Source organism: Homo sapiens, chromosome 7 (genome assembly GCF_000001405.40).
Source record: "Homo sapiens chromosome 7, GRCh38.p14 Primary Assembly".
NCBI lineage: Eukaryota > Metazoa > Chordata > Mammalia > Primates > Hominidae > Homo > Homo sapiens.
Genome location: NC_000007.14, coordinates 113,093,052 through 113,165,140, shown reverse-complemented (window position 1 = coordinate 113,165,140; position 72,089 = coordinate 113,093,052). Strand labels below are relative to the sequence as shown.

The following is a 72,089-nucleotide window of genomic DNA, read 5'->3' as shown; positions in this document are numbered from 1 at the left end:
ATTACTATGTTCTATGATTATTTTATGTTTCCAGCATTATTTTAATAAATATTAATGCAACATTCCTAGTGTGATTTTAAATCATACATAGAAAAAGTTTAGTGATAATCTACCTCTGCCTAAATTGATAAAGTTGTCTTTTATCAAAATAGTTTTCTGCGTTATATTCTTGTTTTTGAACTGCCATCATTTTAACATTCTCCCAGTGATTGAATGTCTGTTTGACAACTACTTTACAGAAATATAAATTTGTTTTTCTCACCTCACACTTACTGCTAACTAGGTGAATGGATGCTGGGCATGATACTAGAAAATAGAGGTAGTTATTTGGTTTTTATAAATCTTCCAAAATACACCTCATTCTGGTTATGGCTTAGTAGAGTCTCCCATCAGTGCTATCATTAATGTGATAAATAAAATAATTAAATATTACTAATTATTTTTGCAATACAAAAATAGATAATATCCAATTTCAGAGGGCCTAGGCTTCCTGACTTCCTAGTGAATGCCGACGCTTTTTAATGCCAACATTTGTGGAATGAAAGTGTTGAAGGAGGGTTCTCTTTCAAGCTTTAACAAAGCCCAAATTTCAGTAAAATAAAAGTTAATGTCACTTTATTAATTACACATAATTCATATTATCAACTTCTAATACAATCTTTGAAGAAGTCAAATAGCATCAGCTTACCCTTTAACACTATCTGCACCCTTTTTAATTAATTACATCTTTAAAATATTGACTTCCAAAGCTAACATAATTCTTTCAGGATTCTTCTGTACTGATCAGGGAATTAGGCTTTGTATTTTTCATAATATAATAAAAGAAAAAAATGAACTTTGAGGTCAAAAAGATCATGTTTTTAATCCTCTCCTTTCCATTTAACAAGGCATTAATCAATTAACCTATATGAAGTACACTAACGTTCTTCATATGTGAAAGTGTGGACAACACGCAGCTTCAATGGTTTGTGTGAGCATTATGGAAAACATTCATGACACAGGAAAGCACCCAGCATTACCTGGTACTCAGTAGGCATGCCATAAGTATGTCATGCTTGGAGGGATCACTGTCACAAAATGTGAAATGAGGTTACGACATAGAACTTTTTTAAAGGCTACAAAATATCATAAAGCCAAATTTTAACCTTTCTATGCCTTTATCTATGCATTTAATTTAGTCAAAAAGCATTACTGTGTCTCTTATGTGTGCAAGTCTGGATTCTAGATGCTAGGAACCCCAAGATATCCATTTACTGATTTCAAGGGGAAAAAATGTAGTTGTAGGAATAAATGTGTGAGAATAAAATCACAAGAAAATGCAATAAGAATGTTTACCTAGATACTTTATGAAATTGACCAGATATTTTGGTTTTATGTGGATGTAGCCATGTCCATCTTTCTAATTCAAAATTCACTTAATCTATGTATAGATTATGCAAACTGTTGGTTCACTAATTGGGCTCTGAAGTCAGTATCACTCTAGGGAACTACTAAAAGGATGAGAAGATCAGAATCTGGTTCATTACTCCTCACCCTGTTCTACAACAAGCAAAGATGTCCTGACTTTAGCATCTTTACATAATGGGGTTCAATTCAACAGTTTATTAATTTAAAAGTTGTCCAGAGCAAACAAATAAAGGTTGAAAGTCACTAATAAGAATGATTGTTTCACTTAAGCCAGGCAGAGGAAGACAAATATCACATGTTCTCACTGGTATATGAGAGTTAAAAAAGTTGATCTCATGGAGGTAGAGAGTAGAATGATGGTTACCAGAGACTGGGAAGTAGGGAATCTAAAAAGAGATTGGTACGAATGTACAAACACACAGTTAGAAAGAGTAAGTTCTAATGTTCAGTAGCAGAGTAGGTTTACTATAGTTAATGACAATGTATTGTATATTTCAAAATACCTTAAAAAGGGGGTTTGAAATGTTCCCAGATTATAGAAATGATAAGTGCTCAAGGTGATGGACCACTCAGATCCCCTGATTTGTCATTACACAGTCTATGCATGTCACAAAATATCACATGTATTCCATAAATATGTACAAATATTTAAATTAATAAAAATAAGTAAAAATAAATCTTATCAGACAACTCAAAAAAGAATTGTTTCATTAAAGCAAACTATTCAAATTTAAATATCATAGAATTATTGCACATATCATCTCCAAATTTTAGCAAGGGTGTTATAGGAAGCCTCTCCGCACATGTGACCTTTGAGCTCAGACATGGAGAATGGAAAGAAACCAACTATTCCAAGAGCTCAGGGAATAGCATTCCAGGTAGAAGGAATAATTCCTGCAAAAGCTCTGAAATAGTAAAGTGTAGAAAACAGTTTCATTGAAGAAAAAAGGTAGCCAGTGTGAGCCAGTGTGGCTGACGTATCGCAGACAAAAATGCAAGTGGAACAAGATGAGACTGGAAAGGGAGGTAGTTTTGAGATTGTGCAGGCCCTTGTAGGTCATAGTAAGGAGTTTGGATTTTATTCTACATTCAAGGAAAAGTCACTGAAGGCTATGATTAGGGGAGTCTTCTTTAAAAATTGCTGTGGCTTTAGTATGATAATGAATTTGAAGGGAGCAAGAGGAGAAAATGAACAAGTTTAAAGGTATTAGTATAGTGAAAGAAAGAGATCATGGTGTCTTAGATTAGAGTAACAGCAGTGGAATTGCAGAGCTATGGATATATTTTGCAAGTAGAATCTTCACAAACTTGCTTGTGGATTGGATGAGGTAGATACAGAAAAGAGAGAAACTGAAGATGATCCCTCTTTATTTTGTGAGCAACATGTGGTGCCATTTACTGAGATGGTGATTTCTGGAGGGAAGACAAGTCTGGGAAAACAATCAAGGTTCTGCTTTGGACACACTAAGCTTGAGATGCCTGTTTGACAACCCAGTAGATCAAGTAGGTAACTAGGAAATAGAAGAAGGAGAAGAAGGAGAAGGAGAAGGAGAAGAAGGACGAGGAGAAGAAGAGGAGGAAGAAGAACTAAGAATTATTGGGCACTTTTACTATATATGAGATACTGTCTGAAGTTCTTGGCATGTATTAAGTCATTTACCCTCAAAACAGCTTATGAAATAAGTACTTTTAGTATTATTAAGTACAATTACTAGTATTTCTATTGTATTACAGGGGAAATTTAGGCACAAAGAGAGTAAGTAACTGGACCAAACAAGTAGTAAATGGTAGAGCTGGGAACCAAGTCCACTCAGTCAGGCCCTTGAGCCCATCATCTTAACTTCTACACCCCATGGCTTCTAGGACTTGTGGCCCAGGAGAGCAGCCTCAGTTGTAAATAGATATTTGTGAGTTCTTAATTAATAAACTTTTTAATCCAAAATATATTTATCGAGCACCTGCTATGTGCTCACAATGCATCGGATGGTAATAAAGGTTTTGATGAAAACAAACACAGTGTAAGGAAAGTAGGAGTGCCTGGAGTTGGAGTGAGTGCTGTGTAATACAGCGTAGCCAGGGATGGTCCCTCTGAGGAGGTGATATTTGAGCACAAAGATGAAAGAAGTGAACATGCAAGCTGTGCACATATCTGATGAGTGAAAGTGTCACAAACAGAAAGAACAGTAAATTCAAAGGCCCTGTGGCAGAGGCATGCTTAGCATGTTTAAATATCAGCGAGGTAGCTAGGGTGGCTGGAGTAGCATAAGCTAGGGAAAATATTAGGCTGAAGAGATACTAAGTAATCAGATACTATTTAAACCATCTAACTAGATGAGATCACCTATGGAGAGTGTTTAGAAAAGAAAACCTAGCCCTGAAGCATTTTTTATTTAGAAGTCAGATAAAAAAGAAGAAACTGCAAAGATAGAAGGAAAGCTCTGCAAACAGGAGAAAAAGCGGAAGAGTGTGATGTCAGAAAAGCTAATAGCAGAGAGTATTTTAAGGAAGTGATAAATTGTTCAATGCTTCTGACAAGTCCAACAAAATGCGGATAGAGTCAGGTCCATTAGATTTGGCAACATAGAAGCTGTTGGTGATCTTGACAAAAGTAGGTCCACTGGAATGGTAGAATGAGGATGGGCTTTATTATCAAACTAAAGCCTAAATTCTTGTTTTACCATTCATAATTTCATGCACCTTTCGTAGGTTCCGTAAGGTGAACCTACTTTTGTCATCTGTAAAGTAAGGTAAAAACATTCCTCTTGGCCAGGCACAGTGGCTCATGCCTGTAATCGTAACACTTTGGGACGCCAAGACAGGCCAAGGTGCTGGAGCTCAGGAGTTCAAGACCAGCCTGGGCAACACAGTAAGACCCCCATCTCTACAAAGATTTAAAAAATTAACTGGGCATGTTGGAACATACCTTTGGTCTCATCTGCTCAGGAGGCTGAGGTGGGAGGATTACTGGACCCTGGGAGGTCATGGCTGCAATAAGCCTTGATTACACCACTGCACTCTAAACTGGGCAACAGAGTGAGACCCTGTCACACACACACACACACACACACACACAAAATCCTCTTACAGAATTGTGATGATTAGTGATAATGTATATAAAGCATCAAGCCACTCTCTGATCCTGGCCTTTTTTTACCAGCCTTAGTAACTGAGCTTCTGCTTGTTTCCAAGGCCCAATTCTCATCTTGTGTTCTGTTAGAAATTGCAGGGATGCTTTTAAAGAGTGGAAATATGATGACATAGAATTAAGGACTCAGAAACACCTGAATATCATCATTGGCCAGAATTCTCTCCAGGCTATGTCCTTTAGGAAAAGAGAGTAAAGCATCTTATGAGATGAAGCTCCTAAGGTGCTCAGAGGCCACACACCTCAAATGGAGATGAAAAGGAGCAGGGCAGAGACATTCCCCCTGTGCCTCCCATGGCTGATTGGGGCAGCGGTGGAAGAGGGGAACTAGAATAGGGTTAGGTCCAGGACCATGGAAGGATAAAAGCCTCTGAAGAGAGAAAAAATGGCTATAGCTACTTTAAAGGAGCCCACGTCTTATCATTCTGGAAGGAAGAAACAAGGTAATTCATGCCCATCTGTGTTCTTTTAAAAAAAAAATTTTTTTTGAAAGTTCTACCTTCTTGCACTATGATGGAAAGAGGGCCTTCGAATTGTATCTATCCCTGACAACATTCCTTCTTACGGTGAAACCTGTACCTGGGTATGGGAGTGGGGAGTGCAGGGGGATGTGGAGGGTGCAAGAATAGAAAAGAGCCTTGGGCTCCCCCTAGAGGTCTGTATGCTCCAGTTTGCTTAACCAGATTTCTGCCTTGTTCTATGACTAAATAGCTACTTTAATAATATTCTTAGAACTAGAAACCTGCTACACACTTTCCATTCTTTCCCCTTTCCACCATACCCGCATTTAAGTTTCCCCCAAAATCCAGCTCTGAAGCCATGCCTTGCATACTTGAAGATTTACTGGCAAACTCCTTAGATACCAACTGCCTGCCTGCCTTGACATCTGAGATTATTGATGCTGAATTCTCTCTTATTGCATATTCTCACTAATTACTGTTTTGAAGCCTCCAGAGAGGACTGTTTGCCTACGTATTGACAGAGATTCTAGATATCAATTCAGCCTCCTATGCTGGATTTCTTCCCAGCACCTGCTCCAATCTAATTTCAGATTTCTAAAATTCAATCTAATTTCAGATTTTTGTTCTTTCCATACAGCACTGTCCTGTTGCAGTGAACGTGCAAAAACTGGCGATGTCCTAAGCTGAATCTGTGTTTATTCTTGCAATTGGCTTGAAAATGTTGTTTGCCATTAATGAAAAATGTAAAGCAATGATTACTTTAGACTGGGAGACCCTGGATAGCAGGGTTAAGCCTTAATTATCTTTAATCTCTAGGATCTAGCCCACCACCTGGCATATAGTAGATGCTCAGTAGATGTTTTCAAAGGAACAGAATAAATTAATTCACTTTCAGGCATTTATGAGCTAAGCTCAATATCACGGGGATAATAGCATAGTTGTGTCTAGCTGACTTTACTTTTGAAGCGGTTAATGTGAATCCAACAATTTTTCCAAATTTTCAACAATTAAACTAGCTTACTATAGGCTTTTTCTAGTGCCCTTTCTAAAAAAATTAAAAAGAGAAGCCAGTCTATAAATTTGAGGTTCAAGGATAGTCACTAACATCCTTTGAGGACTTGAGGACATGTCGTGAGTCATGAGGTGAAAGGAACTGAAAGTGAACCCTGGAATAACAAAACTGCCCACTTTTTAAGGAAAATGGGGCTTTCTCTAGTGTGGTAATGCCTTCACGACATTCCTTAGGCAATTGAATGATCATTTCTCAAGGATTTCTCAAGAGGAAGAAAATAGGTCAATAAGAGAGCTCTGTCCATTTGGTAAGAAGTTACCTCAAATTCCATGTGAATGTTTGCACTTAAAATATAATGATTTTTAAATGACAATTCTAAATATTAATGTGAGATGCTGGTAAAAAAGTAGTCAGTTATACTTAGATAATTTACAAAGTTATGTCACAAATATCTTCATTAAAACTGGCAAAAACAGCAAAAATGCATCTACCTAAGAATTACTATAGGCCTAAAATACCATATTTGTTGCATGAGTATGATATCAGCCACTGATGTTCAAAAATAATTAAAAGAACGAGTTGCTATTTTTTTAACAAAAGTCCATTGATTTGCCTGGTTTTCTTTTTATTCAACAAATTTCACAACTACTTTGCTAGTCACTAATAATACAAAAAGGAGAAGGGACTGCCCCTAACCTAAAGAGTTCTCATTCCAGTTAAGTAAAAAATTATACCTTGTGATTATTATCTCATATTTTACTAAATTAGTTAAGCTGACCAGCTAATTGGTGTTAAATAGACACAATCAACTTGTGTCTATTTAAAATTTGTTGTGCAACATATGGGTTATCTATATTGTGTATTTCTCCTCCTTCTTAGCCCTGCTGCTCAGTTTTGTTATTTTACTACTTAGTAACATACTCATGAGACAATGGACTCAGAAAACCGTAACAAGTGAAATTATTCTTCAACTGACGTATTACGAAAAAAGACTTGCATGCTTAACTGATAAATATAAATGTGTAAGATGCTTTTGGATTACTATAAGAAAAGGTAAAAAGAAATGTGAAGGAAAGATATAAACCAACAACTCACAAAAGAAAAAAGGTTCACCTCATTACTAGTAAAATAGATGTAACTTTAAAACAGTAACATGCCATGGGTCACCTGTTCTGAAAACAGTTTTCAAGATTGATAATGTCCAGATGATAAAAATGTGGCAAGAACAGAATTTCATATATGATAGTAGAAACAAACAATCAAGATAATGTTTTAGGAAGAGATTTGAGTGATATGTCTCAAAATTTTAAATTTGTATGTCATGTACCCAGTAATTCAACTCTAGAAATCTACCCTATAGAAATATTTACACCAGCTCTCAGATAAGAATGTTCATTTGAGCCTTGTTTCTAATAGCAAAATTGGAAATAATCTGAATTGTGATTTACAAAAAGGGAGATGACTGAATAAATTACTGCACAAATCATATAATACTAAGTAGCAATTAAAAGGAATGAGGTTAAACTATGTGTACTGACATGGAATGTTATCCAGCATGTAGCTTTAAGTAAATGGAAAACAAGTTGTAAGTGTACAGTATAATTTCATTTTTGTGATAAATAGAAACCAACAAGCATGTATGTGCATGTGTTTGTTTATGCTTAGAAAAAGTCTAGAAGGATATTTATGATCATTAACATAGGTTCCTTCTGAAGAGTGAGACTGGGGTCAGAGTGGAGGAACAGCTCATGTTTGTATCGTTTGATTTTTTACAAATGCATATTAATTTCACTTTTTAAATGTTTTAACTACTCTTTTCTCCTCCTTTATCAGCAGTTCTGAAAAAAGAAACATTTTAGAGCCTGGATTTAAAATTCAAATCCTGACTTGGCATTTTCTAGATATCAAACTAATACCACAGTCTAAAAAATAGTAGCCATAATCTTTAGGTTCCATGTCTGCATTGACACATATACATGAAGGCTTTGTTCTAAAATCCCATAGTTTGAGACCTGAAGCAGAGAGTGTATACCAGTGAACACTGCTTATGTTGTGTGTGGGGTGAAATGCTATATGCTAAGAAGGATAAGCCACAGCCAAGGAGCCCCATCACACAATTCGATGCTACCAGAACTCAGTAAGTAGAACAGTCAAGACTCCAGCAACCCAATCTTTATGAAGCGTATTTGAGAACTTTGTACACAGATACATTATTTAACTTCAGGATTCTCCATTTAAGGTTATAACCAAATTGCTTCTGTGAAGTATTTTTGGGCTGCTAGATATTTTTGTCTAAAAGAAGTTACTTGTAAAATCTTAAGACAGACAAATTTCGCAAAAATTTTTCCATTAGCATATTGAAAAATGTCACATGTTTTCTCTATCAGATTTCATAAATTGACAGCCATTTTATTAAGTTAAATGACATCAGCTTTAATAATGTTTTTATTTGTCAGTCATTAGATTATTGTTCTATATTTATCTTCTTCCTGAGAGGAAAATGAACAATCAGTACCATATATCTTTTGTCCAGAAAAGTTTCTTGTCTTCCAGGATTTTATTGGATATTCTATAATAATTATAATAGTGACTGTGCTTAAAATTTATTGTGAAATTGCTGAATAACGAACACTGTTCTAAGTGCTTTACATAAATTAACTTATATTTAATCCTCATAACAAACCACAGAGGAGGCACTATTATAGTCCCATTTTATAGAGGAGGGAAATAAAGCATAGAGAAGTTTAGTAACTTCCCATAGTTATACAGCTGGTAACTGGAGAAGCCAGACTTCAAGTCCCAGGAGTCTGGCTCCAGGGTCTGTACTCCAGTCCTGACTTCTAGACCATGTTGCCCAACTACCCACAAACCAGAAGTATGTGTGATTGGGAATTGCAAGGCCAGGGTCTGATGAAGGTGAGCATAGAGTGTTGGTATGAGGTATATCACAAGCCTTGCTCATCCCCACCTCTGCATTCTCCACACCCAGAAATTAACAGGGAAGAAAATATAATCCCTTTGCACATATGATCATTTAAAATGTCACATTTTCTGAAGAGTATGGTTTTGTCATTTTGATGCATATTTCCACCTCCTACAAATACAGCATTCACTGAAAAACAAAATTACTCTGAATTATATAAAACTCCTTATCTGATATATCTTGAAACCATAAAATAATAGTAGTAGATCAATTATATTGATCCACACTAAGGCTTCCAGGACACCAGCCTGAGCATACACCCTTCCCAAAGGGAAAATTCCAGGAAATCTCTGACTCCTTGGAATACTCTAAACCAGAGGTTGCTCATTCACACACCAATAGGGTCCAGAAAGCCAGGAAGGTAAATTTAATATGTAGATCCTGTGGAGTATAATATAATCAGCAGTGGGGAAACGTGGAAGTAACTGGAGAGGGCACACTTCACCTAAGAACATGCAGATTTAGTTTTTTAAACACTGAACTAGTCACATAAAATACAGCAGAAATTATATTCTGCTCTAAACAGAATAGCATAGCAATTTGCCTCTTGGTCCGTCCAATCTGACCAGTTTATTCCATTTCCTGGAGCACTCTGTTACTGTTCTTACTCTTCCTCTGGCCTCAGCTTAATGCCAATCTCCCAACAAATCTTCTCTGACACCCAGCAGATTGGATTAAGTGACTATGGTATATACTTTTCATTATAATTTTGTTAAATATAATTTTTATTATAATTTTTTGTTCAGAAGCTTGCTATTAACTATCAATCCCCGGAATATAAGATCCCTGAAGGTAGGAACAGAGTCTATCTTGTTCACTCTTAAATTCATTTAGTCATTCAAAACATAGTTATCGCACTCCTATTAAATTCCAGGTACTATTATTCTAAAAACAAAACATACCAGTGAGAAGACAGCAGGCAAATTCTCTGTACATAAGCCTCATTGGTCTTATTTTAGTGGGAAGATGTGGAATGAATGAGTGAATTAATTAATTCATGAATGTGTGCTTTGTTAGATGGTGATAAGAAATGCAGAGTATAAAGTAGTTAGGGCAGAGGGTGTGCAGGTTGGGAGTAAGGGTTACTGTTTATAAAGGCTGGCAGAGAAGATCTCTCTAAGAAGGTGACATTTGAGCAAAGACATTAAAGAAATTATGAGTAATACATAAAGCTATCTGGGGGAGAGCTTTCCAGACAAAAGGAACATTGAGCCCACAAGTTCTTAAGCAGGAAAGTGCTTTGCCTGATTGAGGAACAGCAAAGAGCATTAGTTTTTGGAATATGCTCAACAAATGAATGAAGTAATTAATGTGTTCTCAAAGACAGAGCTGTTGAGAAGCAAAATATAATCATTTTAATATTACCTTCTCTTCCTTCCCTTATGACAAAAAAAATGCCAATAAAGAATGAAATGACAGAAAGATTAGAGAAGAGGGGCAGGAGGGATCTAGGTACTATAATACATAATTTAGTAAGGATGATTTCATGATTAACTCTTTCACATTTGTTCATTTACATAAAGGCCTAAAGTTTGGCATGGCCAAATGATATGTGCACCACAGTGCAGATTTATTTAACACCAGTATATGCACCATTCACCAATATCTAACCATGATTGTTAGACTATTTTTTACTTTTGAAAAATTGTGCTTCACCTTTTTTCAAATGTTTGAGGTATAAACCTCAAACATTTATATGTTAATTGGCATTATATATTAGTAATTGATCTTTTCTATTCTTCATGTTTCTTATCATTTAAAATGCATTAGTTACCATGGAAGCAATGTCACGGAGTAAGGGCAAACCTGGTGACATCCACAAGTGAAATATGAAATCAATTACCATAATGGCTGTGCAATTTATGGTAGTTACTTAGAAAAGGTTTAGCTGATCTAATGTGAAATAAATATCGTAGAATGTGTGGGAAGGTGTGATCACGCATCAAAGTTTCTTTCTCCCACAATCTCAGGTGAATTTTATTACAAGCCACCATCATAAAATGTATGTCTTATTTCAGATACGTTTTTGCCACAGAAATCATCTCAGAAATGGTTCATAGTTTCAGTTGTCCTGAGAAAAGAGTGGCTATGAAATAAAACAGTTTCATTTCCTATAGCTTATTCACTGCTCTTCCACTCCAGGATCCTTGCCTCCTTCCAAGCTGCCCCTCACTCTGAAGTGCTGACCTCCATCCAGTGACTGCTCTGCAGAAGATGAGTCTGCCTCAACTCAGGAGAAGGCACAAGGTCGACAACCACTAAGATGGTGAGATTTTAGAGCACCAAGAACATATCTATATAAAAACATTACCCCTCACCTATGGTTTCTTGTGCATGAAATTCCACCATTTATTTCAGTTTGTTGAGTATCATCTTCCCCCTAAAAAAAAAATAATAAAAAAATAATAACCCTTACAAATTTCAGATCTGAATTTCAGAAATTTGAGACTAGAATGCATCTCAAAGATCTTCATATATTATGGCTGAGGAAACTTGAATCCTTCAGTGAGTAAATGGCTTTTTTAGGGTCAAATATCAAGTAAAGAGCCAAGCTAAATGAGAGAATGACTATCTCCTAACTCTCAACAATAAACCTGGAGCACTAGGGACCTGGAAGAGGGATGTGGGGAAAGCAGGAGAAATGGTTGCAGGTAGTGTATTTGGAATATAATTCCAATGAAATGGAATGAAGATCCAGAGAGATTAAAATGGGAAAGAAGGGAAAACCAATATAAGAATGATTCACGGGTGGTTAAATTTAGAATACTACACAACGGTGAAAAAAAACAGCCACTAACACTTGCAACAATATAAGTGAACCCTCCAGAATAATATTAAATGCAGGAAATGAGGCCCAAAATAGTATACATAAAATTCAAAAACAAAGAGGGCACAAGGTAGACTTGTGAGGTGCTCAAAATAGTGTATACCTTGATCTTGGTGGTGGCTACATGGATGGATGTATATATATGTAAAAATTCATAAAGCTGTATATTTAAGACATATAAGATTTTCTATAAGTTATGCCCCAATTTTTAATCTATTTTTTAAAAATGTTTTATTGAGTTGGCCAGCTATATTAGTCTGTTTTGCATTGCTATAAAAGAATACTTGAGACTCGGTCATTTATAAAGAAAAGAGATTTATTTCTGGCTCACAGTTCTGCAGGCTGTACAAAAAGCACAGCACCAGCATCTGCTTCTGATGAGGGTCTCAGGAAGCTTTTATTCATGGCAGAAGCTGAAGGGGAAGCAGGTGTGTCACATGGCAAGAGACAGAGCAAGAGAAAGAGGGAGGAAGTTCCAGGCTCTTTTAACAACGAGCTGTCACGTGAACTCACTCCATTACGAGTAAGAATTCATCTATTATCATGAGGAGAGAACCAAACTATTCATGAGGGATCTGCACCCAAGACCACACACCTCCCACTAGACCCCAACTCAAACACCGGTGATCACATTTCAACATGATATTTAGAGGGGACAAACATCCAAACTATATCACCAATACTACAGGAACTGATGCCCAATTCTGACAGAACCTTTAAGGAGTTGTTTAGAGTGAATCCTAAAACTGCTTACTAGGGGCATTAATTCTTCCCCCACATGAATGAATGACAAGTGGATCCCCAGGTGTCTGCACCATGGACTCAGAAACTCCAAAGCAGAAAGCAAGAGATGCAAAATTCATGCTAGTAAAGAGGCTCTGGCAAGATAAAGATGGACATCTGTGCAGAATTGTTCTCCATGACCATGGCTGGAATCCGAGGTAAGACCGAGAAGATGTGAAGCAATGATCAAGATGTGTGTGATCCATATGGACTTCTCATACATGCCAGGGACATTATATTCCAGGTGAAGTATATAAATGTCACGTCTTGGTGGGTGTAAAAAGGGTGGCCTTAGTGAAAACAATAGAAAAAGGACAAGGCAACATAGCTATGCCTCAAATAAAATAGATCCCACTGGGCTTGTGATGCTTTTAATTCATTCATTCCCAATAAGAAAAAGCATTGTGTGCATATGGGAATGGTTACAAAAGGGAAAGAGGGGTAGCACTGCATTCTCCATAGCCTTTCCTTTCCACAGTGAGACACCAGTAGGTCCACAGATGCATGGAGCAAGATCACTATCAATGGAGGTAAATGGACCCATGAAGAGATGCTTTTAATGACAGAATTAGAAAGCCAAGAAAGAGTTTTGGATTAATGTGAAGATCTCCTTATAACCAAATGCCCTGCAGTGCAGACTCTGAAATGAAATGTTACTAACTACTTATAAAAGTCCCCTTTGCAGCAAATAACTTTGAGTGCTTTATAACTTTCTTTACAGAAGGGAGGAATGAGGAATGTGCCCCTTAGTAATAAAATTAAGCACATTTATACTCCTATATATTAGTCTCTCTGAGAGACCTCAGTTATGTCACTGACTTGGCTTTCTAACAGAATTCAGCTGCTAAAATAACACTTTAAATTCCCTGTAGCAAAATTTACAATGGGCAGAGAAAGTAACTGAGGCTACATTAATTATACAAACCAGTGTTACAGATACTGTTGTTACCTGACTGCAACCAATCTCCGTACACTCCTTCCTCCTTTCTGTCAGGTAGTCCTTCCACAAAGATCTTAAATGCCTCAGTCATGGAGTTGCTCTGTATGGCTCAAACCACACAGAACATTCCACTTTCCTAGCTTCGATTACTGATTCAGGGTGTCACATGACCAAGGTACAGCAGTATATCCTCTTCCTTGGGATGTTTTCCTGGGTGATCATAATGGTGAGAAATGAGGCTATCATCTTGCTCACAACCTGAAGGTGAACCAAATGTATGGGGAAAAGCAAAGTGGAGCAATTATCCAGTCCATAGTACCTCTAGACCTACAGATAAGGGGTGCCAACAACTTTCCACATTGTTTAAGATAGTTTGAGCGGAGTTTTCTGTTGCTTGCTGATTCATTTATTTTGTGTGTGTTTCTTTTTTTTTTTTTTTTTTTTTTGAGACAAAGTGTCTCACTCTGTCGCCCAGGCTGGAGTGCAATGGCACGATCTCGGCTCACTACAACCTCCGCCTCCCAAGTTCAAGCCATTGTCCTGGCTCAGCCTCACAAGAGCTGGGACTACAGGCATGTGCCACCACGTCCGCCTAATTTTTGTATTTTTAGTAGAGACAAGGTTTCACCATACTGGCTAGGCTGGTCTTGAACTTCTGACCTCAAGTGATCCACCCACCTCGGCCTCCCAAAGTGCTGGTATTACAGTCGTGAGCCAACCTGCCCGACCCTGTTTCTATTTTTAATATTCTGAAGCTCCACTAAAGGCTAGATGAGCAAATGCCAATGGCCTCGCTGAAACACAAGCCCAACACCCTGGCATTTCCATATTGAGGTTCATCATCATTTTCCATAATTCTTGGAGATACATAAGATATTTCCAAGTTAATTAAAATAAAATATATTTCTTCTCAGATAAACTTACTTGCCTATGTACTCCTGTTTTTTGTGAATTTTGTTATGAATTCCAGCTTCAGTAAGGGCCTCTGATTCTACCTAAATTCATCCCAAATCAGCACTGAGGCCCTAGAGGGTAGCAACATATTTGCCTGGAATTTCATCTCAAGTAAAAATTAAAAGAGTATAAGAAATTTCTTTTTTTCTCCATTTAAAAAAAACAGAGCAACTAAACACATACCAACATGATTCTGAGTACAAATTGTGCTTAAGGAGAAAGAATTGTTCCTTCTTCTTCTCTAAAAGCCTTTCACTCAGGAATTTTTTAAATGCTAAATTGAAGTGAAACAAAACCCAAACAGCCTCGTAGCAAATCATGTTATAAGGTTTGTATTCAGAACTGTCTAGGTTTTTGATAGAGAGAGAGAGAGAGAGAGAGAGAAAGAAAGAGAGAGAGAGAGAGAGAGATACAACTGCTGCAGACCCTATGTATTGGAGTTGTTTTAACATGGACACTAGTTGTCTGTTTAAAAGATTTAGTAAAACCACTAGCTTTCACATATTTTTATCATGAATCAAAATCTAGTCTTCTACTTTCTTCCTCTGTGTTCTGAAATTCCCAACTCTGCCTTGATATTTTGGTAGAAGAGCAATTCTTGATGTCTTCAGGAGCCCACACACTCTTTCCTCACTTTATGTATTTCTCCATTTTATGCTCTTATCTTTTTATTCTATGGCAAGTTAAAAAGGGAATATTTTAAAGTTGATTTTTAGAAAGAAAGGTTTTCTTTGTCAATGATGTGCTTATCCTTTACTTTTTAAAAACTGCTCAACACAGCGTGTCTATTCTGCATATTTTAAGAAAGGTATTCTTTACTGTTATTCATTACTGCTTATACGTGGAAAAAAACTAAAATCCTGACATAAATGAACATGTCAGTCATTTTTTTCTGTTTTCAACCAATTGTGTAAAATTGGTGAGTGTGATTGATAAGCTAGATTGTCTTTAAAATAAATAATAATTTCACTCTAGAGTTCAGCTTAGGATTTCCTTTCTGACTTGTCAGAGAAAACACAAGCCACAGTTATGGTTAGAATAGACTAGGTTATGCTGCATTAACAAGCAATGCTAAAATCTCAGTGGCTCAAAAACAAAATCAAGGTTTATTTTCCACTCGTGCTACATGTCCATTGTGGATCAGCTGGGTCTGCTCTGCACTGTTTGCACTCAAGATCCTGGCTAATCAAGAAGTCACCATTTGGAACACTGTTAATCATTTTAGCAAAGGAAAAAGGAGAGTGTGGCAAATCACCCAGTGGCTCTAAAGGCTTCAACCTAGAAGATGTTGCCCACATTTGAATGACCAAAGTAAGTCTCATAGCCACTCCATGAAGGAAGGGAAGTGCAATCCCAAAATGCCCTGAAGAAAAAACCAGAAGGAGCTAGTAAATAGCATCAAAGATCACCACACCATCAGATGTAAATGTCTTCACTTTCCCACTACAGATCTATAAATTTTCCTCCCCAGCCATCAGCTCAGCCTTCCCTACTCCAACAATAGAATAGAAGTCCTTCCTGACTAAACTCCCTTTTCCTCCTCTGTTCCTATTATCTCAGGACCCACTTCTATGAATTATCTCCTCTTTCCCTCATCTTCAACTCCTGTTCTCTTGCACCTTCTCATCAGAATTCATATTTGTTTCTCCTATCTTAAAATGTAAAAACTCACCCTTAATTTTCTCATTTTCATTTCTTCCCAACTGACTCTGCTTTACTCCTCTCCTCTACAGACACATTAAAAAATATTTTTAAATTGTTGTGGGTATATAGTAGGTGTATATATTTATAAGGTATGTAAGATATTTTGATACAGGCATACAAGGGGTAATAATCACATCAGGGTAAATGCAGTATTCATCCCCTCAAGCATTTATCCTCTTTGTGTTAAAAAAAAAATCCAATTATACTCTTAAAATAACTACAACCACATATTTTAGAAGAGCTGTAGACATCCCCACAGGTATTTCTTCAACTCCCATTCATGCCTCAACTCACTGGGTCTGTTTCTACCTTCACCACTTTCATTAAAGTCATCAATAACCCCTTCCTTGTTAAATCCCATGTGTGCATTTTTGTTCTGTTGCTTAATCCTTGACAGGTTTGTCCACTCTCTCCTACTCCTGAAAATGATATCTTCACTTGGCTTCTGTAGTACTACTTTTTTTTACTTTCTTCTTAACTCCCAAGGGGCTCTGTTTCCACTCACTTTGAATGAAACTCATTCTCTACCTGTTCTTTAAATGTTGATGTTCTCAGGCTCATACTGTGGTCTCCCTTTTTTCACACCCTACCTTATTTTCACCCAACATGGGTGATCTCAACCATCCCTATAACTTCAGTTATCATCTACATGCTGATTACTCCCAAACCAGACTGCAAAGAGCTGACACAATTTCAGCCATCCTGCCTAGGACACTACTCTTTCAGTCTCTGCCTGTGCCCATGGAGTATTGGCACCTAATTTCTAGATATACCAGGCTTCATTTATGAGAAAACAGTCCTCTTTGAAGCTAAAATTGACAAGAAAAAATAAAATATACTATTTTGTCAGCACTTACCTAAATTGTATTAAGTAAACACTAATCTGCATGTTTATTTGTTTAATATCTCTCTTCCTTTGAGCTATGAGGAATGCGGTGGAGATTTTGTCTTATTTACCACTGTATCTCTAGAGTCTGACACAATGGGTTCTCAATAAATAACAGTTAAACATTGATGCAATTTCACTTGGCACCTCTCACCTGAAAGGATTCTCAAGCATCCTTTCTGAGGGGATGTGGTATACCTGATTATATGTAGGTGCATAGGAGTGCAGGACCTACCAAAAGACCTGTCTTGTTAAACAAGACCACATGTTGCTGTTCAACTCAGAGTAAATACAAGCCATGATTATTAATCTGAGTAGACGGGGTTGTGCTACATTAACAAGCAAACCTAAAATCTCAGTGCCTCAAAAATATCAGGTTTATTTTTTGCTCATGCTACATTTCTACTGATGTTCCCTACCAACAGAAGCTGTATGAGAAGTTTTTTGGACCGAATTGTGTCCTCCAAAAGTTATATGTTGAAGCCCTAACTCCCAATGAAACTGTATTTAGAGATGAAGCCTTTAAAGAGGTAATTAAGGATAAATAAGGTCATCAGGTAGGGCCCTAATCCAAGAGGACTGGTTTCCTTAAAAGAAAAGGAAGGGACACAGGGATGCTGGCACACAGAGAAAAGGCTGTGTGAGGACATAGCAAGAAGGCAGCCATCTGCAGACCAAGGAGAGAAGCCTCACTAGAAACCAAACCTGCAGGTACCTTGAACTTGGATGACATCCAGCCTCCAGAACTGTGAGAAAATAAATTTTTCTTGATTGAGCCACCCAGTCACAATATTTTGTTATGGCAGTCCTGGTAAACTAATATAAGAAGTAAAAATGAAGTCACTGATGCCAATAATCCTATTCATCTGGGACGCTGAGCCTGTCCTGTGAAATTTCAAGGACCAGTCAGAGGATTGGTCCAATTTTCATCCACTGCCAATTGGCAAGAATGTGCTGAAGGGCATGGCACATGATCTCACTCTCCAATGAGACTCAAAGTCATTCCAAACAGTCATTCTTTCTATTAAGACAACTCTTCTTCGTAGAGTATTGAACTCTACCTGAGTGGGCAATTCACTAGAAGGCAATTCACCCAGCAGCAGGACACAGCAGATCTTTAGGAAGAAGGTAGCCCTGGTGGATCCAGATAGTCCTCTCCTTAAAAAGAGTTCTGAAATACTGCATTTCCTCAGTAATACAAGTCACAGATGCATTTGGTCTTTGACAGCAGCCCATTTCATCCCTCTCCTAGTCTATCTTCTCCTTACTGGGCTTCCCCATGCTTCCTCCAACTCTATAGGCTTTGCACGTAGACACACTCCTGGAATGTAAACTGAGGAAATGTTCTTATCTGTCTCACTGACCTCTTCCAGCTCTGGATAAATGAGTTATTTTTTAATACCAGACTTAGCAAATCACAACTCTGATTCAGGATGCAAAAAAAAAATGAATTCTGTCATTTAAAAACCAGTAAGTTATCAAAAGTCCCATATATTCTATCACTGTATTCATAAAAAAATATGACAACTTTGCATGTGTTTATACGTTACACAAGTCAGAAATATGATTTTAATTATGCCACAAAACAAAACAACACTGTTGATACAAGGTCTTTAATAAGGTTGGTTACATTGAACAACAAGAAACAAATGCTCTAACAGATTATTTTTAAACCATGTGGTATAATGGCAATGAGTTTATTATCATTTCTAATGACAAAATTAAATATGCAATTATGATTCCCATCCCTCAGTTAGATAGAAAAGGAGTCCCAATCTAAATTCTATGTGATGCCCAGAAATAAAGAATCTGAACAACCGCAGTTATCATGATGACTCTTTGGAGTTAGCTCCCATCTGTCTCTGACGAAGTCTCCAGTTAACCCAGAAGGCGTTATTGCCCTGAGACAGGCTCAGGAAACTCCTAAACCAAAGAAGCTACAGTTTTTGATTGAACAGAAACTCTGAGAATGGATTACCTGGGGAAGTGCCAAGCTGCCCTGAAAAAATACAAAATTTATCATCAAGCTATTGTTGGAACATCTCTACCCTTTGGGAAATCATCCTAAAATTGCTTCCAATCCCAGTGGCTGCTGTCTATCTCAGGCCTTCTACTTCCTAATTGCATTCCCATTTTGATCCCTTATGACTAGATCATTGAGTATCCCTATCTCCATCCTATTTCTTAGCCCTTTTCTGAACTTTCTGTTCCCAAGAGGTTGTCCCATGTGTCTTCTTGGTTCAGGTATTGTCTGACCACTCACAGTGAATTGACTTCTCTCCACAGTCTGCTGCTGCCATCTTTCCACAGCCTCCTCGCCACAGTGTCTTAGGAAGCAGTCATTCATCTTCATGGACCATCCCCACCTCATCTCTTCTGTGTAGCAGCAGAAACAAAAAGAAAGAGGATGTTTTGCTATGATTGAGTTTAGTTTGGTTCTTTGGGGTTCTATCCTTGGCCCTCTGCTCAATGAAGGAGTAGTTTCAGATATTTTCCCCTCATCCCAGACAGAACAACAGTTTCTGATTCACTTCATCCTCCCACTGTCTCCGCCACAACCACACAATACCTTTCAACAGTGCCTTCTGCCAAAAAGCTTGGCCACTTCTGCCCTGAGTCCTACAGGTAAAATTAGCATAAGATTCATGTTTTCTTTTGAACTTTGCTTGACTTATTTTTCTAAAGGTTTTCTAAACTCTCTTGCACTTAAACCCATGTTGTAATGCTGTTAAGTCATTAAAGCAAAGTAAAACAAAGAAAACAGCTTCAGGGTACTGCTTTTTAAAATCTTAAAGGATGAAGTCAAAACAAGAATTTCCAGAGTGGCTCTTTGGTGAGGAGGATCTGATGTCTCAAAACATATATACAGTCACTCCCTACCTCACAGAGAGGCATCCCATAATAGCTCTTCCTTGCTGTGTCTTTCCCAGCAGTTGCCTCCCCTGCAATGCTGCCTGCTGCCTTGCTTCTGTTTGACCTTTGGGGAGGTCTCTGCCCTTTTTCTCAGATGCACCTACTTCAGGTTGCCATCTCACAATGACTGAGGTATTTGCTGTCACTCATTCACCCCATGCATCCAGGAAAGTGATTACAATGCAGTTCTCTCTTTGAATAAATAATGTAGATCTGCTGATTTCTGAATTTACTCTGTGTGGAGGTCAGTTCCAGAAACACTCGTTGCTCTCTCTCCAAAGCTTCTTTTCTCAGATATGTGTAAATGATTACTGTTTATTATCTCTCTTAGTGAAGGAAAGAAAGAAAATAATGAAGAAACACATGTATTGATCACAGATCTGAAGCCAAGCAGTGTGTTACGTGTTTGCACATGCATTTTTATTTTTGCAACAGCTGAGTCTCTGATTTGAACACAGTATGATTCCAAAATCCAGATTCTTCCCAATACATCCCACTGCCATGCGCCACACAGAGCAGATGTCCTTTTAAGAAATATGGGAAGAATAAATATGGGATGAGTGGCTGTTGTGCTAAAAAGAATTGTCTGTGACTTCTGTTCCAGTCTCTCACTGACTTTGCCTCACCTAGTCTCTTGTTCATTTGTTTTTTACCTAAATAGTGCAACCAGAGGGAGCTTCCAGGGACAATGTCTGAAATTTCAGCCTTGTACCCCTCTACCTTTTCAAATAAAAGATTTGTAGTATGCAAGACTTTTCATTTAAAGTAAAATTGCTACATAGATGCCTATGCATAGTTGTGATAACAAATAGGAACACCTAGTAGATGCATTAACACAATATGTATTTGGTTTACTAGTGAAAGCATGAACCTCAGTAACTGGGCATTCAGTGGCTTCATTTTTGTAAGAGAGAAGAGAATGAGGAGAAGGAGGAAGTGAAAACTCAAGGCACTAACAAGGGATGGCCATCTTTAGGAGGGCAGACAAGGAAGCACAACCCAGTTAGTAAATCAAGGGTGGAGTTAGCACACTCAAGGAAGGAGGAGGTAGAAAGAGAAACAAAAGGGTACAAACCCAATCTGGGCCTAAGGGACAACCCCACCTAAACTGATTAGGGGAGAAGAGCTAGAAGGAACGATGAGAAACCAGCAAAAAGGAAGAGAAATTTTCCACAATGGCATCTGAGCTTACCTCTATTACAGAATACATACCATTTTCTGTTGAAAATCTGTTTACTTGCCTGCACCCTCCTTTAGATCATCAGTTTTTAGAGGACAAGGACCTTGTTTATTTAATTTGTGCAGGACCAGAGCCTTGTGCACTGTCTGGCATGTAGCAGAGGCTTGATTCATGTTTGATGGATGAATGAATCAAATCATTTTCCTTTCTTTTCTATTTCCTATGCATAACATCTTGGCTATGAGGAACTGGATGTACTTCATATATGATGGCACTTCAGCTGTCTGAACTGTCATCATATATGAAGTACACTCAGTTTTGAGGAATACCCAGGGTTCTTAGAGGTGCCAGGGGTCCTTGAAATATATAAACTGTGTCATTTACAGAAATGCAGCATACACATCCAACTCAGAACTGTAGCAAACACATCTAACGTCTAACAAATATTGGGTTTTTTAAAGTTTTTTTCAAGTTATTATTTGTAATAGGCATTTTATTTATTTTCAGGGGTCTTTATTTATACTTCTTTACATAATTTATTTTTATATAAATCATTTACATCAGACTCTATTCAGGCTTCTATTACATTATACTTCGATATATGTAAGACAGGTTTAGATGAAATATAGCTAATGGTTCCAAAATAGTTCCTGTAGACATGCTATATATTTTAAACTTAATTTAATTTCCTTCTTACGTACCAGAGAAAAAAAAAGTATGAGTTTTTTTTCCAAGCATCTCTCTTTCCTCATTATCAAAGTATTCATACTGAATTATTTTTAAAAGGCAGCATTTAGTATTCAATCAAATAATGAGAATGTGTTCCTTCCCAGTGGTTTAATAATAATTCTTGCATCACCAACCCTGAATATTCATGTTATGGAAATGTGCCCTACTTCTATAGATTTCATCACTGTCAGCTGGTGCCACAGCAGAACACAGGGACAGTCAGTCTTAATACAGTCAAGATTTCAGCAATTACCAAAGTGTCTTCTCTGACTTACCATCAATAATTCAACTTTTGAGGAATATAATGCTGAGACACAGGAGGCTGACCAACAAATATTCTGCTATTCTTTGGAAAACAGCCACCTAGCTGCATAAAATTGTGATGTCATTTGACTGAAGTCCTGCTTCGGCTCTATCTGCATGACATAAAGACAACTGATCTATTCAGGGAAGAAGTAAATCCATCAAGCCAGTTTTGTTTTGTTTTTTCGTCTTTGGTAAATCAAGTTATAGAATATATTTTTTTCTCTTCATTTTGCTGTTAGAACATAGCTTGTCAGTGGTCTGATATTCATCATCCTCATTTCTCAAAACATGTGTTAATCATGCTTTAACCTCGATTTTCTGTTAGTGGTGTGACCTTGGTCTAGTCAGTCCCTCTAAGAGTCAGTTTCCTCATCTGCAAAATGAGGAAGTGGGATTAGGTGGGGGTCAACGAACTTTTTCTGCTCAAGGAGAGATAATAAGTATTTTAGGCTTTGCATGACATATAATCTCTGTTCCAACTACTCAATTCTGCCACTTTAATGTAAAAGCACCCACAGATAATACGTAAATGAATGAGCATTTCTGTGTTCTAATAAAATATTATTTTACAAAAACAGGCAGGTGGCAAGACAGATTTGGCTGCATGCAGTAGCTTGCTGACCTCACTCAAGTCTTTTTCAAGTCTGTGATTCTATATAATAGATACATAAAAAGCACCTAAAGATCAAAAGGCAGAATAAACCTACCAAGTCCCTCAATCATCTAAAATGTAAGGGGCATAGAAATTTCCAATTACAGAATAATTCCTCTAAAAAAGTCAACTAGGCCTAAGTGAACCCAGCTGGTTAACAGATTAACAAAGTTCATTCAACTCTTGCCAGTCAGTGTCTATGTTATTAGTGGCCCTAGCATACACAGATGCCATAAAATTAGGTCCAAGTCTCCAAGCTGTTTGTGTATGAGAAGAGAATATGCACATCAGCTTGCAAGAGTAATAGGATTTCACTCCAGGTTTTTGTTGCCTTGGCATTGAAGAAACTAATCTGCATTAAAAACAACATATTAGGTCACATTGTAGTTTCAAGCTTGCATCTCTGGGTAAAGCACCTATTTTATTTAGTAGCTCAGATGGTAAAAACCCTGAAAGGAAAGGTCATGTATTAATCCTTTTAGATGGTCTGTGAATGTCTACAGTTTCATTCTATTCTGCTACTATGAACTGCATGCACCCAAACACACATGCCATAGTCAGAGAATGCTAACCTGTGGAGACTGAGTAGACAACTGGTGCCGAAAGATGATTCTGTTATATTCAGAACAAGTTTAGACTATTTATGGGGTATAACAATTGCCCAAGAAACATATCCACAGTGACAAAGAATACCAGGATTAAAAAAAAACAAAATGAATGACAGTCTGTTTGGTTTATAGCAGGGCTTCTCAACCTCAGAACCATTGGCATTTGGGCTGGATAATTTTTTGATGTGGAGGACTTCTATGCACTGTAGAATATTTAGCAGCGTCATCGGCCTCTACATACCTAAGTTGTCGGGGTCCCCAACCATTTTGGCACCAAGGATCAGTTTTGTGGAAGACAATTTTTCCAAGGACAGGGGTGGGGGGTGGTTTCAGAATGAAACTGTTTCATCTCAGATGAGACATTAGTTAGATTCTCATAAGGAGCATGCAACCTAGATCCCTCACATGCACAGTTCACAATAGGGTACATAATCAGTCGCTGCTGATCTGCAGGAGGTGGAGTTCAGGCAGTAGTGCTCACTCTCCAGTCGCTTACCTCCTGCTGTATGGCCCAGTTCCTAACAGGCCATAGACCAGTACCAGTCCACGGCCTGGGAGTTGGGGACCCTTGCACTAGATGAAGTAACAGTAACTCCCATTCCCCCTTCCCCTGTCATGACAAACGAAAATGTCTCCAGGCATTGCCAGATGTCCTGGGTTGAGGGAAGGGGAGGGCAAAATTACAGCTAGTTGACAACGTCTAAAGTATAGAAAGTTTAGATATTTAATTGGTCACAAATCATCATCCATACCTCAGAAGTCAAATACTACTCCACACCAAACCTGATATTTACAAATGTGTTATAATGACTTTCCAGGTCCCTTCCAACTAATTCCAACTAATCACAAAACAACAATAAGAAGAAAAGTGGAGCGGGTATTGTCTGGGGAAGAATATTGCTGTCTAAGTCCTTTGTCCTAAACTGTTTCTAACTCTTGTTTAATAGCAATGTTCTGATTTCTAAATTATACACATAGGAGAACCAGACAAGACTCACTATGTCCAACTTCACTCCTAAATTATTGTTCATTATTGCTTGCCTCAGTTACTAGTGAAAAGATCACAGAGCCTTAGGCCATAGCTCAATGTCCTAAAACTCAGTCAGCCTATGTGAACTTCAGCTGTTGAGTTCCTGATCTCAAACTGTTGTTCCAGGACATTGGTCTCTTCATCTACCTTACCTAAACCTCTGCCTGCCTTTCCCAGTTTTCTGAGGGAGTAATGTCTGTACTCCAGACCTACTGCTGGGTCCCTACTACCTGCTATACACTTTCCAGTAAACCATATTCTACTCATTGAGACTTCATTGGGTCATTTCCTTCCTGCTGATATTTTTCCCCATCTGCTCACATATCTGTGTTCCAATTATCCCTGTTCTGTGGGGGTCTCATTGTTGGGTTCTGGGCATAAAATCAATTGCCTACTTATTCATTTTAAAGAAATAGTAATCATAGAAGAAAAAGGAGAGAAGGAACTGTGTGGTTACTTCAAAGGCATCCCATCTTGAAAAGCTTCCTAGTATAACCTGACAACCAGAACTCTATTATTAAAAGAAAAATCATCACAGGATATGCTCTTATGCTATGTTACTATCATATAAGGCTTTTCAACATTCTGAGTCATGCAGAAATTTCTACTGTTCTCTGATATTTTAGACAGAGAGAGCAAAACCAGAAAGATGTCAATCAGGTGATATGATCCATGGAATTGTTCTTCTATGCAAGTTAAAAAAAAAAGTAGACACAATAACAAGTTGAAACTGAACATGAGATTAATTTTAAATCTTACACAAAATCATGTATAACTTCAGCTGGGGAAAATAATGTTAAATCATGTTGAATTACAAATATAGGTATGTATATTCTTATACTCTTCTTTCAGTATCCCAAGGAAAGTTTGTCTATGCATAAAGGTGGCCAGGAAACGTTTATTTAAACACAAAGATAGTTTTTATTTCATCTCTGAGGTCAGGTGGAGAAGAAATTCTGTTTGTTTGACTTATGCTGCATATAATGAGCACCAGTGAAAAATACCTGAATTATAAACACACCAAACTGTGCAGTCTTAACCATGAGACATGCAGGAACTTCAAACACTGGCAGAGAGAAGAGCATGGGCCAGCATCCTGGGTGGGATTCAGGGAATTAGGGTTGGGGCAGACACAGAGGTAGCTCAACCAGCTGAAAGTACAGAGCAGGAGAAGTTAGCTGCTGTACAAATCCCAATGGGAAAGAGGCCTTCCCCAGTGCTCAGAGTGGGGTTACTTCCATAAAGACCTATAGAGTAGAGCTCAGCAGCAGGCAGAAACCACAGTAATGTTATGGTTCAAGGAGGGTCCATCTGATTGGAAGCACATCTCAAGCCAACAACTCAAAGGGCATAGATAGTGAAAGGGACAAGAAGTGTGGGGTTGAGAAGTTCTGTTGAATAGAATGGCTGTCAGGCCTCTGTTGAACATACTGGGTTTCAGTTCAAGGCTTGAGTCCCAGATGGCAACGTAAGTACAAATCAGGAAGAAGGCCAGATATCCAAGAAGTCAGTTTCCAGAATCCATTCACTGGAGAGGATAAGATTCTAATATTCCTAAGCCTTGCTCATGCATTCATGCAATCTTTTGTTCAACAAATGCATACTAAACACCTACCAAGCACTGCTAGACACTGTTCTTGGCTCTGCAGAGTCGATGGGGAAAAATAAACATAGCCCTGGTTCTTATAAAGAGCTTTGCTGGAATTGCTTTGAGGCTTAATTAGCACTGAATATATAGATTACAAAACATCACATCAGGGCTAATAGACACTACCAGCGCTAGCAAGATCAAATGGCCTGTGCCCTTGAAAAATTCTGCTCCATCCCAAAGGTAGCCAGTTGGGTAGCAAGAAAAGAATATAGCGGATGTGCATTCTGCCCACACCCACTATGAGGAACTTAGTTCTACCACCTTAAAAGCATTGCTAAATAATAAATGGAGGCCATGATGATGATGATGAGCAGTAGTAATAGTTATTTAATTGTTTTGGGATCCAGCCAAGAGCCAGAAATCATACAGGTTAAACAGAAAGAAATTAATATAAAGAATTGTTAATTTTGGCCGGGTGCAGTGGCTCACGCCTGTAATCCCAACACTTTCGGAGGCCGAGGCGGGCAGATCACGAGGTCAGGAGACGGAGACCATCCTGGACAACATGGTGAAACCCCGCCTCTACTAAAAATACAAAAAATTAGCTGGGCGTGATGGCATGTGCTTGTAATCCCAGTTCTTCGGGAGGCTGAAGCAGGAGAATCCCTTGAACCCACGAGGTGGAGCTTGCAGTAAGCCAAGATCGTGCCACTGCACTCCAGCCTGGCGACAGAGTGAGAATCTGTCTCAAAATAAAATAAAATAAAATAAAATAAAATAAAATAAAATAAAGAATTGTTAATTTTATAAAAGTTGTTAATTAAGTACTGAAATGGCAAAAAGAGAACTCTAAGGTATCATAGAGGTAGCAACCATTCCTAGAATTCGAGGAACAAAATGAAGATATTAGAATTATTAACAGTTAGAAGCCTGGAGCACAGGCCTCACAGACTCCTGAGGAGAATCTGATGGTGCTGAGTCCCTGAGCTTAGCGGGAGGAGGCATCCCATGGTTCTGGGTCCCAGATCTCTGAAGAAGGGGAGCCAGCGACTGATGCTGACTCTGTGAGTGTCAGGGAAACCACAAACTGGACTCCTCTGCTGCTATTGGAACAAACTGCTGCTGCAAGACTGAAGAGGCATTGCTGGGTGATGCTCATGGGAAAAGAAAGCCAGCAGAAAGCAAATAGGAAGAAAAACAAAAACAACAGCAAAAAAGAAAGAACATGTTCCATCTACCTCCTCCTGCTTACAATTTCCTGTAGTATCCCCAACTGACAGGGTTTAACCAATCAAAAAAGCAGAAACATGGTTTGCAGATGCCCACAGCCCATGTATCAAAAAGCAAAATGTAGACAGTTGGGTTTGAAGCTGAGAGATGTTAGTTTAATAACCAACCCAGTAATCAAAGGCAAATTCTTTACCTTCCTGAGACATAGTTTATAAAATAAGGACAATAATGCCTAACATAAAAAGTCATTTTAAGAATTAGACAAAATGTGCATAAAGCACTTCACATAGTGCTTGACAAATAAAATGCATTATTTCACAACAGTTAATCATTTCCACTCCTGCCTTATCATTCCAAGTACACCTGCTATCCCAGTACCTTTCTTAAACAACCACTTCGTAGAACTCCACATGTGGCCTAATCTATTGCCAGGATGTATCTCAGTAGGAAAAAGCTATTTGTAAGGCCTTAGCCAACACGGAGTTCTTCCAGGTTGGAGATGATATATATATCTTGTATTTTAACTTCCTTCCCTTCCTGTAATCCTGAAAATATGGCCAAAAATTTTCACCCAGATTCTCCTTTGCCCTTGCCACTATCAACCCAAGAGGCCAGCTCTTCCGGTCCATGAAGACACATTTAAGTTCCTTCTCTCTTGCCCATGAAAATTTCTAGCAAGATTTAAAAGTTGATCCAACATCCCTCACCCTAAAGAACAGTCTTTGATACCTTGTGGCCTGGGAGGATCACAGGCCCAAAATGTGAACATAGGAACCCACACCATTTTTCTGATGTTCTCAATCTGGCAGCCATTTCTGCTCAGCATCGTTTGAGACAGCAGAGACCTTAGTTCTAGGAAAGAGAAGTATTGACAGTAGAGTAGCATCAGGTGCTGTGTGGCACATTTTAGAGGCAAGAGCTACCATGCCCATGAATGGTCCATAAAAACCAACTCCTGCAAAAAAGCAAAATGTAGTTCTTCTATCTCACCTGAAACTATGTGTTCCTAATAGTTTACTCCTTTCCTGATCAATGGCTCATTGGTTTTATCTTTATTATTTATAAGACCTTGGAAATTTTTTTAACCTCTAAGCTTTGTTCGATTCCTTGTGAAATGGCATTCCTAAAACTGTCCCACAAATTTGTAACAGGGATTAGATAAAAGAACATATGCTCAGAGAAACGGGGAAATAGTGAATTGTTTAATGAATATAGACTTTCAGTTTTGCATGACAAAATAGTTCTGGAGCTCTGTTATAAAACAACATGAATATACTCAACATTACTGAACTATAGTCTCAAAAATTGTTAATAAATTTTATGTTTGTGTCTTTTAAGCATGTTTTTAAAAATGTTTATTGAATGAATGAATAAAAGTTACTATTATGTATGCACACATGTGCACGCACACACACACACACATACACACACAGACACAAGAATACATATTCATCACTCATCACAATGCCTGGCATATCATAAGATTCAAATATCTATGAGGTTCTGTCTGTTTCCCTTTGGAGTGTCCCAAGAATCTCTTCTCTTCAGCCTCACCTGCATGAATTTTTAATTTCTCTTCTTCTGAACACGGTGGGGATTTAATGACATTCTGTTTAGTACTACTCCTCAATGGTTCCATTTGAGCATGTTTTATCTTGCCAAATAGATCTTCAGCTCCTGCCAAGAAGGCACCATATCTTATTTTATGCTCCCCTTCATGTCCAGTGCAATCTTTGCATTAACTGTTGGCTGGGATTCTACTCCAGATGAGATGGACTCTCTGAGAGTCATAGCCTTCCAGTCGCCACTGCCTGTTCTTGGGCCCCACCCATCTTTATAAATCAATATTTACTTATTGATTAGTTCATGCAGAGATCTCAATTCAGAGGAGGGGACAATGTATGGGAAGGCAGGAAGAGGATTTAAAAATATACAAAATGTAGTTATTGTCCTCAAAATGCTTACAATCTATTTGCACAGAAAAAGTAAACAAAGAAGTTGGTTAAACTACAAGGAAAGAAATCTCTAAGTGTTTGCTGGGTGTTACAGACAATGTAGGAGTTCAGGAAGATATGGATACTTCCAGAGAAATTCAGCAAGACATTATCTTCAGATAAACACAAGCACTAGATGATATTTTCTTCAGAGTTAATATGATTCTTCAAGGGGAAAACTGCATCTGCCAGCTAACTCTAACTTTGCAATAAAATTATGAAATATTTTTTCAGGATAAAAACAGCAACATTTTAGGCACTGCAATAAACTCTATGTGTAATACTATCCCTAATCCTAAAAAAAAGAATTATCCCTGTTTATAAAGAAACTGTCTCCAAGAAGCTGTTACTTGCTTGCAGATGCAGAGCTAGTTATTCAATTTGAGCACAGATCTCTCTGACTCCAAATCATGGATTCTTCCTACTATGTAACTCATTCATTCATCAAACTTTTTATTTTATTTTATTTTATTTATTTATTTATTTGAGACAGAGTCTCACTCTGTCGCCCAGGCTGGAATCTCAGCTCACTGTAAGCTCTGCCTCCTGGATTCACACCATTCTCCTGCCTCAGCCTCCTGAGTAGCTGGGACTATAGGTGCCTGCCACCATGCCTGGCTGATTTTTTGTATTTTTTAGTAGAGACGGGGTTTCACCATGTTAGCCAGGATGGTCTCGATCTCCTGACCTCGTGATCCGCCTGCCTTGGCCTCCCAAAGTGCTGGGATTACAGGCGTGGGCCACCACGCCCAGCCTCATTCGTCAAATATTTATTGAGCATTTACTATCAGCATGTTTCATGCTGAAGATATAAAACATAAGAAACCATGATTTTTTTTCTTTCATGTGGCTCACAGTCCAATAAGAAGGCAATTCCATAAAGACAATTCCAACAAAATTTGGTGAGTCCAAGAATCAAGATCTGCAAGAGAAACTATGTAGCACATAAGAGGGAAATCTAATCCATCCTGGGAAATTCTGAAAGGTTGCTTGTAGCAGTGAAACTTTTTGTAAAGCCTTAATGAGTAAAATAAGCAATAATGGCTGATGTGTGTGATGGATAATTTTAGGTGTCAACTTGTCCGCATTAAGGGATACCTAGTTGGCTGCTAAAGCATAATTTCTGGGTGTGTCTGTGAAGATGTTTTGGGCAGAGATTGGCACGTGAGTCAATGGATGAGTGGGGGAGATCTGCCTTCAATGTGGCCAGGCACCAACCAATCAGATGGGAGGCTAGATAGAACAGAAAGGCAAATTTGCACTCTCTCTCTCTCTCTCTCTCCTGAAGCTGGGACACACTTCTCCTATGATTAGACATCAGAACTCCAGGGCTTTGGACTCTGAAACTTGCACCAGTGGCTTCCTGGGTTCTCAGGCCTTTGACTTCCCTGGTTCTGAGGCTTTCAGACTTGAACTGAGCCATGCTACCAGCATCCCTGGATCTTTAGGTGGTAGATGACCCGTTGTGGCACTTCTCAGTCTCCATAATCATGTGAGCCAATTCCCCTAATAAATCCTCTCTCATCTATCTATCTATCTATCTATCTATCTATCTATCTATCTATCTATTTATCTATCTATCTATCTATTCATCCTGTTGGTTCTGTCTCACTGAAGAACTCTGACTCATGCAATATGCATACTTACTAAGCAGAAAGAATATTATCCCTGACTTAAAAATGAGAAAATTGAGACACAGAGAAGTGAGCAATTTGCCCAAGTTTAAACAGTTTGTAAGTAAGTGGTAAAGCCAGGTTATGATAAACATGTTCTCTCTGAATTTCTGTCCATGCATAGGAATTTGCCAGAAAAAAATTAGACTGAAGAGGGGCATTTTTTGCAACAGAAAAATTCAGAACAAGGCACAATAAACTGCACTGTATGAGACCACACAAGATGTCCACCATGGCTGAAGCAGAAAATAGCAGGAGATGAAAATGGACAAATAGGGGCCAGATCATGAAAGGTCTTATGTGCTATGCTAAGGATGTTAGAATTTATCCCGTAAACTATAGAGGAACATCTTCAGATTTGCACATCAAAAAATGATTATGCCACCTACCTGGAGAGTGAATGTGAGGGTTAAGCCTAGAGAGAACAGAGCCCATCTGAAGGCCATTTTAATAGTGCAGCAGAGAGAAAATGAGAACGCGAATTCAGGTAGAGACAGCAAGATGGAGAGCTTGGATACAAGACATGTTTAAATAGCAAAATAGGCAGAACTTGATGATGAACTAGATGTGCCTACTTCCCTGCCCATCAGACTTTCCTGTTTTAAATAATTTGTTCAGGAAAAGAAAAACATAAAAACATGTATTTGTCATTTCATAAGTGGCTAGGCATGGTGCTAGATATGGGAGCATTACAAATGAATAACACAATTCCCATCCTAGAAGGGCCTACTGTCTGGAGTGGTGGTGAATAAGGACAAGCACAATACAGGGTTTTGTGGTTGTGATAGAAACAGGTCCAACATGCACAGGGGGTTAGCTCTGTGCATGTTGGACCATTTTGGACCACAAGGCAGGAGTGGTTAGCTCTAATCAGGAAGATCAGAGAAGGGTGGAGGGAGCGGATGATCCAAATTAAATCTGAAGAAATGTGCAGGTGCTTTCCAGTGGATCATGAATTACTTGGGCTGGATGTTTCTCCAGTGTAGAGTGACAGGAATACAGCAGAATAAACAGTTTCAGTGAATTATGCAGAGGAGGTAAGAGGGGCAGGATAAATGTGAAGAAGGCGAAGGCATCCAAAGTAGAACAGAAATTTGTTAGCTGTCAGTTCCTCTATTAAAAGACCTAAGCACAAGAGAGAAATTGAGGTCATGGAAGGATGAAGGTGGGAGACAAGATAGTGATCTGCAATCAAACTATCAGAAACACTGGGGTTTCACAGCACTGTCTGTGGCCATGCCATAACACTCCATCTAGCCTCACCTTGAGGCCAAGAGTTGATGCTCAGTATGCTTGGAGAAGTGGCTTTCTTATAATTGTAGGAGGTCATCTTGAAATTCACAGTTAGGAGTCTATGCATTAAGCAGTCCCTACTTGTTTTCTAAAGGATTTTAAATTACCGCATAATAAGTTATGTTTAGAAGCCTCACTGCTTCAGTCACAAATATTGATCTTTGTGAGCAAAGGTGCCTTTTTGGATAGATGTGTTTACACAGACATTATTTTCTCTAAATGTAATGCCCATTGCCAAAGAACAAGATTATTTATGAATATAAACTCTCAGACTTGAAAAAGAACACCTTTGTTTAACCTGTTTAATATACAACATCTATGCAAATAATTTCCAAATCTCAGGCATCTTCCTGGAAATGGCTGTCTATTACTTCTAAATTCAAATTCCTACTGCTATCTCTAAAAATCAAATAAGAAAAAGGGAAATTATTTTATTGAAATTGATCATAGACTTGCTATATGGTTGGGTCAACACTATAGCATAGGCTAAAAACCTAGCTCTTTGATTTTGAATAATCTCCATATTCTTTGTGAGGAGACTTAAAATTATTTTTTCTTAAGAAAAATAAAACAATTTGTTTAGTGAAAAAAAGTTGAATAAAGTCCTTTTAATTAGATGTATACATTAACCATGAAATTGTGCAGAATAATTATTGTGACATTTGTCCATTGATCATAATGAAACTTATAGTAAGAATGATTAGAACATAAACAAGTCAGAGAAAATATGAACCTAAGTGTCATTTGAGGCAGTTGTAGCAAGATTTAGTAAAGATTGAGCCTCCCATGATAAAAATGTTATTTTATTTTCTATAAAATATATTATTTTGTTCTCATTATATGAAGGTGGCAACTTGGAATTAGGAATCAAAAATTCTTTATCTCTCACCATCAGTCATGCCCAGTTCAATCCAGAAATATCAAAATCTCTGATCACATGCCAAACTAAGATAAATGGTAATAGAGCTTTCAGATATTCAACACCTGCAATAAAATAAACGGAGTTATGACACCAGAAAACAGCAGGTTAAGGGCTAAGGTGAGCCATGCCTTTTCACACATAATAGCATGTTTATTCATCCCACTATACCTGTCCAGTTTTCCAACAATATCTTTGTTTGTCATCACCCCACCTCCAATGAGTTGCCAAGGCCTAACATCGACCTAACGTTTTTGCTAAAAGCCTCTCAAATCTGCTCACTTTCCACCATCCTCATTGTCTCTACCCTAATCTGGGTGCTCATGACCTCTTCCTTGTCTCTTCACTGGTCCTGATGCCTCCCCTTGTGGTCTCTCCAATTGCTGTTTATACTGCTCTCCAAATGCAAATCTGGTCATAGTACTCTTCTGCTGAAGACAATTCAATGGTTCCCTGTGTTCTCCAGATAAAGTCTTATATGCTCACAATATAATATTTTTCTAATCAGACCCCTGCTCACCTCTTAATCCCCTTCTCCTTACTGATTCTTATGAAAATAGCCTGTGTTTTAGCTATCATAAACTACAGACAGGCTCTCTTTCTCTGAGGCCTTTCCATCCATTGCCCCCTCTTACTAAGAAACCATCCCTGCCATATTTCTGCCATTAATATGGCTAATTCTTACTTAACTTACAGGTTTCCTCTCAGATAGTAGCTCTTCCAGGATGCCTTCTACTCTACCTGCTTTGATATGTCCATAGGAATTGATTATCATCAATTTGGTTTTCCCTTTTAGCTTCCGTAACACATCAGTAAGTATTCTTTGAAAAAATGAGAAAATCCAAATCATTTTGTTTCACGACTGGGTTGGATGTAGCACTTGTGTGAAAAGATACAACATAGTAACAACAAATTAAACCACTCAGCTTTGTATCCCAGATTCCAATGCTTGGAAACACATCTACCCAGGCCATGTTAACTCTACACGATCAAGGGTTGACAGGGGCCCTGATATCACTAAAACCAAGTCCCATAAGTATAAAAATGGGTTTATATTTTCCAGAAAGCCAAAGGCTTGAGGTTGCCAAAAGATCTCTCTAGTTTTATTAATATAAAAATTAACCTTTATTGCTGCAGGATCATCCCAGTGACATGTAGTCTGAAAGGTAATCAACTGCTTCCTTCTCACAGTGTCTAGTAGCCACCTAGCTAAAAGAGGGCAGAGCATCACACAGCTCTAACACGCTTCCTGTTCTCTAAATCTAAACAAGCATGATAACCAGAAGCAAATTCAATCAAAAGAAGTATTACTACTTTCTCAAATGACTAATACAAAACCAGCTATTTAACAACAACAAAAAAAAATACTTTAGAACCCATTTAAGGTTTGGAGTTACCTTAAATGGGTTCCCAAAGTATTTTTTTTTTGTTGTTAAATAGCTATTTTTTAATGAACCGGAGACTTCACAATATTAAAGCTTAATCTGGTATAAGCCAGTTGGCATCAAGATAAACTATACCTGTCCAATTTAGAAGAATCATTTAAATAAAACATCTAAGGTTCAACTCTCAAACACAGTATCTAAGCTATGGTTTTGAGTGTGACATGTGGGAAAAGAGGTAAAGTATGACTATTCTCTGCTTGCTTTGATGGTACAGAGGTAACAAGTATGGTAAGCACAGTTTTAATTAACCTTTCCAGAAGAAGCCATAATCCACATGGATTTTTATTAATCCTCCCTGCCAACCTGCTATTCTATGCCATATATAGTAGACTGCAGAAAGCTGAGCTACGTTACCAAGCGTGGTTGGAACTATGATGATCCACCCAGGTTCCCTCTTCAGGGTTAAAGCCTACTGCCCTCAGCTTTGAGGAATACCATCTGGTAAAAGCTTACAGATGTAACCCTGACAGAGAAATGCTCTTGGCTACAAGCAACTACCTCACTAAATACTTCTCAGGGGAGAGCCACAGTCAATGCCCAACACACGCCAAGGAATAAAGTCCCCTTTGCTTCAATTTGGAACAATTCTTAGAGACATCTCCTTTCCAGAGCTCCCTGTAAGCTCTCCCAAGACCTCAGTTGCATTGTGAGTCAGCTTTCCCCTCTACCCTATCTTCCTTTTCTCATCTCCTCACAGGTGCAGTTCTGGAGAGCACATCTCAAAAAATCTTTACATATAACTCTTCATCTCAGAATTCTACTTTCAGCCAGCCTAATGTAAAACCCACCTCTATAATTATGTAAGGCAAACACGGTGGCATATAGTAGTTTTGCTGACTTTATCAGTAGCTGGTCCTAATATCAGTCTTGGTCTTCCATTAGAAATCTGAACCTATTCACTGAGACAGAGACAAGATCTGGAATTTAATCTATGCTAAATGGCTCCAATTCCATTTAAATGCAACAAAATTTAGAAGCCAAATCATTGGTATTAAAATTTATCTAATTTTATCATTACCCAATTATAAGAGGGGTAAGAGTCCAGAAGAAATTCTCATTGAAAGAGCACAAAAAGAAAAGGATAATAAGAATGATTTATCCATAATAGATTACCATGTTTTCATAGATAATGGGAAATGTATTTTGTTCAACTTATAAAAACCCAGTTGGGCCTTTTCTAACCAAAATAAAAAGAATGGTTACAATAACATCTATTTTTCATGTTCTCAATTAATCTTTTAAAATCTGCTTTGAATGTTAATGAAAAGTTGCCAAGGAATCAACCGATTCTTTTATTTCATCCACTTCTCGATCCACAGGGTCTAAAAGGATTCTAGGTTTGGAGGCTTTGTCTTCTTGATTTTGAGTATTGTTGTTGTTTTAGTAGCACTACTTTGAAGAGTAGAAATTAAATAAGTTGGTCCACCTGACTGTGGTCTCATTTTTCTAAGCCGATGAAAACCTAAGCTTCTTTTCTAGAACATTTGGACACAAAACAAACTAAATAGAAAGGGAACCCCAGAGAAAAAATGGTGATGTGCCTCTCTTTTAAGACAATATAATTTTTAAATATACATAGACGTTGTCACACAGAAAAAAAGCAGTATTGCCCACAAAAATAAATCTTGTTTTTTGCTTGTTTAAGTAGAAATTCTATCAAGTACAGATAAAGCACTAACTTGACCATGGTTTCTTATAGCCAAATGCCAGGGCCTTACTTTTCTTGGGGAAAGGGGTAGATGCAAATGGGGACAGAGACCCATTCTTTTATGTTTTCTGGGAGCGGGGAACTCTACTAGTCCTGAATCTGAAGTTAGCTCCAGAGGCAGCCAAACCTTGAACTCTAGCTGGGTCTGAGTTTGCTGTGTTAAGTCTGCTTGGGACAAGCTTCCAGCCGATGGAGAATTCACCAGACCTTGTATCCTTAGCTTCCTAAGTGCACTGGTAGTTCCAGGCCCAGACACTGCACACAGGATTCACCACCCATGTAGCTGTGGCTTGCCACCTCCTTCCAAAGCTCTTGGAAAGCCCAGTGTGGCCAGGCAGAAGGACATGGAAGGTTCCTAGTCCCCATTACAGTCCATAGGGCTCTAATAGGTGGCAGCTCCAGGTCAGAGACACTTTCTGGAAGGGTTCTGATGTGAAAGTACCTGGACTTCATCCAGCACTTCCCTCTACTAGGTGCTGCCAACCCTGAGTTTGAGTCAGGCCTCAGGCATGGTGAGGCATCTGATGTCTTAGAAAAGTGGAGCCAACTTTGAAAACTGGGCTGGAAAGTTACCATTATTAAAGGTTTGATTTGACTCACCATGACCTGGTCCAGGGTGGACCCATGGCATGTGATCTGTGCATTCACATGGGGCCCTGCACTTAGAAGACTAACGGGTCCAGTTTAATGCTCTTGTATCCCTGTCTAGAAATCCTTACTTTTGACCAAGAGGCCCCACATTTTCATTTAGTATTGGGCCTAGAAAATGTACCCAGTCCTGGCCTGGCCTTTATTAAGGCCATATTTAGACAAAATAATTGCCAACTTAACAGAAGGACTGCATCAGCCATTCACCACTGTGCGTGTGTTTGTGTGTGTGGGGGGTGTGTGTGTGTGTGTGTATGTGTGTGTTTACAGAAACTGAAAAAATGTTTTGGGGTTTTTGTCTTTTTTTTTTTTTTCTGTTTTTGTTTTTGTTTTGTTTTTGAGACGGAGTCTCGGTCTGTCGCCCAGGCCGGCGTGCAGTGGCATGACCGAGGCTCACTGCAAGCTCCGCCTCCCGGGTTCACTCCATTCTCCTGCCTCAGCCTCCCAAGTAGCTGGGACTACAGGCGTCCACCACCACACGCAGTTAATTTTTTGTATTTTTAGTAGAGACGGGGTTTCACCGTGTTAGCCAGGATGGTCTCGATCTCCCGACCTCGTGATCCACCTACCTCGGCCTCCCAAATCGCTGGGATTACAGGCATGAGCCATCGTGCCCAGCCTTTTGTCTTTTAAGCAGAGAGTTGCTTTAAAAATTATAAAATACTTCATCAAGATATTAAAGGATAGGAAATGTTAACACAAACATTCAATGTCTAACATTCACTTGAGATCAATCAGAAAAAGAAGACTATCTTTGAATATATAGTCTAAATCAAGAGAAAATATTACATATTTACAGAAAATCTATAAAACACACATCTTTATAGGAACATCTGTCTTCCACTGGATAATGTAGGCCAGCACTCTAACTTCAGTCTAGGAAATAGTTGCACTTTTACTTCCTAACATTGCTCATGCCACATAACACTTCTCATTACCATAAGACAAACCATGCATGCTCCATTCTAGTGAGGAAAAGTGGCTGAGGCTGAAAACTTTCAGGATTTTGGAAAAACACTTGTATGGGGAGATCTAAGGCCTAATTCTGGTACTGCAATTGTGTAACCGAGGACCTGACAAGATCCCAGCAGGTGTAGTTTCTTATGGAAGCACCAAGACTGTGGCTAGAATATACTATTTTAATCCCAACTGAAAGTAAAAGAAATATTTGACACTTGGGGATAAAAGAAAATGATTGAGAAGAGTCAATGTAGCCCTCCTCTCACTGTTGTGCTTCAACAAGGGAGGAACACAACAATAACCTGCTCACTTTTGAACTTTTGTAGTCATTGCAATCTTTCCTGTCTACTGATTATTGTTTCATTTACAAACGAGAAACATTTTATATAATCCAGTACTGATCACATATTTAATCTTTAACTTTGTTTTTCTTTTTCAGGTTTTTGCTTCCCTGAAGAGCTGAGCATCTAAAGAATGTGATAGGCAGTGTCAACGTGCTTTCAGATCTTTACACTATACATATTTTGGTACCCACATGCTAAAAAGTCAAATATACTTTGATTTTCAATGCTTAAGGGATTTACTCACTCAAAAATTAAATTAAAATAGCTCATCTCCCAGAAAAACAGAACTTGTTTAGAATAGGACGAAATAGGAAAACCTACTTTGGCCTAAGATTGAACCATCCAGAAATGTATACTACAATGACTTGATATACACAAGACTGTTGAGATCATTCTGACTCACGGCAAAAAACCATTTTGTAGGTATTCCATTAGAAATCCACTTTCAGGACATATCACATTCAAAAGCTTGATCAACCTTATATCTTGATCCTCAGATTATAAACCGTTGCTGGTATAAATAAAATATACGAAACCCATTTTTCATCTGTTCACTGTAGCCTACATGATATTTTATGAAATTAGTATCAATTACACAGGCTGATGTTAAAATATTAACAACAATATTAAGAATCTATCATATATATTTAGGTATATATAAATGTTAACAAAATATTAACCAAAGTTTTCAGAAGTAGAAAAAAGTCTATTTTTCTCCTAGTTTCAAATAAAGAAATATAGAAATTCTTAAATACTAAAAATAAAGCCTTTGGAAAGATAAATAACAGTGTCTCAGAGATTCTTAAAACAAGCTCTTGTAATGAGTACCAGACAACCAGCACAGGACTTGTGGGTGGGTGCGGGGAGGAGATAAGAGAATCAGAAAATGCCAGGTTTAGAAGGAAGCTTCAAGGACATCTAATACGACTATCTTTTTGAAGTCTGAATCCTTTCTACAACATCCTAGTCAAGTGTTCATTAAGCTACCCTTCTGACTGATCAAGAGTTCACTGCTCACTGAGGCAGCCAATTCCCTCTTAGAATATTAGAAGAGCTTTTTTTTCTATCAAGCTAAAAACATGCCCATTACTTTCCCCCACTGGCCATCTAGAACAGGTCCAATTTCTTTCTTTTATGGTCTCTCCTATGGGATGAGCCACTGAAAATGGCAGACATTCTCATTGAGTCTTCTCATTTACATCCCATGGTTTTTCAACTATGTTCTTCAACTAATGAGTTTAATCTCATCATTATACCGTTAATATCCAGTTTGTTAATGTTTCTATTAAAATAGGAACCCATAAGAGAACAGCAAACTGCTGGGCATAGCCCACACTGGAAATAGCAAAGCAAAGCTTCCCTCCCTCTTCTAGATAATTCACATCAATTCCTGCAGCCGAAGATCATAATCACTGTTTTGGTGGCTATGTCATACATGTTGATGCAAACTGAGCTTTATGTTGGCTAAAATCTTAAAACCTTAAAGTCTTAGCTTTTAACTTATTCAATAAGTATTTGTGGATTGTCACTATGTGGGTATTACAATACTAAAAACAGTATGAGAAATCAGTGTGATATAACCAAAAGAGGTAGGATTCTGGGCCCAAGCCCCACTTTATCCAGCTATATCTATGTAGGAAGGACAATTGTTAGAGCTACTTAATTTTCATAATAGGATAACTATCTCACTACTTTCATAATAGGATAACTATCTCTCTGTTCCAAAGCATATGGATGGGCCCTTAGCCAGCAATTTAGAATACTAGCACTCCAGGATATCCAGCTCTCATCCAAATACCTACTGAGAGAAGAAATGTTCAGGGAAGATAGGTCCAAGACCTTACAAATTCAATCTTTGGTTAATGTTGTCACCAGAAACATACATATTGGGAACCCACAACACCTTTCTGATCAATTTCATTGACTCACATTTACTACTTTGTCCTAATCTTTGACAGAGGTTGTTATGAGAAATAACCACATAAAATTCATATCCACATTGTTATTTTTTATAACTGAGGTACTGTCCATTTTGTTACTCAGAGTCCTTCTCAGTGCTAGCAAAGGCTCTGTTCTCTTCAAGGAATCAGATGGTTCTGATTTTTAATGATGGAAATCATTAGAATGGTTTTACATATTTAAAAAATTAAATCTTAAAGACAGGACCGGGCGTGGTTGCTCATGCCTGTAATCCCAGCACTTTGGGAGACCGAGGCGGGCGGATCACGAGGTCAGGAGATCAAGACCATGCTGGCTAACACGGTGAAACCCCGTCTCTACTAAAAATACAAAAATTAGCCGGGTGTGTTGGCGGGCGCCTGTAGTCCCAGCTACTCAGGAGGCTGAGGCAGGAGAATGGCGTGAACCCGGGAGGCGGAGCTTGCAGTGAGCCGAGATTGCGCCGCTGCACTCCAGCCTGGGCAACAGAGCGAGACTCCGTCTCAAAAAAAAAAAATAAAAATAAAAATAAAAAAAACTTAAAGACAGAAATGAAAGGCTATAAGAAATGATAAGAAAAAATGTCATTTGATACATATACAAATAGTAAAAAGTATTTGTATTTTCCACTTCATCAATAACTGAGAAGGGATCCAGGAAAGCAAGATGAATAATTCTAACTGGGTCTTGTTAAATGCATCATTAACTTAACGTCAGGTTAATGTCATTCAGTTGCCCCTATGTCACCACTTCCCAAATAATCAGCCTCCATAAAATGGCAAAGGCTCTAAGACCAAATGAACCTAAGAACTACCAGGAGAACTTATTTTAAAGTTTTGCATTTTAAAATAAATTCCCCATATAATTGGGATGCAAGTGAAACACAGAACACACTTTGAGAACACTCTTCCAGGACCAATTTTGGATAACTTGAATAAACTCTGTCACTCTTCCCTGGATCCTCTACTGTCTGTGTAGGTCCCTTTTAATGTCTGGTCACCAAAGATACGTACGGTATTCTATTAAGGAGTTACTGAAGCAGGGCAGATGAAAGGATTATGTCCCTTCCCTTATATAGCCACCACAAATACATTCACGAGTGTTGATAGGCATGCTCGCAAAAGCAGTGCTTCATTCTGGCTGTCAGATTGAGGTCAATTACTTATTTTGACTCTCCTGAGATACGAGAGCGTAAAATGCATTAAAATGAGTCCAAATCAAAATCAAATGAAACTATAGTGTTGTACCGGACTTTTTCCTCAACTGAACCAGTTGCAATCTTTTTAATATAACCTATTCCACCTTTAAGATAAAGAAATTATCTTTAAAGTAAAATGGAAAATCTGGCAACCTCCTTGAGTAAACTTATTCTTGCAGAAAGTAAGATTTTTGTCATTTTAAAAATTATAAAGATTTTTAATTCAAACAACATTACTTTAGAGTATTTACAGACAAGTAGTCTGTTGTCTTAATGGTCTCAAGGAATAGATTTATAAACAATCAAAATATTACAAGCAAGAGTAAAGAAACTTTACTATTGCCATCTCACTCACCGTTTCATAGATAAGTAAATCATTCCGTGACACAGAAACTGATGTTTTACCATAAAGTGTTCTACTTGGACCACCTATGTGATTTAGCAAAAGAAAGAAATTTAGAAACTAAAAGTGACTGATCACTTACAGTATGTCAACTGGAAATTCACAATAAATGTCTACATAAAAGGTTCAAGTACTCATTTAAGCTTCCAGAATCAATTTAAAAGTAACCACTTCCTAGATACTGCTAACCAATACATTCTAGCCTTATATACACTGCAACATGTCTAGATTGACTCAAAAAGGTATTATCAAATGAACAAAGTGAGATATCCAAAGTGTAAATTCAGTTTCTCAAATTGAGTGATTTTACTCAAAAAATGGCCAGACAGAAATTTCATAAGTCTTTCAATTCAAGGGAAATCAAGCTAAGACTGGTTGGGGCAAGATTCACTGTCCTAGGCTATTTGCATTTTCTATCCAGCATGTCTTTAATTTTATAAATTTCATGCTGTTTGTTTCCATGGTTACCAGCTCTTAATCATAATGAGCACCTGGTCTACACAGGGGAATTAATATTTCCCTGTGAAATGCACATACTGAATTGTTAGTAACCTCCCTACATTTTTGCAGGGACTAGTTTAAACTCTTGACCCCTAGCAAAGATTTTCTTTTTTTTTTTTTAACTTTTGAGCTTTGGGGGCACATGTGCAGGTTTGTTACATAGGTAAACACGTGTCATGGGGGTTTGTTGTACATATTCTTTCATCACCCAGGTATTAAGCTCAATACCCAATAGTTATCTTTTCTTCTTGCAAAGATTTTCAAAGGGTCTCTTTAACTTTCTTTTTGAATTTTGTATATTATATGGACTTCAGTTATTTCATGATAATTGAAATTTTCCAACATTTCACAATCTATGTTGACAGGGAACATCTATGCTCGTTAGTATGTGTGCTTTTGCGCCTGGGTCAGATATACTTCAATTTTTAAAAAAACACTTTTTTGTACATATTTATTAAATCTCAGTCAAAATCCACTGATAAATTAGGTGAATACTGGCACCCCCTCATTCACCACACTAGGGCCTAGAGGGAAGTACACAAACACCAGCAACCCCTCAAGTAGTCAACATGATTAGGCTTCCTAAGCGACATTAGAACACCTTATTAAAAAGAAAATTAAAATGGTTTTTGATCCTGTGGACATTTTCCACATAACAGTATGTGGACAATGATTAAAAGTATAAAGTTTGTCATATTTCCTGGATATATACCACTCACTAGTTATGTGACCTGGTGTAAATTACTTAACTATGCCTCAATTTCTTCATCAGAGAATAATAATAGTATCCAGTTCACAGGATTATTTTAAGGAGTAGAGGGGCTTATATTTATTAATGTGTGGAATAGTTACTGGTGCATATTAGTCACTATTTTAAGTGTTTGTTAAATATAAATGTCAATCAATCAATCTGACCCTATGCAGCATGAAACCATGTTTTCTAAGAAAATCTTTTTTTCCATAATAAATGTTTGTTCATCTCTCATGATGTAAGCTAATTCTGATTTTAAATTTCCTTGTGTAGCACTTAATAAATATTATTTGATCAGCTACTTCCATCTCTGAAAGGTCGTCTGTTGCCAATAATAGTGTCACTTACACTGACCACACTGAGCCACTTTACATGTCACCTCATTCAATCTGCATTAACAACCCTATGAAGATTGGTGATCCCCTTATTACAGATGAGAAAACTCAAGTTTCAGGAAGTTAGATAATTCGCACAGGTTTACAGAGTTAGAAAGTGGCAGAGGTAAATTTGGAATCAACCTCTGATGATCTCCAAACCCTGTCTTAATCAGTCCATTACCACGGATAAAGTGCTATATAGATAATGTCACAACTTTTCAAAACTAGAACTTTGTCATATCCAGTAATTTTTAACCTACTCCAAGAAGATCAGCAATATAAATAAAAGTGGAATCTGTCATGCCTATGAGTGGGGTTTCTCTACTTCCCCATCCTCCACAAGCTTCCGTGTGTGATTGATTCCCACAGACAAATGACGATCACCAGTGGGAGTAAGGACCACATACATAATGGGCTCTAGGTGGTGCCTGGAACTTTGCCCAAAATGACCTTTTGCACCTCTCCCATACACTTCTGTAAATGCTGGTACAAGAGGTACTTAGCCTCAGGAGACGTTTTCTGCAGTAGTTGAACAGCTCTGGAAAGTGTAGCTTCTCCCATCCTTTTGACCTAATGAGTAGTTAGTTCTAACATTCTCAGTGATTAGTCCTATTAATGATGGGAAATACTGACTAGGTCTGGGTTGGTCTTTTTTAATTGTGAAGCTCCAGTAAAATGTTTCGACTCACTTGGCTTGGCTCAATTGCTAATGAGGAAGTCTGGGTTTTATAAATTCCCTGACACACACCAGTCACTGCAAAATCCTGATATTGGCCTGTCCTGCATCCTCTGATGGATCCCAGAGGTGCCTTCCTTCAGGGCCTACCAATGACTCACTTCTAACAGAAAAATGAGCAGAAGCCACTTCCTTTTTTTTTTTTTTTTTTTTCCTGAAACCATTTCTGGGTAACAACTGATGGAAAATTTTGCTCTCCACTGCTCAGGTAAGTAACTAAAGTAAAGTGCTTTAAGTATCATTGGTGCCATTGATCTCTATTTCAGTAAAGGATGGTGTAGGTGCAGATTTGTTTGAATCGAAAGACTAAATTATGGATTCTATAACCCTAGACACTTAGTGTCAAAAGAACAACTACATAGAAGCCTGTAGAAACATTCATACAGCTTGGGAAAAATGGGAGTGTAGCATTGCTTCAGAAAATTGGTGGTTCACATTGCTACCAGAGATGTTCACAGGCAGAACTTGTAGTTGGCAGATGACGGACACAGAAGCAGCTTCTCATCTATCATCGCCTTTTTTAGAAGAGAGACCAAACATGTACAACATGGCAGTTATTATCCTGGTCAGCAATCTAGCCAAAATATCTAACCTGGTTTACAGCTAGGAAATAACAGTTCACTGAGATAGAGTGAAGGCATGTTAAAAATCACACAGTAGGAGCAGGTCAAAGCAGTGAAGGAGATTATCATATTCATGGTACTCCAGAAATTAATCCTTGCAACTACATCAGCTATTACTGGAACCCCGCCCCCGAGATCGACATTTCCCAATATAATATATATTTCACAAACTAATAAAAACCATCATAATTTAAAGAGAAAGTTTCTTGCCACTTACAGACTCTTTAAACTTAAAACCAAACCATTATCTTTAATGTTGACGTGCCTAGAAACAAGTCTGTAACAATACTAACTTTAAAGTAGTCTCTGCTGACTTCAGCTAACTAAAATAAACACATAAGGAAAAATAAACATGTAGGGAAAAACAAAATGTTCACAGTAGGATATGAGAGAATATTTTGGAAGCTATAAAAATATAACTCCTATTCCAAATATAATTGATTACAAAGGCACGAAAGTAGCTCAAAACAAAGGATGAAATGAACAAAACCTTGTTAAAATAATCAAGGTTAGAGAAACAATGCTGACGTTATTGTGCAGTTATTCTCAGATTTCCAATTTTCTAGTCACCTTGGTTTGGTTTATTTGGCACCTCTCGGTCTCTCATAAGATCTTGTTGGCATATTTATCTAGTCAAATCATTATTATTATTAGGCAACATTACTGAGCACCTGCTGGGTGCCGGTTAGGAGCCAAGAATATAAATCTTTGCTAGAGAGACTAGGAACGTGTAAGAAAAAGGGTAACCGACAACACAAGAATACATGCTAATTATTGGCATTGAACTGAACGTACCTGCATTATCTAACAGACTGAACCAGGGGACTTTCAGACCAGGCAGGTGGCTTCACACCCAACCCTCATCATTAATAATTTATAATGTAAGGATAGCAAATAAATTTTCAAATCAGTAAATATGAAAGAGTTCAGAAGATCAGATGACTAGAAAGGTTCAGTAAGGAGTTCACAATTAGCAGACAATTGAAAGAGCGCCTTTCAGAAAGGTTACGACTTACATATACAAATAACTAATTCTTGTTTTATGATTTAAAAGCAGTATTTTTACATCTTTTCACAAATATGTAGGGACATTTGGGGCTGAGGTTTCACAAAAACATAGGTGGGAAGGAATCACCGCAGTGCACTCCTGAATAGATTGTCACTTTAGGACCTGAATCCTGAGAGATCTTCTGCAACAGGGCTAAACCCATTTTTCCTAAACTTTATTTTGCACTACAAATGTTTTTTAACCTTTTACGATATGTCTTATTAACCGCGCTTTTTCCCCATTGACTAAAAAATTAATAAATGGCATATGTTTCATTAGGAAGATGGTGACAGAGATTTCCTGCTTCAGAAACGTTGGAAGCCACTGGTTTAAAAGCACCCGGAACAGAGGGCTGTACTTGGGTTCTCTCTCCCCGCTGTGTCATTTCAGTCGAAGAAAAAGACAAAATTACATGTGCGCCTTACAGACTCAACAGGGTAGAAAACACTTGCTATCATTTCTTTTATTTTGAAGTGAGCTTTTATATAAACACACGAAACCATCTATTTAATAGTAAAACGTTGGGCAGGGAAAGGAAGTCCCGCGCGTTCGCGACTCTTCGCCTCCGCTAGAGCGTGACCGTCACGCCCTCTGCTACTTATAGGGGGAACGCGCCGGGGCATCATAGGAGTCGGCGGCGGCAGGGATTGTGGGAAATGTAGTTTGGAGACTCCGCCCTCCTCGCCATTCCTGTAATGGCTGCTTCCTAGAAGGTAATGTACGAACTCGTCTCCAAAGGATACTTAGGTTGCACCAGTGTATTTGTAAAACAGGAGCAAATTTGGACCTTGCCGGGCCAAAGTACGAATTCTTTTTCAAATCTTAATATCAAGTCCTGAAATGAAATTATCTCTGTTCTGTTTCTTTTTACCTTTTCTTGTGTGGGTGAACTGACCAACTTTTAAGTCTAGTTCCCTGTTGGACAGACTTTTCTCAACTCATTACCTATCCCCCTACCGTCCATATGGCCTCCACGCTCTGCACTGACTCTAGCTGCCTCTTTAAAATAATAATAGTAATAATAATTAATTTTTAAATCCTTCTCTCCGCCCCCTCCCCACCCCCCATGCTAATAATAGGTCGTGTCACGTGGAACCTCTTAATCTCAGCATCCGGAGCTCCAGGAAGGGAAAATTTCAAGTCAGATAGAATTCTATATATACCATTTCTTTGGTAAGTCTTATTAATTCCCCACAACTTCGCAGAGTTATATGTTGTGTGACTTTTGCCAAATTTGTCTGCATTTCTTGGATGGGAGAGACCCTAAGAAAATGTACAATTTTTACCCACTAGGATATTTTAAGTTTCCAAGTTAGTGGCTCGTGCTTTTTTTCTGTTTGTTCTTAATTATGAACTCCTGTTCAATTTTTGTTTGGTTGATGCACGAGGTGTTGGCATTATCGTGGAAAATTCCTGGGTTTAGAGTGTTATCACGAGATAGGGAGATGAACCTCAAATTACTGTCTTTAACGTCCCTCTGTTTTTCCACCTATAAGATGAGGAGATGGATTGGAAATGATTCATAAAGTATCCAAAAGATTGGCTGGCCTGTTATTTGTCATGTGTTCATTTTGTCATTTGAAAAGGGAGGAATTTTTAATGGTTCCTTTTTGTTTCCATGTTTAATTTCTAGGAACCTTCAGCCCTCAAGATTCCAACATCATGACCTCAGTTTCAACACAGTTGTCCTTAGTCCTCATGTCACTGCTTTTGGTGCTGCCTGTTGTGGAAGCAGTAGAAGCCGGTGATGCAATCGCCCTTTTGTTAGGTGTGGTTCTCAGCATTACAGGCATTTGTGCCTGCTTGGGGGTATATGCACGAAAAAGAAATGGACAGATGTGACTTTGAAAGGCCTACTGAGTCAAACCTCACCCTGAAAACCTTTGCGCTTTAGAGGCTAAACCTGAGATTTGGTGTGTGAAAGGTTCCAAGAATCAGTAAATAAGGGAGTTTCACATTTTTCATTGTTTCCATGAAATGGCAACAAACATACATTTATAAATTGAAAAAAAAATGTTTTCTTTACAACAAATAATGCACAGAAAAATGCAGCCTATAATTTGCTAGTTAGGTAGTCAAAGAAGTAAGATGGCTGAAATTTACATAAGTAATATTTCATAATCTTAGAATTCTCTCAAAGCATGTGAAATAGGAAGAAGGAAGTTCTTGCCCAGAATCTTAGGAAATCACCACTGTTCGGTTATAATCACTGCCTCCTGAATCGTTGAGGAGTCTTTTAAATTAGATTTTTGTTTTGTTGTCTCCCAAGTTAATATTATATTTAGATATCAGAGAGTCAGGCAAAAAGGAAAACTTTTATCTCTAGGGAAAAAACATTTAGAAAAATGTATTCAGTGTATCTAATACTGAAATGCGGAAAAAAATTTAATGTTAAAAAAAAACTATAGACATTGACATGGAAAAGAGATTTAATGTTTTGAAAAAAAACTTTATATTAACTGAGTAACATCCTCCTGATGAGAAGTACTATATTAAATATAAACCCATTATGTTATAAGTTAATGTTTCGTGTCCATTTCTTATTTGGGGCTGTTTGTATCCATTGTGGATTTTTATATGAGCTAAGTGGAGAAGGGCAGGATGCCTTGTGTTAACTGATTGCGGTAGCTTGAAGAGACATAATGAGAACTGGGCAGCATTAAGGTCAGAGAAGCCCCTGATAGAAAATCTAGAAATATAGAAGGAAAATGAAATGGCTTAAACTGATTTGTACGCCAGCCAAACGAAATATCCTCTCTGGCCTAGCTACTTAAAGTGTCTTCAAGCCAGCAACATCACCTGGGGCTTGTTAGAAATGCAGAATCTCAGGCCCCACCCAGACCAATTGGATCAGGAACAGCATTCGTTTCCAAAGCCCAAGTTAATTTGTATGCACATTACAAATTTAAGAAGACTGCCAACTTGCTTGAGCCCAAGAATCATTCCAGGCACTTGATAAGACTTTTTGATTCCCTGGTCTTTCTCCTGGTTGTATAGCTGTGAGATGGGGCCTGGAACTCCATGTCTAACAAGGGTCCTCAGTGATTCATTTGATTCTCAAGTTGTAGCCAGCATAAAGTAGTCTAAGGAAATCAAACTTTAGGGTCACACTGGAGGTAAGTAGTGAAATTTTTTCCTAAAATGCATTTTCCAATCTGTAGCTCTCCAGATGACATTGGGAGCCTCATTTTTTATCCAAAAACAGGCACTAGCAACCTAAAGTCCTGTTTATGGTGTAATTCTAGAGTGAGCTGACTTGGCTTGCATGAAAGTTTTGGTTAAAGTGTACAAGGAGTGAAGAAGCATCACAGAATAAAGACATGGAAACTGAATGCACTTGTTTTTGTCACAGCTGTTTCGATTTTTTGCTAGAGGAAGCACTAACAGTCTTTATTCAAATTAATTGGCAGTTAAACATTTCATAATTAATATAGCTTGATTGTACCTGCATTTTTTTGTGTGTTTTAAAGAAGGAAAAAGGAATGATGCAAGTTATAGAACAATTGTCATCTCTTATACTCCAGCCCATTGGGTGCTGATGTAGAAAGGCTGCTGCGGCTTCCTTGCATGTCAACTTTTCCATTGGGATGGGAGAAATCAAACCTAAAGTACATTTTAAATCACAGTGCAGTAGTCACTTAGTCACCTCCAGGTACTGTTTTTAAAATGTTCAAAATAAGACTATAGGCAAACATTCTTTGGTCAACGTGTATTTCCAAAAGTGCCTAGAAAGAATTAGAAAACTGCCATTTCCCTATTTTCCCCTTAAAAGTAGAGAATTGTCTTGAGGTGGCATGCAGGAATTTTGATGGATATGATGGGGGAACACCTCCTCTAAAAATAGCCTCATTTCTCATCTATTTAGGTTGGATTATATGGCTTTGCCTGAAAAGAACAGAACCCTTATGGTGGCTCTTAACATTTTTAGGCCACCAGTTCCTTTGAGAATCTGATGAAAGCTATCATCTTTTTCTTTAGGAAAATTCCCATGCATGCTGACATTTTTAGATTAGTTTCAGAGCTGAAGCCCATCCAGGATCTTTCCAATTCTAAAATTCCTTGATTTTCTATGAGGGATAACACCTGCTGTGGAGCAGTTACAGCAAGAATGGCATTAGCAAATATTCTGATGCCCAGCACAATTTGTAGATATCTAGTAAATGCCTTGTGCATGTTAGCTCACTGAGTTGAGTTAAAAATAGTTGAGATCAAGTGAAGAATTTAAGGTCCTTGCAAATACTTATATTTCTGTTCTCTGTAGTTTTAATGTAACCAGCTTAGTTCTCTAATGCTAAAAATCAGTACATTTCCTGCATCATTTCTCTCTTAACTGCTTTCATAACTCTTCTTTGTCATTAATTTTTAGAAGTTTGTGATATATCTCGGCATGGATATATCTTTGGGTTTATCCTGTTTGGGGTTCACTCGGTATCTGAGACTTACAGTTTTATTCTTTTTTCCCAAATTCAGGAAATTTTCAGCCATTCTTTCTTTTTACAAAAATTTCGCTCCACTTTCATTCTCCTTTTCTTCTAGGACTCCAGGGACCCAATATTAGATATTTTTGTTATAGTCTGATGCATACCTAAGGCTCTATTTATTTTTTCAGTCCTTTTTTTCTCTTATTCAGATTGGGTAATTTCTAGTATTGTATGCTTAAGTTCACCGTTTCTGCTGTTGTATTTTTTGTTCAAAACTTTCCATTTTGTTCTTTGTGTCTTGTGTTTCTTTGTGGAGACCTGTTTTTTCATTTGTCTCAAGCATGTTTGTGATTGTCACTGAAGCACCTTTTCATGGCTGCTTAAATCCTTAATAATCCTAACATCTCTGTCACCTCGGTGTTTAGCATCTGTTGATTGTCTTCTCATTCAAGTTGAGATCTTCCCAGTTCTTAGTATGATGATGATTTTTCTATTGACATTTGGACATTCTGGGTATTATATTTAAAAGGCTGTGGCTCTTATTTAAATTTTGTATTTTAACATTCCTCTGACACCACTCCTTCGTAGAAAGGGAGGATGCCTCCTCCTTCCTGCCAGATGCAGGTGGAAGCCTCATGACTGCTCCTCCTATACCCTCCACTGACACTGGTGATAGGTTGCCTTGTTACCACCAGGTGGGAGTGGAGTCCAGGCTACCCACATGGTCTTCATGGGTACCAGCGTAGAAGAGGGAGGTTCTTACTATCAACTGGTGAGGATGAAAGTGCCAGCTCCCCACCCAGCCTTCTGTGATACCTCAGTGGGGAGCCTGGAACATCTACAGCCTGGTGAAAGTGGAGGTCTTGGCACTCCACTCAACCTTTGCTGATGGTGGAAGTGGGGCTACAATTCTAAAAGTTTTCTGTTTCACTAAGCTACACCTTTCCTATACCTTTAAATACTAGAGAGAATAGTCTTGTTTGGTTTCCCACCCCCCCACCCTTTTTTTTTTTCGGTCTAAGCCCGTTGGCCTTTCTGTGCTACCAACTTCTCCAGTTCTCAATCTGAAACAGGAAGAAAAAAAAAAAAAACCAGCTAACTCACCACTTTGTTGTTCCTTTGCTCTTGAGGTACCCAGCTGTTGTGCCTTCTTTCTGCCTTTCAGAATCCTATGTTTGTTTTATACATAATGTCCAGGGTTTTTAGCTATATTTAGTGGGAGGAAAAGGAAAAAAGATGTCTACTCCATCTTTCTAGAAGTATAAGTCTTGGTGCATATTTAAAGAGGGAATTTTCTGAGCTACTCCAGAGATGGAGAGATAAAACACCAGGAAAGTGATTACTTCAAGGTATTTTACTCACAGACTTTTGTCCCGTCATCTCCCACATCCACCTTCCCCTCTTCACCCATCCAGCATATTGTTTATTCCTACCTTAACCCAACAGTCTCAACTAGGGAGTGAGACTAACCATCAAGAAATGCAGGGACGTAGATGAAGTTTGAGAAAATGGGCTGTATTCATATTTTGTCTCAGCATTGAGACTGCAAGTGGGAGCTTCTTGAAAAACTGATGTGATACCAATTGTGCCAACTAGCCAGGTCCAGGAAATCTCAGAAGCTACACCTCACATGCACCTGTGTCCTGCTGGGCTTTCTAGCTCTGTACCAGCTTATCAAATGCCATTTCCAACCTTGGATATAGGAATGGTAATGCAGCTATATAGCCTGCAGCACATAATGAATGGAGGAGAATTTTCTGCATATGACCCATCTCCCAGCCAGCGACTCTCATAACAGTCTCTTCAGTGGTACTATAATAGAGGCTAAGGGTCCAAGCTGTGGAATTTAACAGACGTCTCTCCAAGAATTAAAATGTCATAATGGGCAAGTCACTTATTTTCTCTTAAATTGCTATCTCCTGTCTGTTAATTGGATGTAATAATAGTATTTCTCCACTCCACCTCCTAGGTAGATGAGAAATATCTAAGGTAGTGTATGTGGAAGGGTTGGCTTGCTGTATGTTATTATTTTTAGGAGTATTTAGAGATATTTCCTAAAGAGAAGGGGGAAGAAACTTTACAAGCATCAATTTTGAATTTTTAAAGAGGATATCTTAAAAGTTATATGAACAAATCCTATATCAAACTTTAATTTTAATTTTGACATTTTCCCAAGTCCTAACAGGCCCTTGAAGATGATACTCAGTCTTTGTTTTTTCTTATTATAGTCCTTCCCAACACACACAATTCTAGCTTACAAACTGATAAAGCTCAAAGACACCTGTGAAGAAAAGAAAATTCGACTACCCTAAAATTTTTTTAAATCTTCTGGTTTGTACCTCATGCTTTCGAAGGGGAAAAAAAGGAAAGAAAATAATTGATTATTTTTTAATGATTCTTAATACGTTAACCATGGGTTCCTTCCTAGGTAGCATAACAGAAGGTTAGCAGCAACTGCCCAGGTCATTTAAGGAGAGGCAAGGAATTTGGTTTTTCCTGTTCAGGAAAATAGCAGATCTGGTCCATATTCCACCAAGAAAAATACTTACAAATCTCATCTCATTAGAAGTCATGAAATTATAAACTACATATAATGTGTTTAATGTTTGTTTCCTATGGTGGGGAGTAGAGAGGAAGCCCTTATCTTGATTTACTAATCCCAGACATGATTTTCACTCATAGGTGAAAATGGGGCCAAATCAATAAATAAATTTGCAGAATAGCATGTTTATTTTTTTTCTAATTTTCAGTAACTTCATTTTTCTAAATACTTTCTATAACTGACTAATATACATCTAACATCTAAATGCAAAATGCAGAAGACCAGAAAAATATATGATTGCTGCAAAAAAAAGATAATGTCGTTTAATTTCTCATTGATTTATAAGTATCAGAGCTAAAGTACTCTTCTCACATATTTCCACTGGATCCATTTTATGTGGGTGATTAAAATTTTGAAAATATTAGTTGGCACTTCATAATATGAAATGAAATTATGAAATTTTATATACAAGAGGGTTAATTATTTTTAAAGGGCTAATCATGTAGCACTTTGTTAAACACAGGGATTATAAATACTGTATTTCTCAATATTAATCAAGATAATTATGCTCTGTTTAAATGTGCGTAAATCACTTAACAAAAGAATTTAGAAGCAGGCATGAGCACCAAGAGCAGAAACTATACCATTTTCTATTTCAGATTATTTGTCACAACAACCCTTTCATTCTGCCACAAAAATTACCAGGGCATTTCAATACCAACATGAAACAGTTTTATAGCCCCTGAGATGGCATGTGCTTAACTTTAACTTGTTTACTCAACAGTTTTTGAGAAATAACCAGTACTCTTTAGAAATAAAAATATTTATCAACTATCAGGCAAATGATCTTGAGCCAATAATTTAACCTCCACAACTTTTTCATCTGTAAAATTTTTTGTCAGTAATTTCTAAGAGGTTTCCTATTGATAGAATTTTGTGGCTTCATAAGGATTTTCCTAATTTCAAAAATAATAAGGTATAATGTGTTAAAAATATTGTAATTATCCATTTTCAGTTGGCAGCAGTGAGGAGCTGATTTTTTCTTCGAACTCCTCAGTGACAGTAGTCTAGTCATTTGGTACATTTTGGATTTCAATTCGGTGAAGCAGGGAGGGGCAGCTCATTTTCTGTACTGAACAAGTGTGATTAGGGATTGTCTCAAGAAGGAAGAATGAAAACAAACCATGGCCCTGCCACTCTCACTCACAGCAAACAGCCCACCTGCTAATTGATGTTGACCTGGCTCTATTCAGGAATAAACAACCTTTTGGTTTCATAGGCTTGGTCTTTTCTGGCATCACCAGTGAGACTCAGGTCATAGATACCATCTTCCCAGTGACCAAGACAGACACTTGAGAGGATGGGTGGCACACATCACACTCCCCGTCTGATGTATCTTTTAAGTCCTGTGGAATCCACCTCCAAATTATCCCTACGATTCGCCCACTTCTCTCCATCCCTGTGGCTCCTACCCATGTAGACCATCATGAGGACGTGGATGACATCCGCAGCACCCCCCAGCTGGTCTTCCAGCCTCCTGTATTAGTCTGTTCTCACACTGCTGTAAAGAACTACCTCAGACTAGGTAATTCATGAAGAAAAGAGGTTTAATTGACAGTTCTGTAGGCTGTACCAGAAGCATGGATGGGAGGCCTCAGGAAACTTACAGTCAAGGCAGAAAATGAATGGGAAGCAAGCACGGCTTACCATGGTGGAGCAGGAGAGAGAAAAATAGTAAATGAGGAAGCGCTACACACTTTTAAATGACCAGATCTCATGAGAACTCACTATCATGAGAACAGCAAGAGGGAAATCCGCCCCTATGATCCAATCACCTCCCACCAAGTCCCTCCCCCAACTGGGGATTACAATTCAACATGAGATTTGACTGGGGACACAGAGCCAAACAATATCACCTCCCATCTTACCCCTCTGCAATCTTTTCTAAACACAACTGTGGTAAACTTCATAAAACAAATCTGATCCCATCTCAAAACTGTTTAAGGGATTTCCTGTTTTTATGAATTTTTTAACCTTAAGAAAGCACTGTGTGATCTGCCCATATTCCCTCCCCTTATTTCTCCAGTCTCATCTATGTCTGTGATCCCTAACCTACCTTGCATTAAACTTTTTTCTCTTTCTAGAAAGCACCAGGTGAGTTCTCTCTCTTCCTCTCTTCTTCCTTTTACCTTCTACTTCTTCCTTCTCCTTCCTCCTCTCACTGTCTGTTATTCTCCTCACTTCTCCCCCACTCTGTGTCTGCATGGTTCTTTCTCTGCCTGGGGTAGTTTTTCCAGTTCACCTAGCTTATTCCTGTCTCTTTAGGCTTGAACCACACTTTTTTAGGACAACTTCCCTGACCTGTCTGAGTCACATACCCCACTGTATGCTCACATAGCATTCTTCACCTCTCTTAACAGGTACATATCACGCTGTACTGGAATTTCTGTTACTTATCTTTATCTCTAAACACCCTCACCCCTGTCTCAGGATTCTAAGCTCTGTGAGTGCACACACTGAGTCTCTAATTCATTGTATTTCTGCTTCCAGCATAACTCCTGGCATGTAGAATTTGCTCACCCAATTCTTATAGACTAATTTGTGATATAAAGTTAATGTAGCCCAGGATCCACAGTGGATCATGACATCCCCCAGTGAGCCTGGCTGTGCCCACACTGTCATCAGTACAGCTCTCCCAACCTTTCAGATGTTGCATGGGACAGGCCTGAGATTCTTTGTGATATGTATCATTTTCTTGGACATTAAATTATATTTATAAAACATGATTTTAATAAATATTAAGATATAGGCTAGTTAGTTGAGTTAAATGATTATATATACTATTTATAAAAGCTTGCATTGTATGGACATATTTAATGATCTGTATAACATTTAGTTCAGAAATGATTCATCATTTTGAATGATGAACCATAGGATGATCTTCTCCTTTGCCCTCTCTCGTTCTCTTACTCATACTATACTCCAGCAACAACAGACTGCCTGCATTGGCAAAATCAAATGTCTTGCCATGCTTTCATGCTCATGGAACATTTACAAATGTTGTTTTCTTCATGAAACCTTTTCAAAAAGGAGTTAATGATATCCATCCTCCAGAGTTCACAGTGCATTGTTTTTACCTGTTTTCATTCAACCCTTTTTCACCACTAGCCCTACTGTCCCCTCCCTTCCCATTCACCCCCATATCTGTTGCCTATATCATAAATTTGTTAAAATCAAATTGTGTCTTTTTATCATTGCAAGTACTAACACAGTCAGCTAAAAGAGGTTTCAATAAATATTTGTGCATTAAATTTAGTTCCTAAAACATCCTGAAGAACAGATTAATAGAGTAGCATTGAATAAACAAGTCTATATGCTGACAGAGGTATAATATTAAAGCAATATTATTGCTTTTTAATAACACCGCAGGTTTGGAGCTTCCGTTTTACATACAGTGTTACCTCTGCCTTTCTGAAAGCTGTTGGCAACTCAGATTTACTCTAAGTGTTATCCATTGGAAAATATCCATTATGAAGTAATCACAAGACAGTTTTCAACATATTGCAGTCTTAGAGAATGCTATCACAGGTGATCTCAAAGCCCACATTTCATTCAGCTGAAGGCTGTATCAGAAAAAAAGGGGAAAAAAAGGAAAGAAAAGATACCCAGAGCCCAAACTACTTCTTCATTTTCAAAGATGGCTCTCAAATATAGCCTCAAATAGAATTCCACTTCTCACCCTCAGTCACGGCGAATGGATTATAGAATAGCCAATCCATGATTCCACTCTGCTGTTGTGTTGGGGCTTCCACCCAGGCCCTATGACTTTCTGAAATCCATTCAGTGTCTAGGTATGATTGAAGGTACAAGAAACATTAAAAGTCACTTTTTAGAAATCAACTGCTTCATTCAAATGTTTTGGCCTCTTAAAAAATAGTCTTAGAGAAAAGTGGACTTTATTGATGCTGCCATTATTTAAAGCATATTTGGAATTCATATTTGGAATATGGCATGCCCTTTCAAATACTTCCAATAAAAAGAAGTCTTCATGTTTGAGCACTTGGCTTTTGGAATGAGCCAGAAGCAATTCAGAGCTGAGCCCTGTATGTGAATGAGGTGAGTGAGAAATAGAGCAACCACTCGTGAGCTAATTATCCAATTGAAAGAGAGCTCTGAGCTTCATTTATACCTAGATTCTAAGGACTGGGGAGTTTAAATTACTTGGAGAGGTAAAATTACATCATTTGATAAAATAAATGGTGACTTCAAAGTAACAAAAAATTTTTTTCTGTAACTTATAAACCAAATTAAATGGTTATTACACTATCTAATGTATTGCTTTTTAACTAAAAAAATCATAACATTAGATAATTAGTATATATGGTAATGATATATAGATGACATTAGATAATGATATGGTATATATGGTAATGATATATAGATAACATTAGATAATATCAGAATGACCCATACCTTACCTGTCCTCAGCAAAACTGTTTTCACTCTTCCAAGCCATCTTCCACCTGCATAAATTTAATGAAACTGGATTGGAACATGCATACCATTTTGTCTTCTAGTTTTGTTTGTCTGTTTAACATGTAAGTGTTTCACGGATATTTTAACAATCAAGTAATATTCTACCCCTTATATTTACCATTACTTATTCCAAAACAATACCTTTAATAATGCTGGACATGCCAATGGTATTTAACATCTTGTCATTATTGATAACACTATAATAAGCTTATTATAATACTATAATAAGCAAAATAGATAATTTCTACCAAGTACCAAAAATATATTCATATCCTTTGAACCTGTGGTTTCAGCCTAGAAATTGACTTCTGTATATTAATTCTTACATTATAATTCATCCGTTGCAAATATATACATAAAAATATATCTAATGTGTCTATTGTCCTGATCTTCTAAAGAAGCAAGTTTTCCAACATGGAGGATAACTGAGGTGACTATATACTACTGTACCAGAAATGCTAGAGGTCTGGGTTTATAAAAGACACTCTGAATTCTAGGTGTGGAAAGAAAAGTTTCTAACCCAGGAGAGAAAGTAACAAATCTCCTGTTAGAGAAAAAGTTCAGAGTCACTGTGCACTTTTATAATAAGCAGTTCATAAGAGGGATCAAAAAAAGACTCAGCATATTAAGTGAAAGAAGTATTATATGGTCTTCAATATTCATTTTCAAGATTATTCTTATTGTTTTCATAATTAAAATTAAAACATTATTTGTCCAGTGATCTCTACATTTTTTATTAGTGGTCCATACTAATGATAGCTATCAAGAAATATTATTAATTAAACATTATTACAATAATAAGTACCAAACCACACAAAGAAGTGTTTCTTTCCTCGGTGGTGTTGCAAAGTGACAGAAGTTTATGGCTATGAAAGTCTGTGACATAATTAAAAGAGCACTAAACAAGGAGTCAAAACCATATGAATCCTAGTTCTGGCTATGCTGCAAACAGGCTGTAGGGCACCAGCAGAATCACTCGCAAGTTATTTGGGGACTCATTTTCTTAAAGAAAAATATAAATAAGTAGAAATTGTGTACCCCAAACACATTCACTGCTGAGCACTTAAAACTAGAATTCCCCTTTGAAGGAAGATGAGCAAGGTGAAGGAAGGCTTAGGCAAACAGAATACCCAGAAGTGGGGCCAGCCTTGAAAAGCTACAGAAACAGTTTCCTGATAGATGACATGACTTAAGGAAAGCCATCAGGAAACATCCTAAACACAAATGCCTAAGTTCTATACACTCTCCAGTACTTTTGTGATACCTGATTAATGGTGCCTCTTCTGGGTCTTGCAGGCCTAGAGGTCTTCTGGCTCTTGATACTGAATGCTAATATGACTTTGGGGTCTACACATTAAACTAAAAATAAAAACCTCCAAATGGAACTCCAAAGTGGGATTAAACACCTGATATTGGGTTTAGAGAGAAGAATGAAGGATAAAATTACCAGAAGTGGGGAGAAGGGATGTGGATGGACAATGCACCAAAAATACATAGAAAATTATACCATGTGAGCAAAAGTTGGTCCTACCTAAAAGAAGTTTAAAGTTTTGCTTTATAGTTCATTAAATTAAACATGCCAGCCTAATAGCAATATTCTTAAAAATAGAAAACTTGTCCTTCCTGCTTTGCATTATTCTTGAACACCCAAGATAAAGCATTTAATACAATACACATTCAATAAACATTTGTAGTCTGACTTAAGAACTCTGTCCACAGAAAAAGCCCAAATGGTTTAGATGACAAAACAAAAGATATCATAGGAAAAAATATAATCTATTTCGGCAGCCTGACAAAAATTAAGTAGAATTAAAATAAAATTCAGATTAGAAGCATTACCATAAAAATATAAAATGAAAGCAAGGAAAGAGCACTCAAGCTTTTGTACAAAGATGGACATCTCCAGTTTGTTTATATTTTTGTTTTTTCCAGATAATGCTGGCATAAAGTGGTTGCTATAGCAGTTGTTTTATTTGTATAAATTTAAGGCGCACAAGTGCAGTTTTGTTAAATTGATACTTTGTATGGTGGTGAACCCCAGGCTTTTAGTGTTACCAATACCTGAATGATGTAAATTGTACCCAACAGATAATTTCTCATCCCTCAACTCCCTCTCATCCTCCCAACTTCTGGAGTCTCCAGTGGCTTTGATTCCGCTCTGTATGTTCATGTGTAGCTCCCACTTATAAGTGAGAACATGAGGTATTTGGCTTTCTGTTTCTGAGTCATTTCACTTAAGATAATGGCCTCCAGTTCCACCCATGCTGTTACAAAAGACATTTCTTTCTTTCCTATGGCTGAGTAGAATTCCATTATACACACACACACACACACACACACACACACACACCTTATTCCAACATGGAGGATATCTTGTATTTATATATATATATATAAATATATATAAATATATATAACTATATATAAATATATAGTTATAAATATATATAAATATATTTAAATATATAAAAATATATATTATATATATTTACATATATAAATATATTTAAATATATAAAAATATATATTATATATATTTATATATATAAATACAAGATATCCTCCATGTTGGAATAAGGTGTGTGTGTGTATATATGTGTGTGTGTATATGTGTATATATATATTTATATATATATTATATATTTTATATTTATATATTTTATATATATTTATATATATTTTATATATATATTTATATATACACACACATATTACATGCACGCACACACAACACATTTTCTTTATCCAATCATATTTTAATGGACACTTAGGTTGATTCCATGACTTGCTATTGTGGATAGTGCTGCCATCGATATATGAGTGCAGATGTCTTTTTTATATAATTTATTTTCCTTTGGGTAGATACCCCGTAGTGGGATTGCTGGATTGAATGGTAGTTCTGTTTTTAGTTATTTGAGAAATCTCCATACTGTTTTCCCTGGAGACTGTACAAGGAACTCAACTCAATAGCAACAACAACAACAAAAAACAACCTCATTAAAAAGTGGGCAAAGGACACGAGTAGACATTTTCCAAAAGAACATACAAATGGCCATCAAGGGTATGAAAAAATTCCCAGCATCACTAATCACCAAAGAAATGCAAATTAAAACCACAATGAGATATACAATGAGATACCATCATACACCAGTCAGGATGGCCATTATTAAAAAGTCAAAAAATAACAAATGTTGGTGATGATGAGGAGAAAAAGAAATGATTTTTTTTTTTTTTTTGAGACAGAGTCTCGCCCTGTCACCCAGGTTGGAGTGCAATGGCATGATCTCGGCTCACTGCAACCTCTGCCTCCCAGGTTCAAGCAATTCTCCTGCTTCAGCCTCCTGAGTAGCTGGGATTATAGGCATGCACCACCACGCCTGTCTGATTTGTGTGTGTGTGTGTGTGTGTGTGTCTTTAGTAGAGACAGGGTTTCACTATTTTGGCCAGGCTGGTCTTGAACTCCTGACCTCGTGATCTGCCCACCTCAGCCTCCTAAAGTGCTGGGATTACAGGCATGAGCCACTGCTTTTTACACTGTTGGTGGTAATGTAAATTAATACAATCTTTATAGTTTTTTTTTTGTTTTTTTTTTTTTTTGTAAATGACAGAACTCCCACTACAAAGAAAAGATCCCCCTCCCTCTTTGGGCTTCAGTATACTTGCATGACATGACTCAAAAATTAAAGGAAGGAAGGGGAGACGGAGGAAGAGAGGAAATTATTCTATTGAAGGAATCTGGTCATTTTAAAGATCTCTTACTACAATAAAAAATTTTATAGATAAAATGAATTTTTGCTTATGCTTTTGTGGTTAAAGCAAGAAAAAAATACATTTTTCCAGTTGAAATTCATGCCGCTTTAATTGAAGTTTTTCAGCTATACATAATCCTTCTTTATTTATCTGGCACATCCTCTCTGAGACTAAAACTTCCCCCCCACTCTTTATTGTCTGAACTCCCATCCCCAGTAAATTAATTCATTTGAATAGGTATTTGTTGAACAAGATATGGTTTCACTGAAATTAACTCACCAACAAAGGGGCTCTTGGAAGGAAAATAGAGTTGGACTGGGGAGGGAAAAAAGTGCAAGGGTAAAGAGAACTTCATATTCCTGTTCACTTGAAAAGACAGAAGGGCTGCCTGCACTTTCCTGCTCTACATCTCTACACTTGGTTCAACACTCCTGTTGTCCTACCCTTCCCAGCAGGCTATTGCCTCCGCTGTCTGAACCATGTTTGCGTCCTCCAAAATTCGTATGTTGAAATTCTAACTCTTAATGTGATTTTATTAGCAGGTGGAGACTTTGAGAGATGATTAAGGAGTGCCTAACCCTCATGAATGGGATTAGTGCCCTTATAAAAAGAGGAACAAGGGATCTCTCTCTCCCTCTCTCTCTCTCTCTCTCTCTCTCTCTCTCTCTCTCCTCTCTACCATGTGAGGACACAATGAGAAGACCACCTCTACAACCAGGGAGAGGGCCCTCACCACACGTTGAATCTGCCAGCATCTTGGTCTTGGACTTCCCAGGCTACAGAACTGTGAGAAATAAATTTCTGTTGTTTAGCCACCCCATCTGTGGTATTCTGTTATAGCAGCCCATCTAGCTCCCTCTGACTCTACCACTTCAAAACACACACACGCTCACACACACATACACACTTTTCTGATTTAGTAATAATAATGGTGTCAAACATTCACTGAGCATTTAATGTGCAAGTATTGTGCTAAATGTTTTACAAACCTAATTGTCCTCTTCAATCCTCACCATAAACCACAAGTTAAGTACTACTGTAACTGAAATGCAGGTTCACTCCCTCGCCACTTGCGGAGTCCAATTAACAAGAGCAAGGTCTGGTATTAAAAAAGTGACTTTTTAATTCCAAAGCTAGTTTAAAGGAAGAAGTACAGGCTTCCTGCCTTAATGTACTGCTTTGCTTTTGGAGCAGAAAGTGAGTGCTTTTAAAAGGGGATGTGGCATGAATGGCATGCAGGAGATGAAGCAAGCATATGGGAGTCCACTTAACTCTCTTCAGTGCTTTATCTACCGGGCAGTGAGTTGGCATCTTCATGGGCAGAACTAGGTTGTAAAAGTGTCCAGAACTCTCCAGGTGGGAGAGAGTTTCATAGTGGGCATACTTTGGATTGTAAATTAACTGTTATCTCTTGAAGCAACTTTATGGTAGGTGAGAGTTCTGTGCTGGAGCTTCTAAGCATATAGATGCAGTTGCCCTGTAAGGAGCGTCTGGTGAAGGGGAGGTAAAATGTTATAACTGCATTTCTAAAGAGCTAAGTGGGAAGTGGGGAGCAGGGGAAAATGGGGAAAGGAGAAAAATAATTAAAATAATAACTCATTCTGTTTTTTCTTAGAAAAATAGGGGTACTCAGTTACACTACTTTAGCTCAATATTACCCATGGAAAACTCAGGCACAAAAAGGATATGATCTCCCCAACATCACACAGCTAGCAAGTGGTAAAGTTTGAAACAAAGCTGTCTCCAGAGCTTGTGGATTTTTCTCCTTCCCATATGCATAAGCTTGGGGAGAGGGAAGGAAATCTTTGCCTGATCCTACCATCCAATTAAGCAATTTTCCAATTTTCTTTCCTTCAACCAGTCTACACCAACTGTTTATACATTGACTACTTGTTCCTTCTTCTCCTTCCTTTTAATTCATTCATCTCGTTATTCATTCATTTAGCTGTGTTAATATATCAGCTGCTGGAGATACAAGGATAGAAAAGCCATAGTACCTATTTTCAAGGTACTTATAACATAGAAGGAAGAGAAAGACCTTTACAAATACTACAAGGTATGATACATTGCATGCCATAAAAGATATATATATAAACACACTTATTGAAGTACCGAGAAGCAAACAGTTAACTGAATAAAGATGAAGCACTACCTGACTTTCTCTGTTACAAGAAGCACAGGTGAGAGGACCATTGAAAAGGCCTTTCCCTAATTCATTTATTTTGTGGCCTCCTCATGGACTTGACTCTGTTGATTATCTTCTTAGAACTACCTGCTTCTTTTGTCTTCTGTAGTATTGCATTGTCTTACCCATTTGTTCATGTAATGAGTATTTACTGAGCACCTATTCAATGTCAGACACTATTCTAGGCATTGGGAGTGCATAAACCACCTTTCTTTTTCTTTTTCTTTTTCTTTTAACAAGGTCTTGCTCTATAGCTCAGGCCAGAGTGCAATGGTGTGATCTTGGCTCACTGCAACCTCTGCCTCCTGGGCTTAAGGGATCCTCCCACCTCAGCCTCCTGAGTAGCTGGGACTACAGGCGTGCACCATCATACCCAGCCAAAAACATTTTATACACACACACACACATCAGTTGGTGATAGAAATACAAAGAAAAATAAAGCACAATAAGAAAAATAGAAAGGAATGGGTGGGGAGGGATGCTGTTTCACAGAGGTTAGGCAGGGAGGGTATCTCTGAGAAGGCGATATATCGGGAGAGAGCTGAAGGAAGTGAAGGATTGAGCCATGTGGCCGGCTGAAGGAAGTTTCCACACACAGAACAGCAGGTCCTGAGATGAAAGCATGCTTAGTATGTTCAAAGAACAGCAAAAAGTGAGGAAGATATCAAGTGTAAATGAGACCAGAAGGTTACCAGATCATGTAGGTCATGGCAGGGACTGAGGGTTTCTGGCAGAAAAGAAATACACTCTAATTTAATGTTCTAAGCAAATCACTTTTGCTCTTAGGAGAATAAACTCCACGTTGGAAAAGGTACCAGAGAGAGACCAACTTGGAGGCTGTTGCAATGGCTTTAGGAAAAGAAGGTGGTCATTTTGTCAAGGGAGCCAACAGGGACGGGCTGAGGATTGTTTTCCTCCTACCTCTCTGCGGCTCCTGTGCCATCTTCTTAACTCGTTTATCTTGCTCTTCTGATGTTTTAACATTCATTCATTTTTTGAGTCTTGGACCTTTGCCTTTTCTTCTCCCCATACTGTCTCTCTTAGAAAATTTGTCTGTCGCCAAGCTACCTCTTTCAGAGTATGGCCCCGGGGCTTCTCCTATGAGCAGACAATTTCCATTTGGCTGGCCCTGACTCTCTGTGTTCAAGTTTTAAGACAAACTAGTGCTAATAAATGATGCCATGTGATTGCATGGCTGTCACCTCATATTCATTTGCTAAAATTTAACTCATCTTCCTGTCAAACTGAATGCCTTGTCTGATTGTATGTGTGTCTGTGTGTGCGTGTGTATGTGTGTGTGTGTCCATCAATCTCCTAGCCAGCCAAGCTTGAACTTGTTCTACGCCCATCCTCAGCTATAATTCTGACCTACTTTGGTTCTTTCTCATTGCGTTTTCTCCACTAACTCTTCTATCACCATAGTACTCATGCTTGGACAATTTTTCATAAGCTCAAATACTTTAGAATTGTAAAGTCTCTGGCTATCGTCAGCCTGGCAAGGAGAAAAAAATGAAGGAAGGGGGTTGGACTAAATCTAAGTCAGCGGTTTTCATCTGTGTTAATCAGACACCCAGGTTCCACAGAGCTGCCTGGATAGCTGCCAGAATCAAGCAGTAAGAGACCTTCAGGCTGTGGCTCCAGTCCCCAGCTCCAACCCTGCTTAACTCACAGCAGCTCTTTCATTATCTGTTTTATACGTGAGTTCCAAGTATGATCACATCTGAAAATTTGTACCATTACCCTAAGAAAAAAGTTCAAAAACCATTGTTAGGTGACTTTTTAAGGTCCTCATTAGCTCTAAATTTTTAATCCTTTGGACTCTAGTAATATAGTAACAGTATTAGAGAAAAGAAATGTCTAGTTTAGACTTCTACTTATTACGTGCATTTTTAGATCAGTTACGGCTCTGACAACTTGAAAAGTCTGAATGAGTTTAGGGTAAAATACAGAAACCATTCTGGGTTTCCAGCAGTCAACAGTACAGTGTAATAAACCTATAAAAGCCCAGAATATTTGTAATGAAGTTGGGGAACATTTCTAACACAACACACTTTCCGAAGTCCATAAGAGCTCAACCTTCTTGCCAAACTGAATCACATTCTGATAAAATGCTTTCCATAGTCCATCTGTGTTTAAACAGAGGGAAGATATGAGGAGTGGGAATTTCCAGGTTCCTATGTCCCACAGACATTTGATCTTTTTTTGGCTTTTTCTTTGTTTCATGCAACTTTGCAAAAGTAAATAAATAAATACCATTTAACATGCCTAAACAGCTGTTCTGGCCTTCATGGTTTGGGAGGTGGAATGCAGTTCAACGGGTTCTGGTTAGTTAGGTTTCTATGTGACCAGTTGCTGAGAGAAACCTTACAGGCAGAGTGCCTCAAAGCCTTACCTCACTCACATAGTAGGGCAGCTGAGACTTCACCAGGGCTCAAGTCTTGGAAAGTGATTTTTCTCTTCAATTCTGGTCACTAACCTGACTTTTCTGCACCTGATTAACTCTGGGACTACAGGAATTCATCTAGGCCTTATTATCCTTATCTATACACAAAGATTTTATGCCTGATGACTTAAAGCTGGCTGGAGCATTGGAAATGTATCTAATCTGAATTAAGATGTCCTGTAAGTGTTGTATGATACACACTGACTTTTGAAGACTTACTGAGAAAAGAATATATAAAATATCTCTTTAATAATTTTGTATTAATTATATCTTGGCATAATATTTGGATATATTGGTTTAAATAAAATAAATTATTAAAATTAGTTTTACCTGTTTCACTTTACTTTTTTATTTTGGCTGCTTGAAAATTTAAAATTACATACATGGCTCACATTAAATATCTGTGGACAGCGCTGATCTACACCCTAGAGGCACTGTGGCATACTGAAAGCACATAATATTTAGTGTCAGAAAAACCTAAATCAAGTTTCTGGTTTTATAATTTCTTTAGGTAGGTCACTTAGCACAAACGCTAACTTTTCCATTGACCTTAGCAAGTTATTACATCTCTGTGTGCCTCACATAAAATGAATTTTCTCTTCAGTAAAATGGAATCATAAAACCTACCTTATAAGGTTTTGTGAAAATGAAATAATAAATGTGAAGAACAAAACCTGTCATATTAATAGTACCATATAACTATTAATTATTCATATCTCTCAACTTGGTTTTCATTACATTGAAAGGAGAATGATACTTTAAAGGATGAGGTTATAATCCAATGAAATAATACATGTAAAATTAATTTATAAATCATTACAACTAGGCGCATATGAGTAACGGTTCAGCTCTAAAAGTCAACAAATCTAGGCAATGCTTGATGGTCATTACCAAGTTCAAGTCCTGCCAAAGTAGATATAAGTTCAGCTTTCACACCTTTTCACTCTAGTGTTTCAGTAAGTTGGTCTACTATGCATACTTTTTTATTCTATTACAGACTGTGTTCAAAGTGAAGTTTTAGTAAAAAGTCAAAAAAGCTCAGGATTGATGTTAACCTCACCCAATACTTGTGTATATACACACATGCTGGGCATTTAACTTGCTTTCTCAATAATTTTGATACTGCATAGTTACTAGGTTGACTTGAGGCTTTCTATAACATATTGTCCTTTAGAAGTATGTGGACATACTGTGAGAAAAAAGATTTCAATCATAATATATGGTACAGCTCCTGAAGGGAAGGCAGAGATTATTTTTTAATTTATTTTCAAAGATGCGTAAGTGCTTGAAGATTTATTAGGAGAAATAGATTCAAAAGAGTCATTTAATTTTTAATTGTGATAATTTTTTTGATGAGACGGTATCACTCTGCAGCCTAGGCTGGAATACAGTGGCACCATCATAGCTCACTGCAACCTTGAACTCCTGGGTTCAAGGGATCCTCCCACCTCAGCCTGTGGAGTAAAGTTAAGATTACAGCTGTGTGACACTGTGCCCAGCTAATTTTTTTATTTTATTTATTTTATTTTTATTCAGTAGAAACGAGGTCTTACTATGTTTCCCAGGCTGGTCTTGAACTACCAGCCTCAAGCTACACTCCTACCTTGTGCTGGGATTACAAGAATGAGCCACCACCCCCGGCCCTATGATAATTTTTTAAAATGGAAACATTCATTCATTTATTCCACTAATAATTGCTGAATGCCTACCTTGTAACAGGCACTACTATAGGAACAGGGACACAAAGACAGTCAACCCAGACTCAGATCTTGTCTTCTTGGAGCTATGCAGTATCAAAATTACAGAGACAGCAAGTTAAATATCAAGCATATGTGTATATACATACACAACTTCAAGGGTGACGTTGGCATGCATCAATCCAACTTCCTTGACTTTTTACTAAAACACTATTTTGAACATAGTTTGTGAGTAGGATCAAAAATTCAGTCCATCTCTTCACCAAATGTCAAGTTATGTATGTTCTTCTGTAGTAGTAAGACTCATCATGAAACTCCAGCAAGAATCTCACCTATTTGATGCCAGATGGCACAAAAAACAAACCATTTATAGAGTGGAGAACAAGTAGACTATACACAAAAGTACTGCTGCTGCATGATTTCTAGTCTTTCAACTAAGTGCCAAGGATTTATGTGCTTTAACTCCCATTAGAATTTACAGAAATCAACAGCGCATGAACGGAATAAACAATCCTTAACTGGAAAATGACGTCTTGAAGATCCCCAAGATAAAAGCGTGCCTTTTATATGTTTTTGATAAGGATTTTTTTAAATTGACAAACAATAATCGTCTATATTTATGGGGTATAATGGGATGTTTTGATCTATGTATACATTATAGAAAGAGTCTATCAAGCTAATCAACATATTAGTCACCTCACTAATTTATCTTTTGTTGTGATGAGAACATAAAAAATCTATTTTAACAATTTTGAAATATGCAATACATTATTATTAACTGTGGTCACCTGCAGTGCAATAGGTCAGTAAAACATTTTCCTCCAGTCTAACTGAAACTTTGTACCCTTTGATTAACATATTCCCTTTCTCCATCCTTCTCCCTGCCATCCATTGCCTCTGGTAACCACTGTTCTACTCTCTGTTTCTGCGAGATTGACTTTTTTAGACTCCACAAATAGATCACAGTATTTATTTTTCTGTGCCTAGTTAATTTCACTTAGCATAATATCCTCCAATTCCATCTATGTTGTCACAAAAGACAGAATTTCTTTATTTTTTAAGATTGTGTATTACTACATGGTGTATATATACCACATTTTCTTCATATATTTATCCACAGTGATGGATACGTTGCTTCCATCAAAGGAAGTAATAGCTTTGTCTATTCATTCACAATGATGGATAGGTTGGCTATTGTGAATAATGTTGAAATGAACATGGGAGTACAGATATTTCTTGGACATACTGATTTCAATTCCTTTGGATATATACCCAGAAGTGGGATTGCTGGATGATATGGAAATTCTATTTTTAGTTTTTTAAGGAAGCTTCATATTATTTTCCAAAATGGCTGTACCACTTTACATCTCCACTAACAGTATACAGGGGCTCCCTTTTCTCCACATCCTTGCCAATACTAGTTATCACTCATCTTGTTGTTAAGAGCCATTCTAAGGGCCTTTTAAAATCAAATTTTAGAACTGTTTAGATTGTAAGTGGAGAGCAGATCACACAATGTTCTGACTTTGCTTATTGGAGGCTGACTGCTGAAGAGCTGCCTGGTGTAGTGGAAAACACTCTCTGGCCCGAGTCTGCAGACCAACTGGGTCTTAGTCCCTGACTCAAGCATAAATGTTTTACATGTAGAAGAGCCAATGTATGTGAAAGTATTTTATATAATGCTATGCAGCATATACAACTGTACCTGTATACAGAACATTCCTGAACTGGTGAATGCCTGAGAGGAAATTTTAAATTTTATGTGATGGAATTGTTGTTTTTAATTAACTGATCGGATCTACTATGAAAGAAATGCAAAAGACCCATGGCTCCCTTAGAAGAAACCTGCTAGAAAAAAGTTGGAGCTTACAAAGACCTGTGGTTGTTGAAGGATTTAATACAAGTAAAAACAAAATGATAGCAGTCCTGGAGCTGCACACCACACCCCCATAGTAACTGGAGGAGGCACCAGACTAATTAAAATTGCCAGAAATTTCCACATTCAGAATTCTCACAAGAGGATAGGTCATTTACCCGGATGCCTTCCAGTTTTTTACCTGGACTACTGCCTTTCAGTTTACCTAGACAACTGTTTGCCCAAACAACTAGAAACTAATCCTGAAAGTGTTAGAATCATACCTTTATTCTACAATCACAATCGGGATTAAGTGATATGAAATGCACAAGTCAAAACATATTGGAACCCTGGGCATGGGACCATTCCTACCTCCACCTCCTAAGCTTGTTCACATGCCCACCACTATGCAGTATAGTGCCATTCAGAGAGATGATGGGTAACAGCTAGAAGTACAGATTATAGAATTTGTAGATGTAAGGCATTTGGTATTTTCAATCTCTATAAACAAGACACATTTTTCATAATACGTGCATGCAACAGTATTCTTTATATCCCTTAGAAATGATTAACGGCCCATTAACTATAGCCATGCCAGAAAACAACTGCTATAAATCACATATCAACTGTCAATACAGGATGCTGTGATTCTAGATCAGATAAAGGAGAAAGGCAATCCCAACCAAATTCTATGTGCTGAAATTATATCACCCAGCCCTAGTCATTACTACCTTCTGAAAGTGAGCTGCTGCCGCCCTGTTTTGAATTGTTGGAGGTTTCGTTCTGTGCTTCCTTGTTCCAGAGATTAGAAAATCTTATTATCAGCTCTGAACTGTGTTCAAGCTTAGAGGACTTAAAGAGTGATTTGGCTGGTAGCTTTTTTTTTATTATATTCAATTAGTAAGATGAATAAGCACTATTTTATATGAGAACTTCTTATGTTCAGCTCTAATTTATGCTTGGTAAAGAAGGGGAAGGAATATCTTTTAAAAGGAGGACAAAGAAAATGCAATAAACTATAATCCTGATTTTTACCCAAGATTAACATCATCTTGCAGTCTTTTTCTGAGAAACAACCAGTTTCTGTTTCAACCCCTTTGCTTTCTGTCCTATAGGTAATTATTAATAATCCACAGGCAAAATTAGAGCAGAAAGTATCCATCATTTAAAAGTTTATTTTTATACTATTGAGCTTTTTACTTCTGTACTGATAAATTAAGGTCTTTTTTTCAGGATGCACCACCCTTTTGGCTATTAAAAAATTAATGATCCAAATTAAAGTCCAAAGCCAGATAAAAGCTGCAGATATTTTGTCATCTATTTGAGCACCAGGTTATGAGCTCAAGGCATAAAATATCTGCTCTTGGCTCATAATCTGCATGACAGACATTAACTTATTAGAAAATGGTTTAAAATTACTGAGTAGTAAAGCAAATAAAGAATTATGTAAACGCTAATGTAATAAGGCTAAAAAGCAAACAAAATTCCCTCAAATCCAGAGTAAATCTTTGGCCAAAAAAACTTTCTGCCCATCATACAAATAATTATCCCAACCTTATGAAATTAAGAAAAACATGGAGTCCAGTTGGAGCCTGTGCCATTGTCTTTCTTCCTCTTTTATATCCTCCCCAACAGTGCCTACTACAGCATTTTTTATGTAGTAGGGTCATAAATTCCCATTGAACAAAAATGTATCCAGTATCTTTGATGTGCCAGGGATGAATAGTGACAAAATAATAGAGCTCATATTCTCATGGAGTCTAGAACATTCATTAAGTGAATGAAATAATGCTACCCCCAGGACTTATTCTTAATATAGTCCTTTTTAATGTGAAATTAGACAGATGATAGCATACTTCTGTTTTAACCAAATGTTAACCAAATTAAAGTAGTAACCATATTTATGAGGGGTGGGAATTTTAGTTTTGTCTTTGTTTTTATTTTATAGGGTTAAGTTGTAAAGTTTAAAAAAAAATAAGAGAAATGAAAGTGGAAGGACTAAACAGAATGCAAGTTTGGTTAGTCAATATGAGAAGCTCTTTAATTAGAGTCTAAGATAACTTTACTTATCTTAGATCCTTTACTTTCAGCCATGTTTTAATTACGTTCATTTGTCAAAAAGCTGAACACCACAAAAGCTTAAATAACCATAATCTGCTCATATCATATAACACATGCTCATAATAATGGTCCTAATGCACTGTATGACTGAGATAACCTCTGAATAGTCAAAGAAAAAATACTTCATACTTCTAGAGTTTTAAAAATTATATTGCATTTTTATTTCATGAAAATTTACAATGCATGTAAGATATGTGTGACTCTCCATTAACCTCAATATTAAATTAACTTCCTATTTCTTAATTATTTTACCAACACTTGCTTCTTCTTCCCACCTACCCTTCCAATACATTCACATGCACACACATTCACACCCATGACATACCCATGTGGGGGTCACTTTTTTGTTTTACATGGTTGAGGCTAACCGCATCTTAAAAAAAAAAAAGGCAAAGCTGAATGAGACAATTTAGAATATTTTAACAGAAAAAGGGCTTTTCCTCTAAGCTCTAAAGTTTTACCAGGCACTAGTAGGAAAACTTGCATTTGCTCTTCTCATTCACAGGGTCACATTTCAGTAATGTGTAATATAAAAAGAGCTTAAAGACTTCCAGAAGAAGAAACCATGCTGTATTTATTTAAATAACCATCACTTTGTTCATAAAACATCAAGAGAATTCACTCAAACCTTTATCACTG

General features: G+C 37.6%; 2 protein-coding genes across 4 annotated transcripts, besides 3 other annotated features; one reads left to right on the top strand and one right to left on the bottom strand.

The window, feature by feature from the left end:
- Positions 1–18,699: 18,699 nt before the first annotated feature.
- On the bottom strand, positions 18,700–64,477 carry LOC107986837 (uncharacterized). 2 transcript variants are annotated; one of them, XM_047421162.1, is made up of 4 exons: positions 64,256–64,477; positions 57,342–57,386; positions 19,366–19,478; positions 18,700–19,101 (listed from the first exon to the last, which is right to left on the bottom strand). In XM_047421162.1, the coding sequence occupies exons 1-4, from the start codon at positions 64,320–64,322 to the stop codon at positions 19,015–19,017; spliced, it is 312 nt and encodes a 103-aa protein (XP_047277118.1). In that variant the 5' UTR covers positions 64,323–64,477; the 3' UTR covers positions 18,700–19,014. The 2 variants fall into 2 exon arrangements, with proteins under 2 accessions (XP_047277118.1, XP_047277117.1); XM_047421161.1 differs by lacking the exon at positions 18,700–19,101 and having other exon boundaries at positions 19,111–19,478.
- Positions 46,188–46,327: an enhancer, noted in NCBI's record as "active region_26521". NCBI's record gives its function as "activates an Ori minimal core promoter by ATAC-STARR-seq in GM12878 lymphoblastoid cells {active_cell/tissue: GM12878}" and the evidence as "EXISTENCE:reporter gene assay evidence [ECO:0000049][PMID:35858748]".
- Positions 46,188–46,816: a biological region, named in NCBI's record as "H3K27ac hESC enhancer GRCh37_chr7:112758380-112758974".
- Positions 46,222–46,816: an enhancer, noted in NCBI's record as "H3K27ac hESC enhancer chr7:112758380-112758974 (GRCh37/hg19 assembly coordinates)". NCBI's record gives its function as "activates a minimal SCP1, AML or CMV promoter by ChIP-STARR-seq in naive H9 embryonic stem cells {active_cell/tissue: H9 hESC(naive)}" and the evidence as "EXISTENCE:reporter gene assay evidence [ECO:0000049][PMID:30033119]".
- Positions 46,587–48,423, top strand: SMIM30 (small integral membrane protein 30). 2 transcript variants are annotated; one of them, NM_001352688.2, is made up of 3 exons: positions 46,587–46,613; positions 46,980–47,073; positions 47,534–48,423. In NM_001352688.2, the coding sequence occupies exon 3, from the start codon at positions 47,563–47,565 to the stop codon at positions 47,740–47,742; it is 180 nt and encodes a 59-aa protein (NP_001339617.1). In that variant the 5' UTR covers positions 46,587–46,613; positions 46,980–47,073; positions 47,534–47,562; the 3' UTR covers positions 47,743–48,423. The 2 variants fall into 2 exon arrangements, with proteins under 2 accessions (NP_001339617.1, NP_001339616.1); NM_001352687.2 differs by having other exon boundaries at positions 46,587–46,701.
- Positions 64,478–72,089: the final 7,612 nt, after the last annotated feature.

Bases quoted from the DNA above. Each gene is read 5' to 3' on its own strand.
- SMIM30 (NM_001352688.2), top strand. From the start codon at position 47,563: ATGACCTCAGTTTCAACACAGTTGTCCTTAGTCCTCATGTCACTGCTT.
- LOC107986837 (XM_047421161.1), bottom strand. From the start codon at position 64,322: ATGAATGTTAAAACATCAGAAGAGCAAGATAAACGAGTTAAGAAGATG. The intron at 57,387-64,255 runs GTAGGAGGAAAA...AAATTTATGCAG, and splicing joins GGCACAGGAGCCGCAGAGAG to GTGGAAGATGGCTTGGAAGA. The intron at 19,479-57,341 runs GTAAGGTATGGG...GCTGCTACACAG, and splicing joins AACAGTTTTGCTGAGGACAG to AAGAGATGAGGTGGGGATGG.